At 42.4% G+C, this 57,406-nt stretch overlaps 1 protein-coding gene across 1 annotated transcript; it reads right to left on the minus strand.

Moving 5' to 3' along the window:
- Positions 1-11,849: 11,849 nt before the first annotated feature.
- On the minus strand, positions 11,850-44,597 carry STXBP1 (syntaxin binding protein 1). The gene is made up of 18 exons (XM_006892535.1): positions 44,554-44,597; positions 42,643-42,724; positions 37,116-37,192; positions 36,027-36,105; positions 34,810-34,913; positions 32,556-32,704; positions 31,345-31,429; positions 30,210-30,340; positions 28,445-28,552; positions 27,312-27,372; positions 25,737-25,802; positions 24,824-24,904; positions 22,608-22,746; positions 21,757-21,866; positions 20,449-20,550; positions 18,730-18,815; positions 13,778-13,932; positions 11,850-11,976 (listed from the first exon to the last, which is right to left on the minus strand). Exons 2-18 carry the CDS (start codon positions 42,698-42,700, stop codon positions 11,867-11,869), a joined length of 1,701 nt encoding a protein of 566 aa, XP_006892597.1. The 5' UTR covers positions 42,701-42,724; positions 44,554-44,597; the 3' UTR covers positions 11,850-11,866.
- Positions 44,598-57,406: the final 12,809 nt, after the last annotated feature.

A 57,406-nucleotide genomic window follows, 5' to 3' on the forward strand; every position in this document is an offset into this window, starting at 1 on the left:
TGTGAGTGTACCGTCAAATCAGATCTGACTGGTATAGGAGGAGATTGTCCCTCCTTCCCCGGCAGAGCATCTGGTGGATTCGAACCGTGCACCTCTGAGATTGTAGTTGCAGCTACTTGCCACTAGGCCACCAGAGCTCCCCTTGGAGAAGTCTTTTGATGCCACATGTAAAGCAGTTCTTTAAAGAGCACAGTGCTCAAGGCTGATGTTCTTTACTAATTAAGCTATTAAAGCAGTCAATTTTTTTTTTTTTAATGTGTGTACCGTCAAATTGGATCTGACTGGTACAGGAGGTGATTGTTCCTCCTTCTTCAGCAGAGCATCTGGTGGATTTGAACCGCGCACCTCTGGGATTGCAGTGCAGTTTCCTACCACTAGGCCACCAGAGCTCGCCAGCAGTCAATTCTTGATTGGGTGCCTTAGTTAAATTAACTCATCCCGTTTCTTTATTCAACTAATAGGCTCTAGGTCCTCTGCCTTTATTAGGTTGGACAGCGTTGTTTGCAGGCCATAAACCAGATAAGCACTCTGAGAGCAGAATTACAGGGCTGTGGTTTGATAGCAGGAAGGTGAAGTATAAAGAATTACAGCAGCATGGGGAGGGGGCCAGGAATGACTTTCATCATGGATTCCTTCATGGAGGCACTAGGCTTTAAGAAGACCAACTTTTGCTATATACTAACTAGTGGGAAGAAGCTGCACTGCAATCCCGAAGGCATGCGGTTTGAGTCCACCTGCTACTCCATGGGAGGAGGCCAGTTAGTCTCTTCCCATGTGATTAACTGCCTCTGAAACTCCACTGGAGAGTCAGCTATGGATTGGCTCTGACTCGATGGTACATTCCACCACCACCACCACCAGAGTGACTGTAATGGTGGGCTCATAGATCAGAGATGGCACAGGATAGGGCAGGGTTCAGATCCATTGTTCATCCACTGGTCGCTATGAGTCAGAGGACTTGTGGGCCCTTAGCAACAGCAACAAGTATCATAAGGGAGCTCTGGTGGCCTACTGGTAAGGGGTTGTTCTGTCAACCCAAAGAAACACAGTTTGAATCCATTAGCTTTCCGTGGGAGAAAGATGGACAGTAATCTCCTGGGTGATTCACAGCCTCAGAAAACCTGCTAGAGTCTCAGCTATGAGTTGGTTCTGACTCGACAGCCCATAACAAGAGGCACCACCTTTGTCATTGAGTCAGAACCAACTCATGGCTGACCTTCCTGCAGACTGTACCGCCAGAGCTCCATCATCGTAAGGACTCCACCAATGTTACTTCTAATCCTCACAGAAGTCCTGGGTGGGAGACATTCCTAACACCCCCCACTGAACTGCTGTGCAAACTATACAAACAAGGCTAAGTTGCCTAAGTCATTCTGGGAAGTCAGGAGTCAAGGTCAGGTTCCGTTCCTCAGCCTGTGTGTGCCTTTCACCACTGTGTAACCACTCCCTCACTTCCCACCAGATTGGAAGGAACTCAGAGCCGACCCTCCAGCTGCCTTCTGAGGCTGTATTGAAATCACACGAGACTGCCCATTGCTAAGCCGCTGGTGGATTTGAACCGTCACAGAAGTGCATCTTTTGAGTTAGTAGCACAGCTCCCTATAGACTAGGCTGCCAGAGAACTCTGATTATGTGATGTTGTTCTGTCCCCAACCCATAGCTGACCCTCCAGTGGGTTTTCAGTGACAGTTAATCACACAGGAGGAGACTGTCCATCCTTCTCCAGCAGAGCAGCTGGTGGATTTGAACTGTGTTTTTGGGATTGCAGCAGTTTCTTACCACAAGGCCACCAAGAATAAAATATGCCCACCCTCTTAGGAAGAGACTGCTGTGTGGTCATGGTGGTTGTTAGGTGCCATTGAGACCAGTACAACTCACAGTGACGTTAGGAACAACTTGCTGGAACCCAGTCCTATCCTGTGCGCCCCTCATCCACTCTGACATACTTGAACCAGTGTGTCACTCCATCCCACTGAGGGTCCTCCTCTCTATTTAACTGAAACTTCACCTTTCCAAACATGATGTTCCTTTGTGTGGTTAATCAATGATTAATCATTTGAACAATTACACCTCAGAAAACCAGCCAATCAACAACTGCCTTAGTACTGTTGACAGAACCTGAAACTACCACCACCATACATTTAGAGGCTGAATTGTTGCACATTATGGTATATTTAACTGAAGAACTTCCTGACTTTTTTCCAAAGTAGCTGCACCCTTTATATTCCAACTGTGTTTAGGTGTTCTCATTTCTTCACATCTTGGGTAACACTTGCTTCCTGCATTTCCCTTCTTACAGCCATCCTTGTGGGTGGGAAGCCATGGCGGCTGTGATTTGCATCTCTGACGGCTAGATGTGGAGATTTTACATGCTTATTTACCATGTGTGTACTGTTTTGGGGGGAATGCTGTCTCAAATCTTTTGCCCATTTTCTGATTGTGTTTTTATTACTAGGGTCGAAGTGTCCTTTAAAGGATTCTGGCAGTGCATAGTTAGGCTCGGCTGCTGACTGAGCTGCCGCAGTCTGCTTCTGTGGAGATTAGAGCCGTGGAGACCCTGTTGGATAGCAGGTAGTGCAGTTCTCTCTGTGCTGCAGGGTCACTATGAGTAGGAATCAATAACAATGGGTTTGATTTTAAAGTGTTCTTTAAAAATCAGCTATGGACTACCTCCTTAAGAAAGCTTCATAGTGTACAAAGGATTTTAATTTTGATGATGCTCAGCTTACCTATTTTTCATTTGCTTGAACTTTTGGTATCCTATCTAAGAAGCCACAGTGTAACTCGAGGCCATGTAGATTGATAGCTACATTTTCTTCTAAGAATCTCCAATCCATTTGGAGTTACTTTTTATATATGGTGTGAGGTGGGAGTCTGACTTCATGATTGTGCATGTGCTACACAGAGTCACAGGGAGCTCTGCTGGGCTAGTCCATAGCAAGCTGTGCTGTAGAGTCAAAGATGGCACCTCGCTAGTGGTTTGAATCCACCAGCAAACCTTATGGTTCCTGGTGAAATAACCATTCATAGAAGAATGTGTGACTGTGAATTACTGTTGATATAAGAATCAGTGTCTGATGCTCAACAGCTGGGATAACCTTTGTGAGTTACTGCATCTCTCCGAGTCCAGCTTCCTCATGTGTAAAACAGGGAGGGGTCCCACATCATAGACAAGTTACCTGAGGGGCCTGACATGGGTCAGGGACTCAATAATCATTGTTACTCCTTACAAGACAAGTCTCTCAAGCCCACAGTTCATCTGTAGTTGTGTAAATTTCTAAAACTGGCTTAATGCTGCGAGACTTCTTAATGCTATGCAGGCCAGGATAAGAATGACAAAGTAACTAGTGGTATGTGCTGTTGAGTCACTTGCGACTTGTAGCAACCCTGTGTACAAGAGCCCTAAACACTACTCTGTCTTGTGCCAACCTCACTGTCTCTGACACACTCACTCCCAGCACCCCAATCACAGAATTGATCCATCTCATTGAGAGTCTTCCTCTCCTGCACCATCCCTCCACTCTCCCAAGCATGATGTCCCTCTCCAAGGACCAGTCCCTCCTTGCAACATGCCCAAAGTATGTCAGACGAAGCTTCAGAACCCTTGACTCCAAGGAGCATTCTGGCTTCACCCTCTCCAGGACAAACCAGTTTGTTCTCCTAGCAGTCCATGGTATATTCAACACTCTTCTCCAGCACCAAAGCTCAAAGGCATCAATTCTCTCTCTAAAGTGGGTAGGGGGGAGAAAAGTAGAAGCAGTAGTTTCTAAAAAGAATTCTAGTCCCTCTGCCCATCATTCTAGCAGGTTTCCAATGTATCTCAAGCCCTAAGTTAATGGCTGCTCTTTAAACTGGACCAACTTCACTGCAGCTTCTCCAGGAGTCAGATAGGCTTCAAGACTAGCAGGAAACACATTAGCTTCCAGTGTGAAAATTTCATTGCATGTGGGCTGGGAACAGAGCAGGCAAGCAGTAAACACTAATCAACCATTTGATGGCATGACTTAATACTGTCACAATATGTCTGAGAAGGGAGCCTTGTAAAGACAGAGCCCTGCTATTTCTGAGATAGAGACATTCTAGATAAGGAAAATCCTAACAGTGGAGGAAGCACTGAATCTAAAGGTAAAGCCCTATTGTTGCTGAAGACACCAGACAACCTTCACAGATTATACAAGTATGAGACAGCTGGGAATGACAACACTGGCAACAGTGGCCTGGGTCAAGGAAATTCCCAGCCATGGGTTTAAGTGGCTTAGACTGCTCTGTTGTGGAATCATGGGAACATTTCTCCTTCCACTCCACAACACGAAACCAGACCAGGAGTCATCTTGGATATTGCAGATGGCGCTGAGTGATTTATTTATTAGACTCCAGTGCTGTAGTACAGAGCGGTACAGAGATGATACAGGTTTGTGCTTCAATACTTTCCAACATTGAGATTCTGATAATTTCAAAGTAAACAAGTTTCAAGACAGACTAGCTTTGTTTTTTTTTAAATATCCTTTTGATAAATTATTTTTTTATATAAATAACAGAGAAAGGAAAACCAACAGGTTCAACAAACAGGGTCCTGAAGCATGAGCATCGTTCCGTCAGAGGGAGGGGACAAAACAGGCAGTAACAATAAGAAACAAAACCAATGCAAGTACCTACAGTTCTGTCCTAGGGAAGAAGATATCTTAAGGGGGAGAGGGGAGACAGAGGGAAGAGACCGGAAAACTAATCTGAGTGCCAAGGAGGAGATTTCAAAGCCTTGAGAAGAAAACACCACAATGCATCTAACAGGGTTGGGAGGAACATATTCTGAAAGGAAGGTGGAAGGCTGCATTGAACTAGCATACACCACGTTTGCAGTAACATCACGAGACAGTAATATACACACAGTCTGCAGGAGTCAAAGGGCAGCGAGGGGGTGGGGAGGGGACATTTTTTGTGACTTCCACTGTCATTAGGTTTCACGACCACAGCAGCAGGATAAATGGTGTGCGTGCTCACAACCGGAATGGACAGCTGCTGAGTCCTGAGGCTGAGGAGCCATCCTTCCTCCATTTGCATTTGAAAGTTTTGCTTTAGAGCTAAGTTTTTATACAGAGCATAAAAGGATACTTTTCTCTTACTAGCACAATGACACATGACCCCACACTACACAAAATAAAGCATTATTAAGTATCTGAAACTGAGGAAAATCTGACAAAAGTTGTGTGCTGGGTAGGTGGTGTCTATAAGTCCCATGAGCTATTCTTCAGGTGTTCTGAAGTCTTGGGGCCCCTTTGACGATGGCCTCTAAAGCCTCTTCTGTTCTAGTCCATTCTTGACTGTAAGCTCTACCCAGCTGGTCCCACTAAGGAAAAGGAGCCCTGTTAGGGGTGATCCTGGGGAAGGAAGGAGTCTGATCAACAGGATGAGGTCTTTCTTCTGCTCCGAGAGACTCCAATGGACCTAAGCACAGTTCCCTCAGGATCAGAACTCAGGGAAAGGGCCAGGGAGGAAGCATGACAGGCTGTGGGAGGGGAGGATGGCAGCCTACCTGATTTCACGTGGATGCACCGCAGCCCCCACCCACAGCTGCATCATCCATCAGTCAGCAGGGAGCACAGAGCTCTCATCTACCTCAAACCTGGTGAGCTGTCACCTGAGCTTCTTGTCTACGAGTCTATGGAAGGAAGAAAGCAAGCACCAAGGGGCAGCAGGTGGAGTGGGGAGATCAGATGAGTCCTCAGTTTGAAATACTTCAAGAACACAGACACCTCTGGAATTCTCAACAAGAACAGGGACGACCCAAAACAAGTTTTTAACAACACCCAAACATCTACCTTTCCATACTCAAGCAATTTCCACATTGGGTTATGTACAAGGCCGTAGGGCCATAAATAATGAGGGTGTCCATTCATTCTACACAGTTCAAAACTGTCTCCAGCAGTGCATGACCTGCACATGAATTTTTCCTTTTCAGATACATATAGAAGATACTCTTTTTAAAAAACACAATGCATTATTCTCTTTTGCTTCAAATGAGAGGGCATCATCAAACACGAGAAGGCAGCAGGGGCAGTGCTGTGAGGCGTGCAGAGCTGGGCAGGAGGTGCTGGGAGGAGGAGGCAGCAAAGTAATGGGTCAGGTGGGGAGGTGGGGAGTAAGGTGGGGGAGGGGGCGCTGTTTGGAGGGGAGGCTTATTTTTTTAACTGCTTATTTCTTCATCTGTTTTATTCAGTTTCTTCAGTGTGTCCAGCAGTTTCTGTGGGGTGAGAATGTGCGTGGATCCTGGAGGAGGTAGAAAAAGAGAGTGAGCTTGGAGGTTCTGGTTTCAAACATTCTTTCTTCCTTTCTTGCTTTTTGTCCCCAGATCTGCACCACCCCTCCCCCACCCTGGTCTTGGTCTAGTGGGAGTGGACGGGATTGGGGCTGGGAGCTGGGGACACTTAGGGATGTGGCTCAGTGGCACACATCCTGGGCTTGGGCAGGGTCCTGGGCTATCTGGAGGGATAAGTCTGGTCTTGGTCAGGACTCAGTGACATCTGCCAAGTGACAAGGCAGCTGCATTGCTAATTCTCTCTTGAACCTCAAGATGAAGCCCTGGAGAGAAATTCCAAACAATATGGTGGGAGAAACAACTGGGATATGGATAGAGGTTGGCAAGGGACAGTGTATGGGAAGAATAGTGGCCAGGAGGGAGGAGGTGGGTGGGCAAAGCACTCCAGGGGAGTCCAGGCGGGGAGCCAGCTGATAGGAGCTGTCAGGTAGGAGGGACCTCAGGTGTGAGAGGGAGAGGGCCAGGGTACCTGAGGCCTTACCTTGCAGAGACCGCGCATTGTAAGAGATTAGAAATGCTTGCAAAAAATTTAAGCTAATGGAATTAGATACATATCTACGGCAAAAACAAAATAAAAATAAAAAAAAAAATGAAGTCCTTTTTCATCAGGAGAGAGAACACTCTCCTAAGTGCAGTAAATAAAGGATGCATGGATCGTGTGGTCTGGGTATGGACCATCCAACAGAACAGGAGTGACTGGTGGTGTGTGAGCATGAGGTCTGCACACATGCGCATCAACGAAAGGTCCTGGTGGGAGAGAAGAACTGAACAAAAGAGATCCGTTCTTGAAAATGTGCCTCCCTGGAGACCTGGGGGAGGAAGCAGGCCTTCGTGCGAGGGGCCGAGGCCTGCTGGAGGCCAGATTTCCACCCCAAGGGGGGCAAAAGAACACTTTGGCCAGCTTGTTGGGCACAATCCAAATACCAGGGTCCCTATGCCTTTGACAGCTACTTGCTCAGCTGACCTGTGACTTCGATGAACTGCGGCCTCGGAACACAGGCTTTTGTTAACCTTTCTGGTCAGTCCAGATGAGGCAGAAAACTTACAAAGCCCTCTGGTGTGAGGAGCTTCCTGTCACATTCTCATTTTCTGTGGTCTATGCCTTCGCCTACCACCAGCACTGGCTCTGAGTGAGAAACCAGTCCTGGCTATTTTCCAGAGACACTAAACGGGAGACCCACAGCCTCTTAAGCAAATGTGACTCAGATTTTGGGAGCATGTCCTTTCCCATGAAGTATACTCACTTCTATGGCCTTATCAATCAATCATTTGGAGTCCCTGGGAGTACAAATGGCAACACGTTTGGCTGTTAACCAAAAGGTGGTAGGTTCAAGTCCATCACTTTCTGAAGAGTCAGCCATTAAAAACCCTTATGGCACAGCTCTATTCTGACATAAAGGAGATCACCCTAAACTGGAGTCAACTAAAGACTGCCTATCAATCTTCCTGCTGGTCCCAAGAGTTCAAAGGCTGCTCTGCAAATGAGGAAGCAGGGCATAAATGCTTCGAGACCTGTCCCACATTCTGAACAGTGAACTAGAATGAAGGACTTCTAAATCTCAGTCTGAAGCAGCCCAAGTGTCTACACCCTCTGGATACAAACTGCAGAGCCCACCTTGAGGGCACCCCGGTTAGAGCCAACAGCAATGAGTACACGTGACAGAGAAAACAGGTCCCCGCATCCTCCCTCCCCCAGCCACCCCAGGAAACAAGGCTGCACACTCTGTCCTGGAGGAGGGGATGAGAAGGGGCTCCTCTGATGAAACATCCCAAAGTGTTCCCTACACTTGCTCATGCGCAATTCAGGATTTTGGAAGAACCCTGAGAGAGGTTAAAGGATCCAAGCTCTAGTGCTCTCTATCATTTGATCACTGGTCATCTGTGGTTTCCAGCCTTGACTGAAAGAAGACAATGCTAGGGCCACGAAAACTGAGGACAATCAGTGAGGACTCTAGGACAGTGCCAGCAAGTTCCTCGGCCTAGCTCCAGGGCTCTCTTTAAAGAACACCACCAGCCGATGTTAATGCAAATCACCTTAAAGCCAGTGGCTGACACCAGTCAGCATTGTTCTAATATCTCTGGTCAAGCTTTTCATCGTCACAAACACTGAAGCAGATGTTCATTTTGCATCCAAAAGAAACATCTTGCAGATGTTCTCATTTGAACTTGCAGGCTCTGGCCCTTGAGCACAGAGAAGCAAGTGGGTTCTGCCGCTCAGGGCGAGCCCTCCCTTACTCTGTGTCACTGGAGGATTATGGGATGGAACGAGTATTCACTGAAACCCAGTTGAGGCCTATCTAAAAGAACATTTTCAAAGGCCCAGTAAGGTCTGGGAAGACAAAACCGTACTTCCTGTAGTGACAGATCCTGAAAATCAAAGGCATTTTTATAGGTCAGCTGTTCTAGTTGTCCCTGAACTTGGCTGAGACAGATCCACTGACTCAGAATGGCATAGTCGAGTCTGGTGACCAGCTGGGTCTGGAAGACAGTGTGACCTGCCTACTCTGTAGCTTCCAGATGGGAGAATGCAGCCCAGTGTGTGCCCAGCTTACTCAGTTGGCCAGCGGCAGAGCCGGGTTTACAAGCTTGTACCTGAGGTCTCTCAACTCGGGGCCCCTGTGGCCTCCTGTCCTGGGAGAGGAGTGTCAGGGGTCCCTTACATTTCAACAGCAGGACAATGGTTCAGTTCAAATTTAGATTAAAACCTGAGTCTCAATGAAAAATAAAATTTACCTGATACCAAACGGGGATAAAGCAAAATGTTCACTATTTGGAAACCAAGAAAACATTCTCCTAAGTGGACACACTGTAGGTCTGACTCACCTTATCTACCTCCTTAACTTGCCTCTGACAGCCTCCTGGGTGGATGGATCACCCCAAGATGAGAACTTTTAGCTGGCAAGATGGTGCTGACTCTTAGGGACCCTCCCTTGGGTTTTCAGAGTCTGTAAATCACAATGGGAAGACACAGCCTGGCCACCCTTCTCCCTCAGAGGTGCTGGAGGATTTGAACCTCCAGAGACATGCATTCTTTGGGTAGGAGCCAAATTTACTTTGTACCACCAGAGCTCCTTGAAAATCCTATGAGATTGTTTCACTGCTTAGAAAGTATAGTGTGAGGAGCTGCGCAGTGGGATTCCAGTGATGGGATTCCAGGGAGTCTTGGTGCTAGCTGGGGCCTTCAGCTGTCCTTGCAAGCTCGGGCGGGTGAGCCATCCCAGGTGCACCTCAGCACAGCACCCTAAGGAATTTCATTCACTGCTGAATGGGAAACTCCCTCTTGAAAGTGTAGTTAACTAACACAATTATTGATATTAAAGAGGAGAAACCCCAGGCCACCTCATTTACTGCCCTATCCTGTTCTGTGGTCACCAGGACAATCCAAACAGGAGGAGCCAGTCAGATTCTCATCTGTTTTCTGATACCACTGGCCTCAGGGTTCTCTCTCTTGCTTTTTCTTAACCAAACTCTAAAATTCAATGCTGCCTGATAATCATTTCAGAAACCCAAAATACCCAAGCAGAGTCTGTTTTGGTCTTTCTCTGCTCTGACGGCAGCCCTGATCCACTCTGCTGACTGAGTACAAAGCAAATGAAAATACAGCCAAGGAAGGACATCTGGAGCAGAGACCCAGGACTAATCCCAGCAGGAGGCCAAGGGTCCGGGTGTGGAAGATCCTACAAGCAATCTGCCATCGCTACAATTTCTCCCAAACAGTCGCTGTTCGGAAAGTCTTAAAATACTTCTTGATGCAAATGCCATCCACCTACTTGCCATCTGTCCACAGAACCAGATGTCTCAGATGCACCTCATCTCAAGGCACATGTAAGGAACTGCTTTAATAAACCATTGCTTCTTTTACCACCCATCTGTCTTGCTTTCCAGGGGAAGGGGAGCCCAGGCAGGAAGAGGGCTGCAGCCTGGGTCATGAGCAGCTCACCTTCCCGAACGCAATGACTTGCATTTCTTTACCACTGCCAGGGAAAGAAAAGAGGAGGAGAGAAAGCAAGCTTATCTTCCCCTCTTTCTTCCTTTAGAACAAGCCCCTTTTGGATGATGCACCGTTGTCTTTATATAAATACACACACTTTTGAAGTTATCTAGCCATAGGTCTGGTGGCCCACTGCCCTAAGGTTCATCGTGGGAGAATAGGTTTGAGTCATAAATCTGAATTATTGCATTGCGAACTGTTACAGTTTCCAGCAACCTTAGTCTCCCATCACCCATGTAACTGCGGCCTAGGAGGTGGAAATGACCTTCTGCAGTCACGCTGTGGCTCCAGGCTGAGCTGGTGGTGAGTCCAGGCCTGCTGACTCCAAGCCTAAGTCTCCCTCCACTGCCAACAGTGAATGCTCTCTGACTCAGTGGGCCATGTCTCAGCCCCAGGGTGAAGGGATATTCTCAGGGTCCATTACCAGTACAAGGTCATAAATGCAGCCTCAGATCACAGAATGGACAAAGAAACAAAGGCACTTCTGTTATGATGAAGCTATTAAGCATAACCCTGCCATCTAAACCCATTATACAAAGTTCCCATGTAAGATGGAAGAAGAGAGGAATGAAGAATGGGAGAGAATGGAAATCACATACCAGACAGACAACAGGTTTCTGGTAACTGAAGGCTGAGCAGAGGTACTAAGTGAGATTTTTTTTTTAAATAGCACATAGATTAGGAATGGATTTCTATCTACAGGCTCTCAGATTCTTAGCAAGAGATTGCAACACGAGAAAGGGCTGTGATTACTTGACTCTTGAAAGGATCTCACAGGAGAATTAAAATAAAAGTAATTACTCAAAGCAAATAATCACGATACACCACTTCCCCAGAAAAACACAGGATACATTCTTGCCATGGTGACTTGAGTTCATCAAATGCATCATGGCTTGTGACCTGATCCCTCCTTAGATGCTGTTATTTGCGAGGAGGGCCTATCCTAAAAAATAGGTATTTGCATGTCTTAACCATCAGGGACTTGGGATCTATGCTGATGTCCTGATGTCAGTGGCAGAGCCAAGGTGTCCTCCTGGTCAGGCTCTGGTGCACATCTCTAACTGGATTCTTCAACATGACCATTCCTGAACATTTTAACTATCTCACTTGAGGACTTCTCACACCATTACAGCCAAAACACTCCCTGTTCCCTACTGAGTGAGTGCCCACCACTCCAGGGCTGTGAGGCTCAAGCTTTGGTTACCCTTCTACCTCTAGCTCCCCTCTGAGGACTGTTCATAGCAGTTACCCTTGTCAGCTTCAAACTCAGCAGCCTGCAGCTATCTGACTGAGCAGCAGGTAACCCAAGGCATGAGTGAGCTGGCAAGTCGGAGCCCAGAGGGTTCATGGCAGAGTTTGTGAAGGCAGCACTGGACACATTTTCAATCGGCGTTAAGAACTGCAAGCATTTTTCTCATTAAAAGGAAAAAAGAAATCAAATAAATAATAAACTAAAAAGGGAAAAAGAAAGAAAAAGAGTGACGGAATAATCAAAGAAAACCCTTCCGAGGAGAAGAGTTTCTTTTCTGTAATAAGCTGCTTTTACTTTGTTTCTTTGGCTCTCACTCCATTGTTGGAGCCTGATCCTCAAAAGATACCCTAGAGGACTCCCTGAAGTCGGGGTGTCTCAGGTCCATGAGAAATTTGGTGGGAGTAAGAATATGAGTAGAACCTGCGGGAGAACAGAGGCCAGCTGACTGCTTGAACAAAGGTACGTTATAGAAACATGCCAATTTAGGCCTACATTTTGCACAGCCAGTGAGGGATGAGAAAGTGCGGCACCCACACACGTGCACACACGCGGACACACGCACACAGAGGCAGCTCACGTGGCGGGCATGCAGGAGGTAGGTGAGGGGGCAGTGGACATGGACTGTCGGTGTGAGGCCTCTCTGTGGATCTGCATGGGCAACTTTATATCCTCCCGGTATCCATCCTCCCAGTAGGGACCCACAAGTCAGGCCAAAGGTGAAGAGGGACATTTACACCCCAAGGCCTTGCCATGACAGTGTCTGTCCAGGGAAGCTGTGTTTGAGCCCAGAATTATCTGAAAACATTCATGCAACACACATATGCAAGCAGGGAGCAGAGAGCTTTATCACCAGGGCCCACAGAACAAAAAGGAGAAAGTGGTGAGCATACAGGGGAGTTCGGAAGCTTGGAGAGAAGGGACGCATGATCTCCCCACGGGACGTGCTATCAAGAAGGTGGGGCTGGCAGTGTCAGGTCCATCCTGATGGACCAGGATCACCTATGTGGATTGGTCTGTAGAATCTGCTCAGTCTGATAGATTGGGGGGACACAGTGACATGGTTACCCCAGATCTGAGTTTCTAAAACTGGCACTTCATATTAAGATGACTGTTTCTGAGACGTGTGCGTACCTATTTGGGTTGGGAGTGGGGAGAGCAGTCAGGGAATTATTCTCAGCTGGGGCCAGCTCAGGATTTAACAGTCTGTTGGAATGGCCTGTGGAGAAATCTTTGGGGGGCATTGGATTGCCAACCTTCCCAGGAGGTAGGAAGCACACTGTCAAGAGGGATACCCAAAGTCCTGGCCTCCCACCCGGGAGCATGACAGCATTCCCGTTGAGGGCAGGAGTGTCAGGGGAAAGGGCAGAGCATGGCCAGCACTGTATGTGCTGACGGCCTCTGCAGGTCAGTGTCAATGTCAGAGGCACTCGTGGCAGATACAACCCCATTTTGTTAAGGGCAAGATGGAACAGAAAGGAAGATTTTTCTCCATTCACTCTTCCTGCTCCAGTTCTAAAAATTGTGAGAGCTCTTAGAAGCTTATTTTCAAAAAAGAGAGAGGGATTAGAAATCTCCTCTTCCTTCATTAACACATTCCTAGAAGTTGAAGTTGCTTCTTCTCTTTTGGAATGTCAATGGGAAATAGCAGAGAGTGAGCTCAGAAAGTGGTAGGAAATGGTCAGAAGAACTGAGCCCAGCAGTCAGGCCAAAGTACTTTAGGCCATAACTCCCTGCTATTGTGTCTGTCCATCTCCAACTGACAGGCAAGGGAGCCTAATCATTGAGCATCTCTAGACATAAGGCTTAAAGGTAGGGAACTGAAACTGAAAAATCTCATCTAAGTAAGGCCTAGCTCAAGGCTCTAGAATGGTATATCAACCCCACTGTGTTGAAACTGCAGCTTGGAGAGGCTGAGTCACTAGCTTTGGGTGACACTGTATGGCAGTGGCAGAGCACAAATCTGAGCCTGGGCCTGCTGAACTCTATGATGGGGTACTCCTGCCTTGTAATGTTGCTACTCAGCAAGACACATGATGCAGAGACGGGACATGGGGAAGGAACTCTGTGCTCCTTAGCATCTGCTGCCCACAAACATTTATCTAGAGACTTAAGTTTTGCAGGGCAATGGAGAACTGAGGACAGAATGAAACACCAAAGCATGGAATGGAGTCAAAGTGCAATAAAGCAGCCCCTTCCCTCTAGAAAACTCCCCTCTACTCACCTATTAGCACTTCCCACTTTCCATTGGCTTGAGTCACCTCATAAGCACAACGCATCTCATTCAAGCTCACGCCCCCAAGGATGAAAATAATGAGGCGGGGGCCACTGCGGTACTCCCCTGGGGCCTTATTCTTATGCCAGTGTCCATAGCGAGCACTGAGAGAGCAGGAGGGAAAGAGAGATTGACTAATTATGCTTATGTGTACTGACTGTAATTTTCCCCCCTCTCATTGTTGCATATTTTCTCCCCTCTCCAGCCCACCCTGCAATGCACCTCTTCCAGATTGTTTTCATATATATATTCATAATATAGTCCATTTAGACAGTTCTTCCCTTTATCTGTTCTAATGCAGTGTTCATTATCTATTCACCCTTTCCCCATTTCCTGCCTAACCTCCACATGTCTGTCATATTTTATAACAGCAGTGTTATGCAGTCTTTATCCTTTTGTGACCGAAATATTTCACGTTGCATAATGTTCTCAAGGCTCCCTCATGTTGTGTAATGTTTTAATATTACTTATTTTTCAGTGCTGTGTAGTATTCCATTGTGTGGATATACAATGGTTTTTTTAACCATTTATTTATTGATGGGCACTTGGGTTGTTTCCATCTCTTTGCTATTGTGAATAATGCAGTAGTATACATGGGTGTGCATACATATGTTTGAATCGTGGCTCTGGTTTCTTTAGGGTATATTCCCAATAGTAGAATATACTGCAGAATCAAATGGTATTTCTATTTCCAATTTTTAAAAAAATTTTATTATTTTTGTGTGAGTGTACCGTCAAATCAGATCTGACTGGTACAGGAGGAGATTGTCCCTCCTTCCCCGGCAGAGCATCTGGTGGATTTGAACCGTGCGCCTCTGGGATTGTAGTTGCAGCTCCTTACCACTAGGCCACCAGAGCTCCCCCATTTCCAATTTTTTGAGACAGCACCAGACCACCTTAGATAGAGGTTGCGCCATTTTACATTCCCACCAGCAATGAGTAAGATTCCAATCTCTCCACAACCTCACCAGCATTTGTTGTTTGTGGCGCTGTTGAACTTTGCCATTGTTGCTGGCATGAGATGGAATATTTCATAGTTGTTTTGAGTAGTTATCACTTTAGACTTCAGTGATTTCCTCAAAAAGAGTTGTTAAGTATTATCAAAAGCAGACATTTGAAAAAAAAAAAAAGAGTTGTTCTGTGCCATCGAGTTGCCTGTGACCCACAGCAACCCTATGTACAGCAGCTTTGAACCCTGCCCACTTGAATCCTGAGCCACTCTCACTAATTCTGACACACCAATCCCCACTGCCCCAGATACTATGTCAATACATCTCGGGGTTTTCCTCTCCTGTGCTGTCCTTCCATCCTTTCAAGCATGATGTTCTTCTCCAAGGACCAGTCTCTCCTGGCCATGTGCCCAAAGTATGTGAGATAAAGCTTCAAAATCCTAGCCTCCAAAAAGAAACTTGATCTTACCCTCTCAGGACAGACCTATTTGTTTTCTTGGCAGTCCCTGTTATGTTCAAAATTCTTCTCTAGCACCACAGTCCAAAGACATTAATTCTGTCACCCTTAGTAATTTTCCAGCTCTCTGATGCATAGCAAATAATTGCAAAGACCATGGGCTGGATTAGGCGCACCTGTCTCTAGACTGACATCATTGCTTTTAAAAAAAGAGTAGATGTGCAATAAACGTAGAGTGAACTGAGCAGCAATGCAAATTATCAAGTAATATAGCTGCTAGACAAGGAGATCCTAAACAGGCACAGTGGTTCAAGTACTGAGCTGCTAACCAAAGGTCAGCAGTTTGATCCCACCAGCTGGCGCACAGGCAGTTTGCTTCCATACAGATAGACAGCCTTAGAAACTCAATGGGACAGTCCTACACCATAGTGTGGTGTTCCTATGAGTCAGAGTCAACTTGACAGCAGGGAGATTGGCTTTGGGTGGTTGCCAGAAGAGGAATTACCAAGTGGCTGATTGTAACCTTGTTACTCTCAGTGACACATGTGAACAGCAGAATGAGTCAGCTGTAGAATTTAAACATCATGCCTTGGTGTCAGTCCCAGTATAGACTTAGAAATGTGAAGGCTTCTAAGCTTGTCTGAGACACTATGCAGGCACAGAGCAGTGATGACAGAGTTGAAGAACTAAAACTCTAAGGAATGATGTATTTATTCATTGAACTCATACCCACTGGATGCCACACATGGGCCAGGCCCTGCTCTACACATAGGGGGCAGACTGGAAGGACAGCCAGCCCACGCTCACCAAGAGTCCACATTTAATTGGAGCAGGCAGGGGCAAGTGGAAGTGGGGAGAAGGAAGCTGTTCCCAATCGGGGCTATGATGGAGTAGAGCGCTGTGGGGACGAACATAGGGAAACCATCAAATCCTATCCACAGCATCACTGAAGAAGGTTTCCCAGGAGAGGTGACAGTGAGATGGCTTCTGAAGGACACTCAGGAGTAGCCAGTGAAGAAGAGCAGTTAGTGGTGGTGCAGTTCCTCAGGCGCTGCTCTCTGGCCCTGCACTTTCCACAGGTCTTTACTTTGACTCCAAAACCATGAATGATGGGTCACCTCCAGGTTAAGAAAATCAGAACGATAAAATGACTACTGAACTGAAGCAAAGGGAGCTAGCCAGTAAACAGCAGGTGTCCTCTGGATGATGAAGGGCTTGACCCTTCATCCTGAGTTAACCCAGCAAACCCAACTTGCTGGCATCAAGCTGATCCCAACTCCTACTGATGCTCCATCAGGTTTCTGGGACTGTATATCTTCTTGGGAGGAGACTGCCGGTCTTCCTCTTGCACAGCAGCTTGGAGATTTGAACCTCTGACTTTCTAGTTAGCAGCACAACACATAATACATTTTGCTACCAGAGCTCCACTCTTAAGATAGAAGTGAAGTTGCTTTCTAAATTCAAAGGGCACTGTGGGAACTATTGGGCCAAGAAAGAGGTTTTCCAGCAGTTTCCCTGGGTAATTACTTGATAATCTTTTATCATCTACCAGCTTGGCGGTGGTATTACTTGGAATTCTGTTCTGTGCTGTCAGTCCTCAGGCTCAGCCCTAGGAAACAGTCTTAAGGCAAAAACAGAATGGAGGGACAAGAGAGATGAAGAATGGGAAGAGGATGAGAAGAGAGAGACAGACATTTACATCATAAAGGGTATTAATCCTGGGAGCCATGTATCACACCAGTGTCACAGGCTGCCTTCTCCTGTGCCATAGGAGCTGGCCTCTCCACTGTCCCAAACTTGTGCTCAGCCTTGACTGTTCTCAGGAACCAAGAAAAGCTCCTACTGTCAAAGGAAAACAGAGCGGCATGTGGCTCTGAGGTACAGTGGCCCCCCTCCCTCAGGAAACAGATACTAGCACAGGGCATGAAGCACACACACAGACGAGCTGAGAAAGCGTCTGGAGGAAAATGTCCCTCCATGCACGGTAGTGTCCCAGGGCCTGGAACATGGAGATGTCAGATAGAAAGCACATAGGAGAGGTTTCTGGATGAGTTCTGCAGGGAGAGCAAGAGGGAGTGCTTTTCAGAACACACCTGCAAGACAGCAACCTGAGGAAGACACAGCACAGGAGAATCTGAGGACAGAATAATGGGTCCTTGTCTGCTTACATCTCAAAACTGTAAAATGCTTAAGTAGGACCAGTACATAACAGAAGCCCAGTGAATGCGAGACACACATTTCTATCTCCACTCGTATTAAGAATGAGTCTGAGGATGGGACTCTGCAGACAGTGCTCTTATCGTCTTCTCATTTCCTGACACTTACTTTTCCTGAGTTGGCCCAGCTCACAGTGAACTGATGGCAACAGAACGAGAGTGTGCCAGCCTCTTTTTTGCAGATCCTCTGTTTTATCAAGTAAGATGTCAGGATCTGTTCTAGGCTCTGAGAACAAGGCAGCAAACAAACCAGACACAAACCCGTGCCTTCAAGGAGATGACATTCTAAGTGGGAGAATGGATGATAAACAAGGCAAGATAAATATAAACAGAACACTAGAGGGTGGTGCATTCTGTGGAGAGAGAGAAGGGACATACAAGTGTTGGAGAGAAAAGCTGCCGCTGTTTTTGGTTTGGGGTGTTTTGGTTTTGGTGGTCACAGTTGATGAGATAAAATGCACTCCTTTAAAGTACACAAATCAATCTTGGAACAGTTCTTTCACTTCAGAAAGAAACCCCTTATCCTTGGCAGGCACTTCCACTGCTTCACTGCTCCAGCCTCTGGCAGTAACTAATCTACCTGTGTAGATCTCTCTCTTCTGGACAGTTCATTATATATGGAATCATATAGTAACTGGATTCTTGTTTTGGCTTCTTTCACTTGGCATAATAGTTTCACGGTTCATCCACACTGTAGCATTTATCAGAACTTCATTTTTTTCCACAGTCAAATATGGTTCCATTGTAAGAATAGACCACATGTACACATAAACCGTATGTGGATATACCACATAAACCATGCTTAGCCATTCTATTGAGGGACATCTGGATGGTTTCCACCTTTTGATTATTAAGAATAATGCTCTATAAACATTAATTTACTGTAATTTTCAATAGGATGGCTCAGGAAGGTCTGATAGGGTTAACACTTGGTTAAAGATCTCAAGGAGATGAAGAGGTGTTCACATGTGAGGACAGATAATTTAAGGAAAAAGGGAAATGTAAGTGTAAAGGTCCTGAGGCCAAGTGGGCATGAAATGTTCAAGAAAAAGAGGGGAGACCAGTGGTGACTGAGGTGGTGTAACTGAAAGTATTAAATCAGAGGGTGAGGGGCCTCGTGATCTGTGAGAGACCTGGCCTGCACTCTGGGTGGGATAAGACACTGTGGAGGGATCCTGAGAGAACATTCCATCTCACAGTGAGACTGCAACACTGCTGAAATACAACCAGCGATGGCCCGACATCTGACCCCACCTCTGCCCAGGGATGTCCACGTACCTGACAGCAGTGGTACTGAAAGAGGCAGAGGAGCGGGTAGAGATATAAGGGTAGTGCTTGGTATCAAGTTTGTCCTCAATAGTGTCCTAGAAAGAAGAGCGAGACAGATATTAGGCCTATCATCTGTTTAAAAAGGGCTGACAAGATTATTTGAATAACTAGTCAGCAAACAACATAGTCAGGTTTGCAACAACCAGGGTCCTGCATCCCTGCTGCCAGGTGCCTGGTGCAGAGCTCGGCACAGATGAGGGGTTCAACATGAAATGAGCGGGCAGGTTGGCTCTTAAAGAAAAATTTAGATATTGCATTCATTTCTTTGTTTCTCTTCCAATTTAATATTTTTCTCCCTTTTTTACAACCTAAGTGAGGTTATAAATGTTGCATGTTGCATTTTGCCCAATAAGTTCTTGTCACTAGCCTACAGCATTGCAGGAACAGGGCATGCAGAGAAAGCTTTATACAGTTTTTAAGGGCTTAATTATCTTGTGAGTGGGTTCCAACTATCCACCTTCTTGCTGCTGAGAAATCTACACTCTTCCTAACAGTTACCATGTTTTGTCAAGGAGCTGGATGGAGAAGGAGGTAGAAAAGTGAAGTAGAGAATCAAGGAGTGGGTGAGACCAAGGAGCTGGCTTTATCTGCTCTAGCAAGCCATGGAATTAGTTTCTAGGTGTTGTATGCCCACCCATCCTTTGGGTTCGTGGTTTTAAACATAGGAAGCTGATTCTCTATATACATATACAACACAGCAGAAATAATTGGGCTTCCATTCTAGCCTGCCATAAATCAATCAGAAATCATAGGCAATACGTTTGTTTCCCAGAGTTAAATTGGGATTTGGCCAGATTATCTCCAGGTCCAACTGCAAAAAAATAAAAGTGGTGCAGACTGGATGCAAGGGTCTCTCAACCTAAAAGAGAGGAGGTGTGGGCTACTACAGGACTGCTTGCTGTAAGGCACATTTCTCAATCAGCACACTATGAATCCCTGGTATGCGCAGGGCCCTGTGCCGGGAGATGTCAGGTGAGGGGACAGGATACATTGTGACATATGTTCATGCAGAGACTCCCTGAGAGATCCACTGATACAGGTGTTCAGAGGAGGCTGCTGTGGTGCTGCCAGATAAGAGGGGCAGTAGACAGAAATGAGGAGCCCTGATGGTGATTTTGAAGGAAGGCAGGACTTAAGTGAAAAGGCTGTAATATTCCAGGTGAAGGACCGCACTTAAACACAAGAACAGATAAAAAAGCTGTTTGGCAGCCCCTGGCTGGTTGGCCTGGATGGCTGGGGAAGGGAAGCAGTTAGAGAAGAAGGGGTTGGACCTATAAAGGAGTCAAGACCTCTGTGTAAGGAGGGGACAGCATGCTATTCATCTGATCTGTGACATCGGGATGTGCTGCTTTGGAGATAGGGGTTACCATCAATGGGTGTCTATAGTATAGGACTAAATCTTCAAAGGCATGGTCATGGGTCTTGGCTTCTGCACTTGGTAGTCTCTTGAAGCTACTCTGCATAAAACACTCAGGACAAGCTGTGCGTTCATTCACACAAAGACTGAAAGAGCCCAGAAGACAGGATGCAAATCCTCAAAGAAGAAAACCTTGGGAGGTCACTGACACTTCGAGCAGGGCACAGACACTAGGATGGATCAGCCGTAGGTGAAGGACCTGTGTCCTGGCTCTCTGACACCATGGCCCGCCACACTTTGTCCTCACTGACCTCCATGATATCTTTAATAATCGGGGTCCATCGTGACAGCTGGTAGGTCTGCTCACTAATACGCTCCTTCCGCTCCGGCTTGCTCCTGCGACGCAAAGTAGACTGAACGCAAACACACAAAATTAGTCCTAGTTGGGAACCACCTGGGAATGAGTGGACACTTGGGAAAGGGTCTCCTGAGGACTCTCATCAGAGCCAGCAATGGCAGAGTGTAACAAATGCACAAGGTTTCCCCTACAATTGCCCAAACGTGTCCCTTTTAGGAACCTGGAACAAACTTGGTTCTTTAAAATTATGAAAAAAGTCAAGAACAGGTCAGATATTTAAGTGCCATTTAATAACAATAAAAAATAATTTGGTGTCTAATATAGGAGAACATATGACTCTGGGTATGGTGTCACTGATTCTTAACAGCCTGGTTTGTACTCAATGAATCATCTCCATTCTCCTTTTGACCTTTTGTATGAACAAAGGTTTCAAACACTGAGCCGCTACCAAGTACAGGTCTGTAGCCTGGTGGCTCTGGAACAAAGCTTTCATCTTTAGGATTCTAAAACAGTGTATTTGCAACTCAAGCTTTATTATTACCACTCTGTAAACTGACTCCTAGAAGCAAGTTCACAGTGCAGGGATCTTATAAGTGAGGGTCCCAGCACAGTGCTCGCAACGACTGCTCAGGCCTCTACCTCGAGTCCTGGCATTGCCAGCTTCCTTCTAGAGACCTCTGTATGATCTCCACCTCCCAAACAACCCACCTTGACTGTGTTCTGTGTCACCACCAGAGATGGGTAGGTGGTAAAATTGGCTGACTCTTACGGGTTCTATTCTCGTCCCAAAAGACGTTGTGTCTCAGGTCCCCAGAGGCAAAGCCAGTGTGGTCAGAGGGATGTGTGTTCCTACCATGATTTGCTTCTGAGCACCACTGAGCTTTAAAGACTTGCATGTCTCGACTTCCCGCTTCTTACCTCTACCTTCATGAATCCTGATTATATTTGTTTTCTAATTCTGGAGGCTGAGTGTGGGTTATGTGTACATCATAAACTGTCTTTTGGTTTATTTCTTTTTTTTTCACTTGTTGTGTACCATTGAATCGGATCCGACTGGCATAGGAGGAGACTGCCCCTCATTCTCCAGCGGAGCATCTGGAGGATTCAAACTGCGTGCCTTCAGGATTGCAGCGCAGCTTCTTGCCACTAGAACACCAGAGCTCCCTTATAAATTGTCTTAAAGAAGTCAGAGCACAGACAGATAAGACATGCCAGTCTCTTCTCTGCCTCTCCCACACAGAAAGCTGAGAGAAGCCCTTACGTCAGTGACGATGGGCACGCCGAGGTGGGCCATGTTGGTGATGATCTCACTATCCTCGGGGGGAATCTGGGCGTGCTGGATCAGTTTGTTCAGGTTTTCCTCAGTGATGCCTGAGAGGACAGAAACAGCCAGTCAGCCAACCCAACCTCAGCACACAGGACCATCGGAAATGGGTTGGGCTTTTGGCTCGATGATGCCCCCTCTCCTCTGCAGGATCAGTGGAAACTATTGTCTGCCATATCAACTTGACTGAAAGATGAGTACAAAATGAGGATTGGGATTCTAAGGTAGAAAGTTTGTCTAAAGTTGAAAAATTAACGAGAAAATACAAGTTCCAAATCCTCCAGGTCCTACGTCTTCTCTAACCACTCTTTCCTTGTCTGTGACCATTAGCAACTGCCCCTTTATGATCGAGATTATCTCTCCCTACCTGGCAAAGTCATACTGGGTCAAAAGAATCTCAGCACCCATTATTCACACAGTGACTATGATATGGATTACTTACAGCCATAGATTAAAAGATAAAATTGAAAAATATCTAGCAGGTATTGTCCTAAAAAGTTTCTGTGCTGTCAGTTCTCCCTTTTCGCCCCAGTCCTGCCCTCTTCTCTGTTTTCCATACCAACTATTAACTAGAATTACTGTGATTTACTCAGGCCCTAGTTGTGACCAATCTGCTACATTATATTTCCAAAAGTGTAAAAGGCCCCTAGAGTTGTCTTATGTAATGTCCTCTTCTTCCTCTTTCCATGCCTGTTAGACTACTTTTCCATTTTATTTCTGTCTCCTAGTGTCTTCATTTAATGCAAAGAAAGGGTCCACTTTCTCCTCTACAATCCCACCATTCCTACCATTCTTCAAAAAGATGTAGAGAAGGATGATGCGGATTTTGTCATAAGTGGTGACATTTGCATCCAGCAGGATGGGAACGATGGCTCTCATGGGGTCTTTGATCTTCTCCCCTTCAGCATCAGTACCCATGGCCAGGTCCTACAGAAAACACACCTTTTTGGCCCCATTTCTAGAGACAGTGGGTATTTGGAGACAATCAGAAAACTGGTGACTCACAAACATTTAAGATTTGTAGCTTTAAACAGGTATGTCCACTTTCCCAAAGCCATTGTCATTGGATTAGTGTAGCTAGTGTTATTTTTTAAAGCGTTAGTGAGAGCTAATGAAAGTTCCAGAGTTTCACTTCCCAAAAACCTAAACCACAATGATTTGCCACTTTATTTAAAGGTGAACTAATCTCTTTAGGTGGACATACTGAAGTTCCTCAGGTAAAAATGCCATGTTGTTAGATCCTCCAGAGGTACAGAAAGTCCCACTGAGGAATCAGGTTTAAAGCGCTCTGATATTTTAAGGCACCTTTGGCCTGGCTAGAGTTCTTCATTCTGCTTCTGAGGTTTTAATTACTCTAGCAAGCATCTCTTTTAAATATCTTCCTACTACTTTTCTCAGGAGAAAGAGGAGGAAATCCCCCAAACTAAAACAAACAAATAAACAAAAAAACTCTAATTCCCAAACCTGCAAAACTAAAGGAAGGAGAAGGGCTGACAATAGAACTGAAGGTGAAAGAGTGAAGTAAGCCAATCTTACAGGATGACACCACTTTCTGAGTCAACAAGGTCAGAGCTATTCTTGACAAGCCAGAGGAAGCAGCATACTATTCTCAACAAACTGAGAAACCATTTGTGATTGCTCTCAGACACACAGCTACAACTTCTGTTGTAGTTTTTCTGAAGGTTGCCTTTTTCCCCCTAAGATTCCAAGAGTCCATAAAAAAAAAATTATGATCTCAAGTTCATGGTTTTCCCATTCTGGGTTAGAGGAAGGCTGGACATCTCTCTTAAACCTTTCACCTCTCAATCCTATTGCCAGACTTTGCATATGCCTGGCCACCAGGAACTGATTCTGTTTACTGTTATCTAGACACCAAATTAATTGTAACTCGAGTGGGACAGAGCACTGATATCTAGTCAGAACGGATTCACAGCTGACCATCTGGTGCTTGTAAACTGAATGGGGAGGAGAATGTTTATCTTTTTCCTGAGAAGCCGCTGATGGACTGAACTGCTGGAGACACACAGCCTCTGGGTTAGCAGTGCAACTCCTGGTGGATTACACACCAGGTCTCCCTTCAATGTCATTAGTTACTGTTAAGTCCTTTGAAAAAGTTTACAATCAGAAGCATATTACTCTTAAATGCATTGTAACTGATCTAGGGACAGCCTGCTTTCTGAAAGGTCAACTTCTTTAGACAGGGCATTTTGTGTTTGCCAAAATGACCTGTGAAAGTGATGCCTCTTATCAAGATGGCTTTTTTTTAGATAAATAGTGATATATGACAGGCCTTATAAAATCAGGCTAAGGCTATTACATTGAACAAGATGATTTAAATCTTAGCTTCCCACTGAAAACTTGAATTTATTTTTTCTTTTCTGTAAAAAGACAGCTATACCTAATGTTTCAGAATCTTCTAATATCCCTCTCTCCCACAGGAGCTGACCCACAGTTTAATGTTTTGTTCCTATTGTAGAATGCAGTGAGAGGATTAGTAGCTACATACAACATCCCTGAAAAATGTGTCAGCACTGTTATTTCCATTTTGAAGATGAGGAAAATAAAGCAGAGAGAAATGTGCACATCAAATAAATCAGTAGGAGAGAATTAAAATCACAATTCATACTAAAAGTTGAGAGTTTTGGATCAGTAGGATCTTGAGGTTTTCTGATTGCTAGGTATCCACAGCTGTTCTGGCCATGGCAAGATGAAAACACACTCAGAATACAAAATCTATCCAACCCGGCTACTGTGAGGCTCAGAAGTGCACAACTATCTCTTCAGGCATTCCAGGGAAAACAGAGCCTTCAGAAAGAGTCAACATGCACAACTCAAAGAGCACAGCATTCCAAATCAATCTATTCCCTACCATTGGGAGTGGAATGGCATTGAACTTTTCCATCTCTACTTCCTAGAATTCTGCAGGATGTTTAAGGCCAGAGGGTTATAATTCAGCAGAAGAAAAGACACAGCAGAAGCTTTTCCATGGAGGGTAAAGTCTTACCTGCTCAACTCTGCAGAGTTTATCTACAGTGCCTTGGTAATGCTTCATACAGTCCTCAGCAAGGTGCAGGTGAGTGGAGTACTAGGAAAAATAATGAGATTCAAAAAACAGAAATTAGTTTCTAATTCATGCATCATTTATTGAGCAGCTACTATGTACGAAACACTGGTAGACATTAAGGAGTAGTCTTTAGCCTCAAAAGGAGATAAATGTGTACACATAGTGGAAAATGTGTCAAAAGTGAATAAAAGCCACATTTTAGAAAAATTAAGAGGAAAGAGAAGTAATATCTAGGGAAGGGTGGATGATTTTCCAATATAACCTTAAACTCCTAGATACTCTTCCCCTCAGGAAGTGCAGCTCAATTTCTTTCTCCTTGAATTGGGTTGCATTTAGTGTGGAGGAAGCATGGAGGTTTGACATCTGAGATGAGGACATTAAAGGCACTGTGACCTTCCTGCCTGTGCATACTTGCTCTCAGCACTTGCTCTGACCATGCCATGTGGACACTCAAGCAGCCTATGGAGAGACCTGCATGGTCAGAAATGGAGGCATTTTACTAAGAGCAAACTAGGAAGGATAAAGAGAGAAAAAGATGAATAGGAGAAAAGAAAGGGATGAAATAAGCTGCCTATCCCAACTTTTCATTCGTTCTTAATAAAAATGAAAGATAACTAAAAATCTGTGGGTTTCAATGAGTGAGTGAGGTTTTGAGAAGTCTTTTTGAGGTAGCTTATATTCATAGTTCCAAATCTATTCTTTTGTTTGGTTTTTTAAAATTGTGATTTTTAACGAAAATTTACTGAAAGTGAGCTTTCATTTATTCAGTGTTGCACATTTTCCTCCCTCCCTCTCCCTTCTTTGTCCCCCAGTTCACCTGGCAATGCAAATCTATCATTTTGGATCACTATACCTTGCTGAGCTCTTTCTGGTACTGGGGCATCTTCTTTAGCATCTGAGACAGGTCCCGCATAGTGGTCTACAAAATAGGAAGGCACACGGTCTCACTCCAAAGGCACTGCTCTAAAATGACTGTACAGGAGTGCTGGGAAAAGATGGATATCTTGAGTGTACGCTGCCTAACTCAATGAATCTACTCAACACAAGATCATGTGGGTATAGAATTCCAGGTCCCTGACTCAAAACATTCATTCATTCAAATAGCACAGTCATATCATACATGGGGAAATGAACTCTGAAATCTACAAATGTTTTATTTATTAGACTATAACGTTACTGAAAGCATAACACTGGCTAGGAATAAAGGTTTTTTCCTCCTATATGCTGCTTTTCTGCACACTCAGCCCAAGTAATCTTAGCATGAAGCTCACTTCCCATCAAGGCAGAAAGGTGTTCTGGGCTCTACAGGGAGAAGGCTGGACTCTGAATGCTGCCTGGTGGAACAGAAACATTTACTTTCCAGTTGTGTGATTCACCTAATCCTGTTCTTTACTCAGCTAAACAGAGTGAACTGTCACTATATGACAGGCACATTTAGGTGCTATAAACACAAGGCAAAACGAAGAAATTTCTGCTTTCATGCATCTTAACACTTAGCAGAAGTGCCAAATGAGCAAGCCACTACAGTATTGTGGCCTCAGTACGTGGCTGTAGGACTTACAGCAAGAGCATTTAAAGTCTAATAGGTTATCAGGGAAGGCTGGGAAATTATGCCTAAAGCAAAGAACTTAGACTTAATAAGGAAAAAGCTAGAGGCAAGAGCACCCTGGCATGGTGGGGAATAGGGCGGCAGACAAGGAGGAGGCAAAGGTGAGGCTACAGGGAGAGCTGGAGGACCTGATGATCGAGGTCCTGGAAGGAATATTCATGAATTATACTTTAGAGTTTTAGGAAGTCACTAAATGATGTTTATAAATTTTTTTATTTTTAAATATAAAATGGTTTTAATGGGGTTCTGGTGGCATAATTCATGACGTGCTGTGCTGCTAACTGGAAAATGGCTCAATCTACTAGCTGCTCCTTAGAATAAAGATGGGTAGTCTCCTCTCAGAAGGACTTATGACTTTAGAAACCTGAAGGAGGGTCATTATGAGCTATAATCATTGCAGTATCAACAGAGTTTTGTTTCATGCAGAGAAATAACTCAGAGTGACATTTTAGAAAGCACATGTCTCTTGGCTAAAATAAGATGCAACCTCTGATAATATCACAAAAAGAGAGATATAGTAAGTTATGCGTTTTTAATTTTACTCTAAGCTTAAAAAAGGTTTCACAGATATTCTGACTTAAATGAATAATAATCCAAAGAGCAACTATTAAGCCTCGGAATGTGAAAAAGAAGCTCTTTTAAATATCAAAAGACAAGGACTCTAGATTTGAAATCAGATAAGGCAAAAATAACATTAAATGAAGATAGGCACATGAACTCCCTAATCCCTAGTCCTGGACTGAGGAGGCATCCTCTCTGCTGCTAGAGAGAAAGAGCATAGATTTGCTTACAGGGCATCTGAGTCACACACAGGTTTACCTTCTCTCCAGTATTCATTCTCTTGCTGGAAGAAAAATCTTTGAGCGAACGGGTGACCTCCCTGCAAAATAGAAGGGAACAGCCAAGTGTCAAGGCAGCATCACGTGCCTCTAGAGAGCCACTATACACATAATGCCGTGTTCTTCCTTTCGGAATACATGGTGGTTATTTTCTTGCCAGTGAAGTACACATCTAAAGTGATTTTCTATGAGAAAAATCTACATCATTTTCCTAATATTCTAAACTAGTGATCTCCAAAGTGCAGTGTACCAGATGATTGCGGGAGAAGAAAATATAAGAATAGTTGTTTTACAATATTCTTTTCATATTTATCTATGAATTATGAAACACAATACATGTATTAATATTACAAGATTATAAGAAATCACACATTTTATTAATAAATACTAGAAATGTGGGTCAACTGTCTTTAAAATTAAGTGATCAAAAAGGTCTGGAGACCATTCTCCTAAACAATAAAACCACTTAAGATTCTCGCTCTTTCTTGGGAATTTCACAAAGATGTCACTAACTCAATGCAAAAGCAGAATTGTCATTTATGGTATGTAGGCCTTAGAACAATGTTCTTGGTACTAGAATAATTTGGAAGCATTATCAGAGTAATATACAGTTCAGTATAAAATAATAGCTCTTGCTCAGAAATTTTAGGAAAAGAAGATGAAATACCAGGTATAGAAAAGTATATAGTGAGGTCTTTTTTTTTTGGTACCATCAAATCAGATCTGACTGGTACAGGAGGTGATTTTTCCTCCTTCTCCAGCAGAGCATCTGGTGGATTTGAACCGTGCACCTCTGAGATTGCAGTTGCAGCTTCTTGCCACTAGGCCACCAGAGCTCGCCTATAGTGAGGTCTTTTACTGGAATAAAATGGCTTTCAGCATATAAAGCATTTTGCTGAGAATTCTATAAATGCTCCCAAGAATCTAAAAATAACCCCAGTATATACTGAATTTTCCAACCTGGTATAACTCAAATTCAGAGAACAGAGGGATGCCTATTCCTACACCAAGACCATATATTCATCTACTGAAGCAGTTCAGAGCAAGCAGATCATCAACAAGGCCAGGGGATAACGGTTCAAGCCCTGAAGCAGCAGGGAAAGGCGTTCTTACTGGGACACCTCGGCAATGTGCTTGTGGCGCAGGGTTATCCAGAGGTCGTCGTCCTCGTCCAGCAGCACTTCTTTGACCCTCGCCTCTCCAATGCCACTGGTCTCATACCTGGAGAGGACATGAGACTCAGAGAATGCTGTCTCCACAAAATTCACCTGTTCCTCTGTTTATAAAGAGGAAGCTCACAGTGCTCAGCAGATGATATTTATTTATATGAATGATTCCACAATAAGCCACCTGACCCTTTGAAGGTTATTCAAGTCTGCTGTACCAGCACTAAAGGGCAACTTCTTGGGCAGGGAGAGACTGAAAATCCTAATCAAAGTCAACTAATTTGAAATTTTGTTTAAGATCTTCAATGTTGGTTAATATAAGTGCCCCAAGAGTCACACAATACAGAGCAGGATCAGGTTTCCAGTGAAATAATAGGGAGCTATGGTGGCTTAGTGGTAGTAAAGAACTGCACTGCCAACCAAAAGGTCTAGTGAAACCATAAAATCTACTAATGCCCAGTTGATTCCGACTCATAGTGACAACAAGATTAAGGCAGAGTAGTTGTTGATGATTGCCGTTGAGTCGAGCATGACTCATATTGACCCTATGAACAAAATGCCTGAAGCCTTTCTATAACTAACGACATTTATCAAAGTTCATAGAATTTCCAGAGGCATGTTGTTTAGGAAGTGGATACTGAACTTTCCCATCATCTTTATGGAAGCATATTGCTTCATTTATCCTGCATGTAGCAGCTGGTGAGTTTGAACCACTGACCCTTCAGTTAGCAGCTGAGTAATTTAACCACCCCACCACTAAAGCTCATATTTTTCCCTTGGTGGAAAGGAACAAGATACCATCAACAAGGACATGGTGCCAAATGCAGTAAAGGAGCTCTGGTAGCCTTGAGGGTAAGGAGCAGCAATGTCAATCCAAAAGGCCTCTTTCACAGTTCAAATCCACCAACTATTCTGCAGGAGAAAGATGGGCAACCTCTCCTCTCAGGCAACTTCCAGCCTCTGAAAACCTGCAGGCAGCTCAGCTAGTAGTGGGTTGCGACTTGGTACATAACAACAACAAATCCAGTAAAATCTGGAACAGTTCAGGATGCATATAAAGCAGAAAGCTGTCAGAGAAGGGTGATTCAATTATTTGCCTTGAATAGGGAACATTAGAAAAGCAGTAAGATTGTACCCTGCCAAAGGTAGAAAACCTGTGAGACAAGTAAAAAGCAGCTGTGGTCCTCATAGATTTTACTGTAGCTTCAGCAGCTACTTCCATCACAGACTCAGTATATTTTCCACGTGAAATCACTATGATCTAGATGAAGGAAAGAGTGAAAAGTCCTGGAAAAGGAAGAACTGAGGTTCATTCATATTTTTCAGAAAGCACTCTTTAAAGTTAATAATACAAAACAAATGACATGAGAACAGTGCATCATACCCCAGTATCTGTAATTAAGATGAACTGTAAGTAAAGGAACAAAGGGAGGGAAACCCAACATGTAACATATGCAAGCAGCTTTGGACTGATGTGAATGGAATCAAGCAGGAGCTGAAGACGGAAGTTCTTGCTCCTTCCACAAATGGATTTCTGACTGGAAATACCATGCAGATTTGGGGAGCTCACAGAAAAGTGTGCAGACTGATGGTGAATACTAACAATTTATCTGCTTTCCCTTGGATTAAAAATGTCCTTTTCAAAGTAGAGAGCTTTCTGGCTCATTTCCAAAGACAGGCAGCATCTCAGAGGTCTGTAACTCTATACTTACTTGTACACATCATTTTCAATAGGCAGCAGGTCATAACTCATGGCCTGGAAAGTGAGCTCATGAAGTACAGGGGAGCTGGGGTCAAAGCCTCGGTCCAGGATCAGGAGCTGGGAGCGTGCCTTGTCTGGGCCCTGGAAAGGAAACAAGGAGCTGCTTTCAAAGCCACAGTGCACAGCCCTGGCTCCTCCACTTAGTGTAGCTCACTTGTAAGAGGAGGGAACAGGAAGTCAGCTTGGAGGGACAAAACTACCAGAACAGCATTGAACTCACTGCTCAACAAAAACCATGTTAGAATCCCATGTTTCTGTTTTATGACAAGGGTCCTTTGAAGCAGACAGTAAACTGGCTAGGACCCCAAGTGAGGTGGAGAGACCTGCCTGACTTCAGTTACAAATAAACTGACCAGCCAGCCTAATTTGCCTGGGGCTGTGGGGTATCCCAGGACAGGGCTTTAAGTTTTAAAACCAAGATAATACACGGTTCGAATCCACCAGATGCTCTGCCGGGGAAGGAGGGACAATCTCCTCCTGTACCAGTCAGATCTGATTTGATGGTACACTCACACAAAAATAATAAAATAAAAATAAAAAAAATTTAAAAAAAAAACCAAGATAATAATGAAAACGGTCTGTATCTTGATTGTAGTAGCTATGTGAATCCATGCATACATAGAATTTATAAAAAAATGTAAGATGTGGGGAGGGATTGTATAACAATGAAAGAATTTTTCTTTTACTTTTCAAAGAGAAGAGCGAATTGCGGGGAAGGGGTGGGCAGGAGGAAAAGTGCAACAATGAATGAATGGAAATCCGAAGTCTTTGTAAACTTTCATTAAAATTAATAAAAAAATGCATGAAAAAATTGCTCAAGAACAGCCATCCTCCATATATGAATGCAGTAAACACTACTGAAATCGGAGTTTGGTCTATAGATTATCAAAGTTACTTTTCTGGTTTTGATATTATATTATTTTTTGTTTTTCTGGTTTTTTTTTCATGCTAAAACTGGGAAAGACCCAGGCAAGCACAGATGAACTGGTCATCCTGGAAGAGAGTCTGAGCAGCCATCCCCCAGACTGTCACACAAACACTATGGTCAGCTGACAAGAAAACACGTGGTCTAAATCCAGACTTACCTCCCCCATAGTTGGGTCATCAGCTTTATAGGCATCGAGCTTGTCCTGGATTAGCTGAGCCAGCAAGGCATTGTCTTTGTATTCCCTGACAAAGGAGAGGTGATGAACAGTGAACTGTCAGGTGCCCAAATGATGGTGCTGATTGCCCCATCAAGAGAAGGAAGGAGAGGAGTTCTGGTGGCATAGTGGCAAGAATCTGTACTGCAATCCCAGAGGTACCCAGTTCAAATCCACCAGAGAAGGAGGGACAATTTCTTCCTGTACCAGTCAGATCTGATTTGACGGTACATGCACAAAAAATAATAATAAAAAGATAAAAAAAAAGAGAAGGAAGGCAGAACAATGCAAAGAGTCACAAGGAGGGCTTCAAATCAGTTTTTTCTAGGTGGACACCCTCCTGAGAATTTGTATTTCCACTCCACAGATACAGAATCAGAATTTACATTTCAATAAGATATTCACCTGGTTCTTGATTCTCACCTGGTTCTTGATTCTCTCAAAACAAAGGGCCCTCACCCTACTTGTAAGTGTGTATTTTCCTAAGGCGCTGGTCTCATGGGGCCTCTCTGTTTGTGTGCATATCGTACCTACTCTCCCAAATCAGGGTCCTTCTAAAGATGTGAAAGCAAGGGCTGTGTCTTCAGCTTTATGTCGTCTCTAGTACTTTGCAGAGAGCAAGGAAGTGATTAATGAACAACTTCATAGAAGCTGAGGAATACATGCTTTGCAGAATTTTTCTCTGATTTTGGTTTTATTTTTGAATTATCTGCCACAAAGTTATTTTCTTTTTCAAACAACATAAAAAAAATTAAAAATATAAGGGTCATATTTATTTATTCAATAAGTGAATGCATATATTTTATATTTTCCTATATGTCTATTATTTTTCACAATAAAAAAAGAATGGCTAGATCATGAATCCTGCATTAGAACAGATGAGGAGAACTGTCTGAAAGGATTAGGCATTATATGTACGACAACAATCTGGAATAAGGGGTGGGTTGAGTCGGGGGAAATGTTCAACAATGAAGAAAAACCACCAAAACCCAAACAACCCCCCCCCCCCAAACATTGCAAGAATAATTTTAAATGACAGAATTTCAACGTTTGACCCTCTTGAGACAGCTGCCAGAGGAACCTTAGGGCTGAGGACATGGCAAGAAAGACACTGAATGGAATGCGATTCAGCACACACTGGGGAGCTGCCTTACCCCCGATACCGCACAGCAGGGTACTCCTTCAGGGTGGCACACAGAGTTGCGATCTGCTCTGCCAGACGTTCCAGTATAGGATTTTTCATCTGAGCCTTGTGTGGACTGTAGAAGCTTTGGAAAGAATCAGCAGAGTCCAAAGAATACACCTGAGGAAGGGAAATATATATATATATATATATATATATATATACAGTATTTACATTAAAAATGGTAGACCGTCACTTCTGTCCCTGGTAGTGAATCTAAAGAACATTCTTTCCTTTATTCTACAAATACGTGCTCAGGGCCTATGTCCCAGGCACTATGCTAAACAGACAGCTGGGAGCTAGCTATTAGTGAGCAAAACACACACACATCGTCCATCCATCCATGTCCTCGAGGAGCTTGCAAGAGAGTAGAAGAAAGTGGACAGTAGGTGTAACAGAAAAGTAGATTTCATGGTATGAAAGTTGGTTAAGTGTAAGAAGAAATAACAGAAAAAAAGGGCAGAGAGAATGGTAGGCCTCAGTTAGAGGGGGAGGTTTAAGCTAAGAGTTGGGGCATAGGGGGTGGTTTCCTCACCAGCAGGGGGCCTCCCATGTGGAGAAGACGGAGAAAACCAAGGCCCTCCACTGTGAGTGTGCCTACAGTGTCTGATAAAGCAGGTCTGATGGGGGTGCTGCAAGGAGAATAGGGTAAGAGGGGCTAGATAATGACTATTGATTGCATTGGAACAGATGAAGAAAAGAACTGTTTAAAAGGAATATATGATTAGGCACTGTACGTACACAGCCCAGAATAAGAGGTACATCACTGCAGAGAGGACTGAGGCGAGGAGAGGGAGAGGTAGGTAATTGTGCAATAATGAATGTTTCTGTTGTTGTTGTTGTATACTGTTGAACTGGATCTAACTGGCACAGGAGGAGATTGCCCCTCCTGCGGTGCATCTGGTGGTTTCAAATAGCATGCCTTCGGGTTTGCTTATGAATGAATATTTTTTAAAAAATGAACTGGGGGACGGGGAAAGGAAGGAGGGAGGTAAAATATGCAATAATGAATGAATGACAACACTAACTTCTCTGTAAACGTTTGTTAAAATCACAATTAAAATAAAATTTTATTTAAAAACAGAACAAAAAAAACCAACTATGAGGAGGCCTGAAGTAAGACTGTGACTGTGGGCCAATAAAGAGCTTTTTTACGGATTTAATAATATCCTCTCCTCACTAGCATGTGCTAAGTACTTTCCTTTCTCTTCCTTTTTCTGGGGTGTGTGGAAATTTAAAATGTCTCCTGAGGCTACTTATTCTACCAGCTATTCTCTTAGAATCTCATTAATGTAAATAATCTAGATCTTCTAGAAAATGTGAGGTTTGGAAAAAGGCATGCTCATTACTTGCTCACACAGAGACAAAAATGTACTGTTTGTTGGTAGGGAATATATGCTTTAGGTCAAATGAGAAAGGAAAGAGTTTGCCTTTAAGCATTTTTTTCCATCTCTCCTTGTCTTAAGCATAGGAACACCTCACTCCTACCCTATGCCCAGAAGCTGATATACAAAGATCCAGTGTGCCATATTCACCTTTTATTTCCACTAAATGCATCAGAGTGTTGCTGTTTTGGTTTCTTTGTTGAAAAAAAAAAACCCAAAACCACACTTTAACAAACCTTAAAATAATAAAGTATTAATTGTATGTATTCTCTCAAAATGGCTTTTGCCTTTACTGGTTTAAGAACTTTGTTTTTTTCCAAGGGGACAATTCTGCACTTGGCTTTTGGCACAGAAAGTGTTACTGGCTAATGACGAAGGCCACCATCTGTTCTTGCAGCACATGACATGCTGAGGTTATCTCTATAGAAAAACAGTCTCCTTTGCAGCAGATGGGTGTTGTCTGATCCCTTCCCCTCTTCTCTTATGCTCTTTTCAGAATGGCTTCTTTTTGGTAACATTCAAGGAGCCAGCCAATAGGCGGGGACACTGTAAGCAAGGATGAAACGCACATGAAGGAAGACACAAGGGCTGAAAAACATTCATAAATAATCAGAGAATGGAGGGGAGCGTTGCCGTGGGGTAGAACGCTGAGGGTAGATCCCTGTTTCCATGACATACACTCAGCACGTCACTCAGCACACTTGGAACATGATTCCAGCCCTCCCTCTCTTGCTCTCTTTTGTAAACCCCTCCCCTCGCCCCACCACTTCTGAGAATTTGCTTCCTTCCTGATAAGAATAGGATGCGGATTTTCTCTGGGTGCCTTATACTCAGACTTACCTGGGATTCGTATGGGAGAAATGCAATGTTGATTTCCGTCAGAGTTTTGATGACCTTGGCTGCTCGAGATTTCACCAGTTCATTAAACAGGGCATCTGGACAAGCTGCAAGGATGACAACAACACTCGGTTTTTCTGCTCACTTAAGAGTCGGGCCAAGGCTGTGTGCATAGTCTGTGGATGATGTTTTATAAGGATTTTCAAAAGGCAACTAGAAAGTTCATCCCACCAGTACCTCTAGGGAGTAGGAGGAATGTAAAATTCCCCTTAAGACCTTGAACACATTACACAGAAACAGTAACAGAGAAACATTTAGATATTGAGATCCATTGTCTGATACCAAGGAACTAAAAACACCAAATCAAAACAATAACATATAAAACCCCAAAGAGACAGAGAAATGAAAAGGCCTGTAATAAAAACCAAATGCCACACATCTTACGTGGTTATAGAGATAAAAATAAGAAAAATAAAACCACAGGGAAACATGATGTCCAGACTCTCTAAGGAAGTTAGCAGCCAGGAGGCCCACTCGGTGGTGGTGTCTATTTCTAATGACCCTCCTAGGCTCAACAGATGGCTCTAGGCTCCCCAAAACCTGTTATCACTTTACTTTTGGTAATCCTGTCTAACTGATGTCTTTGTTCTCCATTTGCAAATACTATAATAGAAACCTTCCCAAGAATTTTCCATTTTCTCTGTGGTGAGTTGTGAGGGTTGTTTTTCTTTTTTCCAAGAGAGAGACACTCCTTATAAAACTATCATCCTCAACTAGCCAGGTCTACGCATCTCTCTTTGTTACTAACAAAGATGAATGAAAATGCCGTGCATAAAAACGTCATGAAAAAACCCCAAATCTAGGACAAGTACACTGGCTTGATCTGGTATAAAGACTATCAGATTGGAATATCTTTGCAGCTGGCAAACTGATACAAATATCCTACAGTTCATAGTGGTAACTTGTAAGTCCTTAGTAGAGGAGGTTCTTGGTGTGGTATTTTTCATCATGAAGGATGATGTGACCTAGTAGGTTTGTACCAGGGTTTTTGTTTTCTGTTTGTCTTTTGTCTCATGTAATTTAACTTCTGAAGAGAAAAAAGCAGAACCATATGGCAACAACCCATTTTTTCCCCTACTGATCTGACTTGGTTTGAGGTCAGCCTTCTGGTTAGGAATGCTAACTTTAGGCGGAGAGGAAAAAACTTACATCATACTTACAATCAGTGAAGAAGACATGAGCAGCCCGATATTTAGCAGTCGGTGGGTCTTTAAAGTCACTGATGAGGGAGTGGACAGACTACAGAAAAGGGGGGAAAAGGGACTGAATCCAGTTCTATAGGCAAATGGAACCAATTCCTGAAAAGAGTATTTGAAACTGGCTTTATGCTAATTGCACAAGACAGGAGGGGATTTTTGATAATTCTAATACTACTCATGTTAGCGCGTAACTTAGTCCTGAGGACTCAAAGTCAATACTGTCAAAGTTCAGATTAATTAAGGCCTGCTCTGCTCACTCCACAACACCAATACCAGTTCTCTGAGGCCACAAGAACTCAGGTTCCCTAAAAATAGAACTACAAAAGAGGAAAACTTGTCAGAAATCTTCCAGGAGATTCATACTGATGAAATCTGGCAACTCAGATGCATCTAAAAGAGCCCATATGTGTGCCAATTTTAAAAAGTGAAAAAAAAAAAAATTGAGAACTGAGGGAATTTATATTGATTAAAAAAACAAACAAACAAACAAACAAACCTTGAACTATCATCCAAAAGCAAGGATGTGAACATTGATTGGGTGCTGGTTTGCACCAATTAGCTGTTTAAAAAAAAATGAATAAGAGTTTTATGTTCTGTAAATTTACCTCTATAAAAAATTAGGAGACAACTGGATAAGTATTAACACTAACTGGATGCTGGTGAAATAAATCTGAAAGTGCAAAATATCAAAGTTCTAGACAGGCTCACTATAAATCACAGGCAACTCAACAGCACTTAACAATAATAACAGAAGCTGTGGACTGCTAATCAGTGGATCTACTAACTGGAGAGGGCAATGCCAAGAGGGTAAACTAGAAGGATCCAGGTTCACAGGAAGGGACTCCAGCTTTCTACACAAATGCTTTTTTCCAGGAACTTTAACAACCCCACACTCCTAGCAACACCTGGCCCTCCCCTCCCTGTCTGCAGATTCTATGTTTAAATAGAGCAGTGCATTAAATGTGTGCTTAACCTAAAAATGTCAAACACTCTGTCTCAGAAGCTGGCATGCTAACTTGAGCCAATACTCTACTCTGTTGGAAGATTTACCTTTTCAGAAGGAGTGATGAGATAAACAGCTTCCAAGCTGGGAAGTGGTTCTCTGCGCTTGTTGATATCTTCCACAACTAGAGAATGATAAAAAAGCCCATAGTGAAGAGACGATAAGTGGTAATCATAAAACTAAAACCAAGGTAAGCAGGCTACCCTCAGAGTGAAGAACAGAAATCTTCAGCAGGAGGCAAAATTTCCTCAGAGCACTCACATTCCTAGGATGTGAACTCCAGCCTCACAATGTTCATGATGCTGGAAATCCTGAAATTGTATCACTCTGTTAACTCTATGTGTCACTGCTCCTGTGCAGAGGACTTAAGCAACAAAACAAAAAACATTGCTTAAGAAGTATTCCTAAACATTTGGCTTTTCACTCCAAATAATGTTCAAATTAATTTAAAATGCCTCATTCATTTACATTTTTTGTTGTTAGATGCCACTGAGTCAAGCACAACTCACAGCGACCCTGCGAACAAAAGATCTGAACCTAGTCCTATCCTGCACTGTCCTCACACTTCCTCACACACAAGAGCCCTTTGCAGTAGTCAATCTACCTGGTTGAAGGTCTTCCTCTCTTTCACTGACCCTCCACCCTTCCCAATATCATGTCCCTCTCGAAGGAATAGCATCTCCTAGAAATATGTCCAAAATATGTGAGGTGAAGCCTCATCATTCTTGCCTCCAAGGAGCACTCTGGCTGCACTCTCTCCAAGACATTATCTGTTTGTTCTCTTGGCCATCCATGGAATGTTCAGTGCTCTTCTCCAGCACCACAGCTCAAAGCATCAATTCTTTTTCTGTCATCCTTATTCATTGGGCAGGTCTTGGATGCATAGCTAGTAACTGGAAAGACCACTGCCTGAATCAGACACGACTTAGTCCTCAAACTGACATCACTACTCCTCAATAATTTAGAAAGGTTCCTAACTGCAGATTTTCCCATTGCAATGCATCTCCTTATTTCCTGACTGCTAGTACCAAGGCCATTAATTGTGGATCCAAGCAAGATGAAGATGCTGACAGTTTTAACCTCTCCATCCATCATAACACTGCCTATTGGTCCAGTGATAAGAATCTTTGTTTTCTTGATATTGAGAAACAATCCATACTGAAGGCTGCAGTCCTTGATCTTCTGCAACAGGTGCTGCAAATCCTCTTCACTTTCAGCAAGTAAGGTTGTGTCATCTGCATGACGCAGGTTATTGATGAGCCTCCTTCCAATTCTGATGCCACATTCCTCTTCATAGAGTCTAGGTTCTCAGATAATTTGCTCAGTAGATAGACTGAACAGGTATGGAGGCAGAATACACAGTACAGGTGGTTTAAAAATTCTGAATTTCAATAGTCAATTACATATCCTTTAAAAAAGTGTTTTGAGGATTCAGCTCAGAGCTGCTGACTTGTTTTGCCAAAGGATATTTTTCTTTCTTTTTTAATTTTTAGTTTACTTTATAATGCTTTGTTGTGTTTCACACTATTCTTCATTCATATTGTGTTTAATACAGTTAATCCCATGCAATGTGTTTTATTAATCAATTACCATTGGACCTTGCCCATCATTACCCAATCTTTTCAGGTCTCCACTGGATCTTTCCCATTTCCTTTTACCCCTTCCTCTGCCCACCAAGGGAAGGATATTTTTTTAAAGCTGGCCTATCGGGGAAAGAAGAGAACAAGGGTTTGTGGCGAGGCAGAGCTGAACCCTGATCTACCACAGGAAGTCAACAGAGAATGTCTAATACTGATGAATCAAAAGATACTAGAATGTGTAACTTATGAAATAGCAGAAATCAAACTCAAAGAAAGAGCAAAATGGCAATCTTTGGGATGACAGAGGATGGGAGTTGGGGGGAAGGGATGGGCAGAGGTTGCTTCTCCGTTAGAAGCCAATGAGCCTTTTTCTTCATTTGCCTCCATGATCCTTAATGTTCTATAATTTGCTGCTCTGATAGAGAAAAATAAAGTTTCAAAAAATCCAATAAAAATAACTTCTCAAGCTCAAAACAGGGATAAGTTTGATCTTAAAATATTACGTGGATAACACTAACAATTTTGTTTTTCATTTAAAGATTCTGCTTCTGGGAAGAAATAAACTGGATTTAAAAATGTGTTTTTGGCTTTTTGTTTGTTTGTTTTGTTTTGTCTTATTTTTTTAATGAAGGAATAAAAAAGAACCACATCTAAGGTAGGGATGTACAATATATAGACCACATAGAATTGAACAAATTAATAGTAAAAAAAATATATAATATACTATCACTATAACTTCACAATTTAAGAAGAGTAGATGTAATTTGAGTGTAAAGGAGAGTCAAATTCAAAAGAGAGCCTAAAATATAAAGATACAAATAATTATAAAGCAAACATCTATGTAACCACCATTTCAGTTAAGGAACAGACCCAGCAAGCAGGCAAAGGTACCTTCTCTCCTCCACTTCACCCCACTTTCATCAATTTCCTTCCTCTTTCACAAGGTATTAGCTGTCTTAACTTGACCATATCCTTGCTTCTCTTTATAATTTTACCACCTGAATCTGCATCCCAAACAATACAGTTTATTTCTTTCAGGCTTTGAACTTTAAATCTTTTGAGCATGTTAAAGTGAAAGGTGTACAGTAAGTACAGACCCTTTGTCTCTTGCTTCTTTTTGATAAACATTATGTTTATCAGATTTGCTCACGTTATTGTAGGTGTCAGAGCACATTCATTCTCACTGTTGTAGAGCAGTCAGCCCACTGTGTGCATACACCATCATTTATTTAACTTTTTAAAATTAATTTTAATGAAAGTTTACAGGACTTAGGGTTTCCAGTCATTCACTGTTGCACTTTTTCCCCTGCTATTTCTTTCTTTTTTTTGTTGTTAATTGACATTCTTTATTCATTGTCCAATTTTCCCCCCATTCATTCATTGTACTTTCCCCCCCCCCCAACCCTACCTCCTAGTACACTACCCTCTTGGAAAAGTAAAAGAAAAATTCCTTCATTGTTTTACAAACCCTCCCCACCAGGTTCACTTCACTATGAAGCCTTTGCTCTGGACTCCAGTCATGACAAAAATACCCAATCACATATCCCTTTTAAACAGTTTTCTCCCTCATCTGTTTCAATGCAGTATACATTATGGAACCCATCTTTCTCAGTCTCCCTCAACCCCAAGTCAATCCTGTTTTACAACAGTGGCACCATGCAGTATTTGTCCTTTTGTGACTGAGATACTTCACTCAGCATAATGTCCTCCATGGTCACACATTTTGAATAATATTGCATGAGTCGCTTGTTTTTCAATGTGGCATAGTATTCCATTGTGTGACTATACCACAGCTTCTCTATCCATTCATTTAGGTTGTTTCCAACTCCTTGCTATTGTGAACAAAGGTGCAATAAACACGTGTGTGCATATATCTGCTTGGATGTCAGTTATGGTCTCTTTGGGGTATATTCCCAGGAGTGGAACTGCTGGGTCAAATGGTATCTCTATTTGCAACTTTTTGAGAAAGCACCATACAGCCTTCCACAGCGGTTGCACTATTTTACACTCCCACCAACAGTGAATAAGGGTTCCAGTTTCCCCACAACCTCGCCAGCATTTGTTGCTTACTGTTTTGTTAGTTTTTGCAATTCTGACTGGGGTGAGATGATATCTCATAGTTGTTTTGGTCTGCATCTCTCTTAGAGCTAGGGATTTTAAACATTTCTTCATGTGCTTGTTAGCCATCTGAATGTCTTCTGTGGTGAAGTGTCTGTTCGTATCCTGTGCACATTTTCCTACTGGATTATTTACCTTTATCTTGTGATGCTCAAGTATTTTATAAATTCTGGATATAAGTCCCTTATCTGATATGTCATTACCAAATACTTTTTCCCAGTCTGTGGCTTCCCTTTTTACTCTGTTGGAGAAGTTTTTGGATGTATATAGGGATTTGTTTCTTAGAAGGTCCCATTCAACTATTTTATCTTCTCCTGGTTGTAGGTTATTTATTTACCTCTTTTTTTAAATTTTTTAAAAGAATTTTAATGAGCATTTACAGAGAATTTGGATTTCCATTCATTCATTGCTGTACTTCTCTACCCGCCCAGCCCTCTCCCCCTGCCCCCCAGTTTGCTCCTCTCTTTCAAAAGTAAAAGAAAGACTCCTTCCCTGGTACACAATCCCCCCACACCCCTCCCACCGCCCCAAGTACATTCCACTATGCAACCTTAATTGTGGACTCTTGTGATATTTATTTACCTCTTAATGGGCATTTTGGTTGCTTCCAGTTTGAGGCTACTAAGAATAATGCTCTGTGAACATTTATGCACATATAGCCTGGGCACATGTTCGAGGTTCTCTAGGACACACATCTAATTGCCAGGCTTTACAACTGACAGGCATACCTTCAATTTTATTGTTTTAATCATGTGCCATTGAGGTGGAACTGATCTATAGCTGACCTTCCAGCAGGTTTTCAGAGGCAGTTAATCACAAAGGGGGAGACTGCCTATCCTTCTTCCACGGAGAAGCTGGTGGACTCAAACTTCGTGACTTTGGAATTACAGCACAGCTTCGTTTACCACTAGGTCACCAGAACTCCTTTTATTAGATACTACCAAATATCTTCCAAAGTAGCAATGCCAACTCAAACTACATCTTATAGGATCCCCATTTTCAACATATTGCTGTCATTTGGCATCTCCATTATATAAATATTAAAATCTGAAGAATGTACAGTGTATCTAATCTACATCTCCCTGACTACTAGTAAGTAGTGAATAGTTTCATATATTTTGGCATTTGGATTTCTTCTCATGTTAAGTGTTGAAGTCTTACGCCTACTTTTTATCTTGAGTGGTCTGCTTTCCCCCTTACCCATTTAACTCCTCTGCATGCACTACTCTAACAGATATTTAATAAGTACCTAATATTATCTTTGCTATCATGGTCTTTGCTATCACTTGTTATGCATCAGAGAGTTGGACAATGACTAAGGAGGATAGAAGGAGAATTGATGCCTTTGAGCTGTGGTGCTGGAGAAGAGTATTGAGGGTACCATGGACTGCTAGGAAAACAAACAGATTCATTCTAGAGAGGGTTAAACTGGGCAGCTCCCTGGAGGCAAGGATTCTGAGGCTCCATCTGACATACTTGGACATGTTGTAAGGAGAGACCGGTCCTTGGAGAGGGACATCATACTTGGGAGGGTGGAGGGACAGAGCAGGAGGGGAAGGCCCTCTACGAGATGGATTGATTCAGTGACTGTGGTAATTGGGATGGGTGTATCGGAAACAGTGTGATTGGCACAGGGCAGAGCAGAGTTTAGGGCTGTTGTACATAGGGTTGCTATGAGTCACAAGTGACTCGACAGCACATAACAACAACAACAATATTATCTAAGGTGGGAGGGACTGAGTGATTAACAAGACAGCCTCAGTCAGGCGCTGAAAAAAATCTAAAGTGCAATAGAGAGAAGAGTAGGAAAGTGCTTTAGAGAGTAAACCACTTCACGAGGAGGATGCAGGAGGCTGACTCAGCACTTTGTGCTCACTTGTTATCCCCTCAGTCATGATGTCCGTCATCTTACAGCAGGAAGACAGCATCCGCATGCTTAGCTGATCAACCACCAGCACCTGGAAGGAAAGAGGCCGGCTTACAGGCTGAACTGCACCTGACACGCATTCTCTCATCAACTTAACATATCAGACTTCAAAGAGAACTCCAGAAATGCAAAATGTGGAGCTAAAATACTTCCTGTGGGCCCGAAGTTTGCTGAAATATAGGCTCGTATAACTTTATCTCCCTCACTCAAACATGACTTAGTAGAAAGTCAGAATTTGCTTTCAACAACTTAACTGTAAACATTTTGAAAGATTACAGTTTTTCGTTTTCATGGTAAAGGAAAAAATTACTCATAAAAGTACAAAAAAGAAAGAACACTATTTATGACATCAACACTCAGTGGCTGAACAACTCAGTATGGCTGAGTTGACCTCATTGGTGAGTTTTTTCAGAGATGAACTTTTTTAAAAGGAAAATGAACACTATTACCTACACATAGAGGATGTGAGAAGTGGAGCATTCCCTCAGTAATACATGCACCTTCACCAGTGCATGTATCATCTGATAGAGTGTACTTCTGTTCAGACAGGAACACTACCACTCTGGTCCTGATCGAAATACTTCATATCTGCAATTCTCCAGCTAAGCTTTCCTATTTCCTCTCAGCCCACAGTGTAGAGAAGAAGCTGGCAGTTAAAATAGGACTTCTCCCTCTTCCATGATAGAGGCATAAAAGGAGGCAAAAAGAGCTACACATCTCAGGGCAGAAAGAGTGGACCAGAAAGCTTTCTGTTTCAGTACAAGAGCCAATTAGTTTTCATTTTATGAGGCTATTTTCTCAGGATTTGTTTACAACCTACATGTCTACAAACTCAACATTGATGAGAAGGGTAAAGGAGAAAAGAGCCATGTAAAGAATTCCCCTCAGCTGGCCTCCCCTTCTGGGTGGTAAGCATGACATGCTGATTGGAACATAGTTCTCACAAGGCTGAAGGTAAGGTGTCAAACTCTGCTGTTCCAAGAAAATGAGTGGGCTCTGGACTGCAGGAAAACATGGGGAGAGGGTGGTTAGAATAAATCCTTCAGCATCCACGGATGCCCACATAAAACTCAAGCTCTCCTGTCCAACTAAGTGGCCCTAAAAGTGCAGGTGAAGGACAGCACGTCTTCTTACTCCTTTTATCTCTCACTCTAGGAACCATGCCATATCCATTTGATTGGTTTAAAATTAGTTGCACATACATTACCATTATGCACATTACCATTTTCAACATTGCTCTCAATAAAGAAGTATGCTTATCACTTGTTTTATGCAGTTGTTGCTGTGTACCATCAAGTTGGAAACGACCCTCTCATGGATTTTCAGAGGCAGTAAACGGCATGGGGGGAGACTGCTCATCCTTCTCCCATAGAGCAGCTGGTGCATTCGAACTGCAGCGTAGCTTTTTACCACTAGTCCACTGAGCTCCCTATGTGTAGTTATAGATAGATGGGTACATCAGATCAGGGCTTTTTAAACTGTTGAGTGTATTCCCTGGAGGTGTTTCAGGAAGCAAGATGGGTGGTCTCCTTAACCCCCGTCCAAGCTGCAAAATAATCTCACCTTCTTATATAAGAGGTTCCAAACAAGATTTTGTTTGAATCAAAGATTTCTATTGTTAAATGGTCTGCCCAGGTAATTTCTAAGATAAGGTTTATGACTAAGAGACTTCTTAACCAGGATCACAGAAATTGAGAAGCATAGCAGATTACCTTCTTCCAATTCAGACGTTTGTTTGTAATCTGGTCAAAGTAAAACCCCTCATTCTTTGCTTCGTTATCTTTCCCCAAATCTACTTCCATTCTTATTTATTCTACGTAAATACACCTTTAATGTTATTAATTACACTCTTTTACTCACCTTCCACTCCCCCTTCTTCTTTACCTTCTTTATCACATCATGCATGATCTCTAAAAAGGGAAAGAGGGAGGGAGGGAGAGAGGGAGAGGGAGACGGAGAGAGAGAGAAAGAGAGGAGAGAGAGAGAGAGAGAATGAATAAATATGAGGGAGAATGAGAATGAATGACAGCAGAGGGGAGGTGAAGGAAGAATGGGAAGAGGAAAAGAAAAATATTTTATATAATTTCAAAGTTTTTCAACACCTGCATATTGGCTACGCCATCTTCCCCCCCAATCAAATTTGCTCTCCTCATTCGGACAATTCAATCTATCTGTCTAAGTCTAGCCCCTTGAAGCTAGTTCTGCTTAAGTTTCCTTAATTCAGTGATTCTGAATTTTGACTGAGAATTCCCAAGACTCCATTTACATGGATAAATATCTGTTGAAATGTACCATATTAGAAATGAAATAGAAAAACATCAATATTAATTTACTTAAAATAACAATAAACCTATTATATGTGAATATTTTAATGAAAAGAATAATTATGTTCCATGATTTAAAAAAAATAGAGTGAAAATATTGGCATCATTTTACAAGTCTGCAACCCTGTAATGTCTGGTTTCCTGGAAGATGGCTGGATTTTCATATCTACTTCTGTATTCAATCTACTGCAATATCACACCTCACACAGAATATGGAAAATTCTACTATGTACCATGAGAGAATGACAGTGGAAAAAGTCTTTTTAAAGAGACAGTTACAGCCTCATATGACAAAGCCTCAGATCTCATAAGCTCTCTCAAGCTCTAAAGGCAGATCTGAAAAGCAGTTCTTTTTTTTTTTTAAGTTTTTATTTTTTTATTTTTATTATTTTTGTGTGCGTGTACCGTCAAATCAGATCTGACTGGTACAGGAGGAAATTGTCCCTCCTTCCCCGGCAGAGCATCTGGTGGATTCGAACCGTGCGCTTCTGGGATTGTAGTTTCAGGTCCTTGCCACCAGGCCACCAAAGCTCCCCTGAAGAGCAGTTCTGATGTCTTCCCTGCCAGCGGCCACATTTGTGGAACGTTTTCATTCCAAAATTCATACTTCAATAAACTCCCATTTCTGCAACGCTGCAACCACACACATGCAGACACAGACAGTATGTTTCATTCTTGCCATTCTTTCTAAACCCAAGTAACACACAGGTTTGTTAGAGACTCAAGGGTCAGGGGTTGTTAGCAAGAGTCTTTCAAACGTTTAGTTTATTCCTTTAATTCTGCTTTTGGCTTTCTTCAACAGTCAGATATAGCACAAAATAATTTTGAACATTTAAGCATGAATTCACTTTTCAGGCCATTAATTGTACTTTCCCATTCACCTTCCACTCCCTTTCCTTTTCTCTCTCCCTTCTCCCCCCCAGTTATCATACCCTCACTGCAATAAACTTGGAAAACATGAAAAAGCATAAAGAAGAAAATATATTACTTTTGTACTAAAAAGAAAAAATGACCTTTAACACTACTGATTTAAAATTAATAATATTTATATTTATGTCATTGTTGCTTTTTCTATTTACTTCTACAATTTCAAGATCATGCCCTCTATATAATATTCTGGCTGTTTTGTTTTTTCCCCTCCACTTAACATACTCATTTTCCCATGTAAACAAAATATGCTCCTAGAATTTTTAATGCCTGTATAATAATTCAGAATTTAGTTAAGTTTTTAACAGTTTAGATTATTCCCCATGTTTCAGTGTGGTGAAAAACTAGAAACAAATGTATCCACAAACAGGACAGTGGGTAGATAAATCAGATTAGTTTGTACAATGGGATACCACCAAACCATTAGAGATGACAGTGGGAAAGAAAGTATTCTTTTTTTTTAACTGCTCAATTAAAACTAGAGTCTTTTCAAGCAAGCACAAGAGAGAGAGAGAGAGAGAGAAATGTTCAAAATAAATTGCTGGGAGAAGAGAGAGAAGACATGTAAAAAAAACCCCTTATTTTAAAGCATTATGTGAATAAAAACAAAAAAAAGAAAAGAAACAATACAAAAAAAGAAAGCAAAAAAAATTTTAAAAAGCATATGTGAAGAGACAAATGCAGAAAAATTCAATACCAAAGAGCTATTTTTATTTCTTAAAAAATTTAAAAATATCTTCAAAAAGAAAGAAAATGTTTTTTGTGTGTGTTAAAACTGAGTAATCTTTAGTTGCTAATTTGAGCCCTCCTGGGGTGCAGCAGGACCGGGCAGTTTTTTGTTCAGCTATGCCATGAGCTGGGGGCTGACTCCTCGCTGCTAACAACATGCCCTCCAGAGTCTCCTGCAGTGAGCATGTACTATTTTTGGCTATAGGAAAATGCTCTAAAAAGAATGTTTATGCCCAGGGTTTTTCTTTGCACAAATTCTGCTTTTAGGAGAGCACAGCTTTTTAGTGGTTTTGATAAATTCTGATAATTCTTTTCCAAAAGTAAAACTCACATCTCCACTAGAACTGTGTATGACTATCCAGCCTATTAGCTGATAAAACAATTCTTTGAGGTTTATTTCAATCCTTGCTGATATGATAGCAAAAACTATAGATTTTACTATCTTTAGCCAAATCTATCATATTACTAATAAGGATGATTTATCTTTGTATTTTTTGCCAATAAAATTAAATGAAAAAATATCTACCTTAAATTGTCTTAATGTACCCCTTGTTCCAGATTGTTGTCATACATATAATACCTAATGATATCTTCCCTTCATCTGATCGAATGCAGTGTTCTTTATCTGTCCACTCTTTTACCATTCTCTCACCAGCCTTCCCATGTCTCTGCCCTATTTAATAACAGCAGTGTTATGTAGTGTTTGTCCTTTTGTGGTTGAGATATTTCACTGAGTATTATGTCTTCCAGGCTCCCCCATGTTGTGTAATGTGTGTGAAACAACTAAAAAAAAATACAAAAAAGAAAGGAAAAATAAACACTCTTTGAAAAAGAAATAAAGGAAAGCAAGTAAGTGCTAATTAAAGGCTAGGCACACACTCCAACCATATCATGTTCTGGGAAAGACAAAATATCAGATTTTTTAAAAAAAATCCATTTTTGCCACAGTTCAGGGGGAATGGAGAGAGATGAACAGGTAGAGCACAGGGCATTTTTAGGGAAGTGAAAACTAGTCTGTATGATACAATAATGGTGACATTATACATTTGTCAAAACCCATACCACTTTACAACACAAAGAGTGATCCCTAATAGAAACATTTATGGCCAAACAAGGGGATGCACCAGAGGCTAAGACGCACAGAACTCTCGTGGGGGACTCACTCACCCACTCACTCACTGCTGTGAGTTGGAAGTGATTCATAGCTGACCCTCCAGCAGGTTTCCAAAGCTGAAAATCACACAGAAGAAAACTGTCGATCTTTCTCCCTCGAAGCTGCTAGTGGATTGGAACTGTCAGAGAAGTGCAATCTTTGAGTTAGCCTATGCAACCAGAGCTCCTTCCTGTTGAGGGTGGTGGTTGTTGTTAGATGCTGTCAACTTGAGCATGAACAACAGATCTGAACACTGTCCTATCCAGTGCCATCCTCACTGACACACTTGAGCTCACTGCTATGGTCATTATTTCAATTCACCTGGTTGAGAGGATTCCTCTCCATCACCAACCATCTGCCTTTCCAAGCCCGATGCCCCACTCCAAGGGACAGTCTCTCCTAGCAACATATCCAAAGTACCTGAGATGAAGTTTTATCATGTTTGCCTCCAAGAAGCACTCTGACTGAGCCTTCTCCAAGAAATACCTGTTTGTTCTTTTGGCCATTCATGAGTTCAGAAGCACAGTTCAAAGGCATCAATTCTCCTTCTGCCATCCTTATTCATTGTCTAACTCTCAGATGCACAGCAAGTGACTAAAAAGACCATGGTGTAAATCAGGCACACCTTAGTCCTCAAATTGGCATGCTTGTTCCTCAATAATTTGGAGAGGTCCCTGATGACAGACTTCTGAGTGCAATGCATCTGCTCTCCTGACTGCTGGTACCAAGTGTATTGATTATGGATCCAAGGGTGGGTTGGGGGTTGTTAGGTGCCATAGAGTCACGTATGACTCATAGTGACTCTATGAACAGTGAACCTGAAACTTGCCCTATCCTGTGCCATTGTCATCATGTCTGAGACACTACAGGCCATTGCTGAAGTTGCTGTATCAATCCATCTCATTGGGGGGGGGGTCTTCCTCTCTTTAACCAACCTTCCATCTTTCTAAGCATTATGTCCCTTTCCAAGGGATAGGCTTACCTAGCCACATGTCCAAAGTATGAAAGATAAAGCTTCATCATCCTTGCCTCCACGGAGCAGTTTGGCTGCACTCTTTCCAGGATATATCTGTTTGTACTTTTGGCCATCCATAAGATATTCAGTATTCTTCTCCAGCACCACAACTCAAAGGCATCAATTCTTCTGTCATACTTATTCACTGTGTACCTCTCTGATGTATAGCAGGTAACTGAAAAGACTGTGGCCTGAATCAGGTGCACTTTAGTCTTCAAACTGACATCATTGCTCTTGAGTATTTTGCCAAGGTCCCTGACAGCAAACACGACCAATGCAAGACATCCCTTGATTTCCTGACTGCTGATACCAAGAGTGGTGACTGCTGATCCAAGCAAGGTGAAATCATTAACAGCTTCAATCATTTTTCCATCTATCATAATGTTGACTGTTGGGCCTGTGGTGAGGATCTTTGTCTTCTTGATATTGAGATGTAATCATTACTAAAGGCAGTAATCCTTGATCTTCTGCAGCAAGCATTTAATATAGTCCACACTTTAAGCAAGCCAAGTTGTGTCAACAGCCTAATGGAATCTTGATGCTACACTTCTCCTCATGAAGTTCTGCTTCATGAATTAGTTGCTCTTCTTAGAGATTGAACAGGCATGGAGAAAGAATGCAACTCTGATACTCATCCTTCCTGATCTTAAACCATGCAGTGTCCCCTTGCTGTTTGCACGACAGCCTTTTGGTCTAGGTATAGATTCTGTGTGAGGACAATTAAGTGTTCTGGGATTCCCAATGTTCTCAATATGAGCCACAACCCATGCAGTCAAATGCCTTTGTATAGTCAATAAAACACAAATAGACATTATTCTGGTACTGTCTGCTTTCAGCCAGGATTCATGTGATATCAGCAATGACATCCCTAGTGCCACAGCCTCTTCTAAAACCAGCTTGTACTTCTGGTAGTTCCCTGTCAATGTACTAGTCTAGCTGGTTTTGACTAATCTTCAAAAATATTTTGCTTACATGAGATATGAATGATATTGGTTGGGCATTGCTGTTATGTACCATCAAGTACCTGTGACACACAGCAATCCTATGTACAATAGCTCTGAACCCTGCCTGATCCTGAGCCAATTTCACTGACACACCTACCCCCATTACTCCAGTTACTGAGTCAATCCATCTCATCCACAGTCTTCCTCTCTAGTGCTGTCCTTCCACCCTTTGAAGCTCAATGTCCTTCTTCAAGGATTGGTCCCTCATGGCAACATGCCCAAAGTATGTGAGATGGAGCTTCAAAATCCTTGCCTCTAAGGAGTAGCTTGGATCCACCCTTTCTAGGACATACCTGTTTGTTCTCTTAGCGGTCCATGTATATACTGATTTATTTTCTTGTGGTCTAAGCCTCTTCTCCAGCACTACAACTCAAAGGCATCGATTCTTCTTCTATCATCCTTAGTCATTGGGGCAGCTCTCTGATGCATAAAAAATAGTTTAAAAAACTAGGCTTGCATCAGGTGCATCTTACTCTCTAGACTGACAAAATTTTCCTTCAGTATTCTAGAGACGTCCCTGACAGATTTTCCCACTGCAATTCATCTTTTGATTTTTCTGACTTCTGGTGCTAAGAGTGTTGGTTGTGAAACTAAGCAATCTGAAGTTGTTAGCAATCTTAATCTCTTCTCCATCTACCATGATCCTGCCAATTGACCCACTGGTGAGAATCTTTGTTTTCTTGATGTTGAGCTTTAAGCCATACTGAAGACTGCAGTCCATGACCTTCTGTAGTAAACATCTCATGTCCTTCTCAGTTTTAGCAAGCAAGCTTGTGTCACCTGCATAATGTAGGTTGTTTGCATTTCTCCAATTTTGACACATTATGTTTATGGAGTCCTAATGAGGGAGGTTAAAGGAACCAATCCCAGAACAGAAGAGGGACCTCAGTATCACCATGAAGAGCCTATAATAGAAACATGTCCTTTGGACTTGGGTTCCCTGCAGTGAGAACCTCTCAGACCCAGGAGATATAGAAAGTAGTAACAATGAAGTATCAGGAGTAAGAAGCAGTGGCATTCATCAAATGAACGGATAGAAAAACCATGGTACATTCATACAATGGACTATTACACAGCATTGAAAAACAATGAACTCGTAAAACATTACACAACATGGGGAAGCCTAGAGGACATTATGCTGAGTGAAATTTCTTAGTCACAAAAGGACAAATACTGCGTAACATTGCTGTTATAAAACAGGACAGACTTGGGGGCTTAGGAAGAGAATGGGAAAGGAGTGGATAGATAATGAACACTAGAACATTAGATTAGATGAGGGGAAAGCAATATATGATTAGGCATTATACTTATGACAACAATCTGGAACAAAGGGTACACTGCAAGGAAGGCTGGGGAAGGGGAGAGGGAAAGGGGGAAGAAAATGTTCAACAATGGAAAAAATTAAAAGAAAACTTTTTTTTCTAAAAAAAAGAAACAACAGTGGCAAAAAAATGGTAGCAGCAGAAGAGGAGATCTATTGACACACCACAGCAGAATTACTCAGCTCGTGGTGTGAGGTGCTATCCTGGGTGTTCTAACCCAGCCACAGAAGAAGAATCTCTTGAGAAAGGAAGCTTCCTGGTGGAGTGAGGTGCCTCCAGGCACTTGACAGAGAGAGGCTCACTGACCTTTGGAACTAAAAAGATGAACACTTTCAAATCAGGGTTTACTGGAGAAGTGGAATGCTTCTAGGCACTTATCAGGAAACTCAGAGTCATGTGGCCTCGAGTCAGAGAGAGGCCTGCCTATAGGCAAGCTGAAAAGAGTCTGTCTTGATCAAAAGAACTGTATCCTGAGCACTCCTGACCTTGAATTGCAACTTTTTAGTTTCTGAATAAACCCTATAACTGTGAGTATAGTCTGTGAGGTCTGAGGGGCTAATTAGATGAATTATCAAACCCAGTAAAGAGTGGTGTGGGAGGAGAGCTGATGTCAGAACTGGTGAAAATGTTGGAGAGAGGAGGAATGTCTTACCTTGACCTCACAGGAAATTAGCTCTGGGCTGATGCTGATGCTTCTCCTTTCTCATGAAGGCCTATGACACCATTATACCATTTTCACAAAAACCTACAATTTCTTTAAAAACAATCTCTTAACAACAACAACAACAAAAAGAAAACCTAGGAATAATTGTTGCTACCTCAGTCCCTTCCACTTTTCCCTTTTTGAAATTTTGAGAGCATATATTTCTTCTGGGTATTGTTAATAGCCAATTTAATCCTGCCCTACATTTTTCTAATCCAATACTAAAATGGAAACAAGGATTAAAGCCCATTGTAGCATTAAGAATCAAGTAGCTTGGGCTACTTCCTCACAAATAATCCCTGGCAATCATATTTCATTTTGCTTGTTAATCTTCTCTGTGTGGAGAGAAACAACAGACCTCTGAGGCTGGTCCTAAGCAGCAGTCTAACTTCTGCACCCCAGATCATGGGCATCTGTGGCTAAAATGCCTGTTCTATCATCCATCTAGTTCAAACAAATATGTTCAAAAGACCAGCGGTAGCTACAGTTTCTCTACAATGGCCAAGGACCAGGACCCAGCAGATCCCTCTAGAAAGTAGGTTCCTTCTCAACTATATCCTCCATATAATTCCAAACTCCTGGGGGACTGTCTGATTTCAACAAATTCTTCTCAAGGTCCTGAGGGAGCCTTCAAGTAGAAACTTGGTTTCATCCTCTCCAAGACAGACCTATTTATATAGTTTTAAAAAACATATATAGAGACTATACACATGGGTCTTGGCTGATGGAATACACAGGAATCAAACTGATTACATATGTGCAACGAGGTAGTGGAAAAGCTCAATATCAGCAGTCAAGACAAAGTCAGTGGCCAACTGTGCAGAAGACCATCAACTATTCATATGCAAGTTCAAAATGAAGCTGAAGAAAATGAAAACAAGATTATGAAAGCCAAAATATGACCCTGAATTTATCCTACCTAAATGTAAAAATCATCTCCAGAACAGATTTGATACACTGAACACTAATAACCAAAGACCAGATGAGTGGTGGAGTAATATCAAGGATAGCATCTATGAGGAAAGCAAAAGATCATTAAAAAAACAGGAAAGAAATAAAAGGCCAAAATGGATCTCAGAAGAGACACTTACACCCATGTTTATCGTGGCTTTGTTCACAATAGCAAGGAGTTGGAAACAACTTAAGTGCCCATCAACAAACAAATGGACAGAGAAGCTGTGGTATATTTGCACAATGGAATTCTATGCTGCATTGAAAAACATGCAACTCATGCAATATTATTCAAAATGGGTAACTCTGGAGGACATTATGCTGAGTGAAGTATCTCAATCACAAAAGGACAAATACTGCATGGTGCCACTGTTGTAAAGCAGGACTGACATCGGGGCTGGAGGAAGACTGAGAAAGATGGGTTCAATAATGTATACTGCACTGAAACAGATGAGGGAGAAAACTGTTTAAAAGGGATATGTGATTAGGTATTTTTGTCATTACCAGAGTCCAGAGTCTAGAGCGAAGGCTGCATAGTAGAGTGGACCTGGAGGGAGGGATTGTAAAACAATGAAAGAATTTTTCTTTTACTTTTCCAAGAGGGTCGTGTACTAGAGGGGAGGGTTGAGAGGGGAGAAAAGTGCAACAATGAATGAATGGAAATCCAAAGTCTCTGTAAATTTTCATTGAAATTAATAATAATTTTTTTTTAAAAAAAGAAGAGACACTTAAACTTGGTCTTGAATGTAAAGAAGTCAAACTAAGGGAAGAAATGATGAAATAAGAGAACTGAACAGAAGATTTCAAGAAGACAAAGCAAAGTGTTATAGCAATATGTGCAAAGCCCTAGACTTAAAAAACCAAAGAGAAGAAAACTTGGCATTTCTCAAGCTGAAATTCAAGCCTCAAGTTATAAAACGTAAGGATTCTTTAAAAATACACACATCTCCAACAGATTTATTTTTTCAATGAATGGATTAAAAATATAGACTACTTCATGAATGTATGTGTTGTCCTTGTGCAAGGGGCTATGCTAATCTTTTCTGTATTGTTCCAATTTCACTTGCTGCCCACCCAAATGAACACAAACTTTAATGATTTTATGGTCAAAATACTGAATGGTATAGAAAGCATCAAAAGAGGATGGGAGGAACATATAAAATCATTGTACCAAAAAGAATTGGTTGATATGGAACTGTTTCAGAAGGTATGATCAAGAACCAATGTCATTAAAGGAAGAAGAAGTTCAAGGTAACTTGAAGACATTGGCAAAAAATAAAGCTCCAGGAATTGGTGAAATATCAACTGAGGTATTTCAGCAAACAGATGCAATCCTGGACATAATCACTCACCTATGCCAGGAAATTTGGAAGAGAACACCTGGTCAACTGACTGAAGAGATCCATCTTTCCAAAAAGCCAACAGAATGAGGAGATTATCTAACAATAACATCTCTAACACATGTAAGTAAAATACTGCTGAAGATTATTTTTAAAAGGCTGGAGCAGTACATCGACGAGGAACTGCCAGAAGTTCAAGGTGAATTCAGAAGGGGTCATATAACAAGGAATATCATTGTTAATATCAGATAGATCGCTGAAAACAGAGAGTAACAGCTGACTACACAAAGGCATTTGATTCTGTGAATCATAACAAATTATGGATAATGTTGAAAAGAATGGGATTCTCAGAACACTTATTTGTGCTCATGCAAAATCTTTACAAAGACCAAAAAGCAGTTGTCTGAACTGAACAAAGGAATACTGAATGGTTTAAAATCAGGAAAGATGTGCATCAGGATTGTTTCCTTTCTCTATACCTATTCAATCCATATTCTGAGCAAATCAATCAAGAAGCTGGGCTACACGAAGGAGAATGTGGCATCAAGATTGGACGAAGACTCACCAACAACCTGTGTTATGTAGATAGCACAACCTTGCTTGCAGAAAGAGGAGAGTACTTAAAGAAGTAGTTGCTGAAGAAGATCAAAGATTACAGCCTTCGATATGGATTATATCTCAACATCAAGAAAACAAAGGTCCTCATCGTTGGATCAGTAAACAAAATCATGACAAATAAAGAATAGATATTATGGTGTCAAGAATAGATAATCTGCTGTCAAGGACCTCATTAAGATGTTAAAGAGCAAGGATATCATTCTAAAAACTACAGTGCACCTGATCCAAGCCATAGTATTTTCAATTGTTTCCTATGCATTTGAAAGTTGGATGCTGACTAAGACTGAAGAAGTGATGACTCTGAATTTTGATGTTGGTGCAGAGTACTGAATATATCGTGGACTATAAATAAAATAAACAAATCTGTCTTGGAAGACATAGCCAGAGTGTTCCTCAGAGGCAAGAATAGTGACATTTCATCTCACATACTTTTGGCATGTTGTCAGAAAGGCTTGTCCTTGAAAAAGGACATCATGCTTAACAAAGGTGGAGGGTCAGAGAAGAAGGAGACCCCCAACGAGACAGATCAACAAAGCGACTGCATCAATGTGTTTGAGTACAAAAGAGATTGTGATTATGACACGGGGCTAGGCAAAGTTTAGATCTGCTATAAGCAGGGCTGCTATGAGTTAGAGATGGCTTGATGGCAACAAACTCAGAACAAGAATCACTGGTGATGGAGTGGTTAAGTGCTTGAATACTAAAAAAGGTCAAGTTTTCAAACCTATCAGCTTCTCTATGAGAGAAGTATGGGCCAACTTGTTTCTGTAAAGACCTCAACCTTGTAAATCCTGTGGGGCAGTTCTACTGTGTTCCACAAGGTCACTAGGAGTCAGGATAGATTTGATGGTAATGGATTTGGTTTGGTTGGGCTACATTCAGAGTAAACTCCCATTCCCTTTACCAATCCAAGTGGAAGGAAGGAAATGTCAGTGTTATTCCAGTTAAACAGTGAAGTAATCTAAAAACATAGTGATGATAGTGTATAAAGCTGGTTACTCAAGCAAGGGTCCTCCTTCATTAATGGTTAAGATGTCAATAAAAGCACTGAGGTTAGACCAAGTTCAGGCTGCATTTTAACTGGCTGAATGATCTTAGGTAACTTTAACTCTTTCTACTCTTCTGTGTTTTCATCTGTAAAATGAAACTTGTAATACAGTAAAACCTGTGAAAGCTGGAACCTGTGTAAGGCAGAAAGCTGTGAGGGAAAATATGTACATTTTTGTCACTAAAATGAGCAAGAGAAGCACAGTATGATTACACCCTGTCAGCGGTGTTAAGAACCAGAAAAACAAAGCAGTCCTGTTGAGTTCTAGCTCTCACAGGTTCCACTGTGTCTCAGTGGCCTATTATGAGGATAAAATTCTTTACAGACTATCTATATAGAGTTAAATTGACAACCTTAGGGGACAATTGGTTTGTATTAAAGGAGAAGGAAGAACTCAGAGAAGGAGGGTGAGAATGGTTGCACAACTTGAATGGAATGAAGGTCAATGAGTGCATATGAAGAAACTATCAAATCTGTGTATGTTTTGCTGTGAATACTCTCAAAAAACAAAATAAACAAAAAAAAATTTAAACATCTAGTACAGTAGAGCTTGGACACATAGATTTAGGAAAAGAACTCAAAGTGGAGACTGCCGATACTTTCATAGTGACAGTACGACAGGCACTATCTGGAGTTAGGCTAGAGACTAAGGTGCCCCTGATCCAGGCCATGAGCTTTACAACTACTTGCAATACATCAGAGAGCTGGATAATGAATAAGGTTGACAGAAGAAGAATTGGTGCCTTTGAGCTATGATACTGGAGAAGAGTCTTGAACAACTTACCATGGTCCACCTAGAAAAGAAATAGGTCTGTCCTGGAGAGGGTAAAACCAACTTTCGCCTTGGAGGCTAGGATTTTGAAGCTCTGTCTCACATTCTTTGGGCATGTGGCCAGGAGAGATCGATCCTTAGACAGGGACATCATGCTCAGGAGGGTGAAGGGACAGCGCAGGAGAGGAGACCCCGGATGAGATGGATTGATACAGTAACTAGGGCAATGGGGGTAGGTGTGTTGGAGTTGTGAGACTGGCTCAGGACAAGGCAGGTTTCAAAACTGTAGTACATAGGGTTGCTATGAGTCACAGGTGACCCGATGGCACAGAACAACAACAACAACATCTTTAAGTTAAATTTGTTCCTGCTCCAGATCAGTTAGGCAAAGTTCCCATCTTACATCAATTAGTCAAATGTCTTGGTCTACAGTATACAGTATATCTCTCTATGTATAAAACTCCACTAGAGGAACTGTTCCAGATGCAATAGAACACTTTTTTCTTTTTATTTTTAAAAAATTTCTTTTACCCCCTTGTTGTGTGAGACTGAGTATAATGTAACATTTTAAACAATATGGTTGTTGTTGTTGTTATGTGCCATCGAGTCGCCTGCGACTCATAGCGACCCTATGTACAACAGCTCTAAACTCTGCCCTGTCCTGTGCCAATCTCACTGCCTCTGACACACTCATTCCGACTGCCCCAGTCACCGAATCAATCCAACTCCCAGAGGGCTTTCCCCTCCTGCGCCTGCCCTCCACCCTCCCAAGCATGATGTCCCTCTCCAAGGACCGGTCTCTCCTTA

Source organism: Elephantulus edwardii, unplaced genomic scaffold (assembly GCF_000299155.1).
Source record: "Elephantulus edwardii isolate Elephantulus edwardi_28Jun2011 unplaced genomic scaffold, EleEdw1.0 scaffold00116, whole genome shotgun sequence".
Classification (NCBI taxonomy): domain Eukaryota; kingdom Metazoa; phylum Chordata; class Mammalia; order Macroscelidea; family Macroscelididae; genus Elephantulus; species Elephantulus edwardii.

Excerpts from the sequence above, each read along its gene's own strand:
- STXBP1 (XM_006892535.1), bottom strand. The coding sequence starts at position 42,700 with ATGCGGATGCTGTCTTCCTGCTGTAAGATGACGGACATCATGACTGAG. Across the intron at positions 32,705-34,809 it reads TTCTCCCATACGAATCCCAG|GTGTATTCTTTGGACTCTGC; the intron begins GTAAGTCTGAGT and ends TCCCTTCCTCAG. Across the intron at positions 11,977-13,777 it reads AAAGTGGGAAGTGCTAATAG|GTTCTACTCATATTCTTACT; the intron begins GTGAGTAGAGGG and ends GTTCTCCCGCAG.